The following is a 70066-nucleotide window of genomic DNA, read 5'->3' as shown; positions in this document are numbered from 1 at the left end:
GTGCCACAGGCCTTGAGAAGACTAGTCTAGACTGGAGCAAGAAGATCGATGATCCAGGTGGCGTAGCCTCAGGCAAAACAAGATGGAACCGAACTGATGGTGAACTGAGAAATTATCTGATGTGCATGGCCAAAATGGAGACAAGTCACAGTTCTCCTAGCAAGTCTGGGGCACACAACGATAGGTACCTATAAAACTAAGCAAATGAACAAAGAACCAGTATTAACTGTTATATACATTTTTAGTTAAAAAAAAAAAAAAGAAAAGAAAACATACAAGAAAGGAAATGTCATCACAGTATACCACATGACTTAGTTACAAGCAATATTTCCATAGTCATGATACTATGAATACTGAATACCAATTTGACCAAAAATTATAGAGTAACTAAATTAGGAGGATTGAGGGAGAAGTATATATATGGTATTTGTTATATGTGTATATATGTATGCATTTTATGTGTATAGATGTACGTGTTATATGTGTATATTTGTATATGTGTATATATGTATGTATTATGTATATATATGTATGTATTATATGCGTACATGTGCATGTATTATATGTGTATATGTGTATTATATATGTATATATGTATGTGTTATAGGTGTATATATGTATGTTATATGCATATATGTATGTATGTGTGTTTATGTGTGTGCTATATGTGTATGTATTATATGAGTACATATGTATGTATTACATGTGTATATATGTATTACATGTGTCTATATGTATGTGTTATATGTGTATATATGTATGTGTTGTGTGTGTTATATGTGTCTATATGTGTTATATACATATATGTATGTGTAGAAATGCACTGCATGTTATATGCATATATGTTTCTTATATGTGCATATATGTGTGTTGTATGCATTGTGCATGTATATATGTGTATGTGTTATATGCGTATGTATATATGTGTGTGTGTGTGTGTATGTGTCATATTTGTTAGAAAGTTAAATTATCATCTTCCAGAGGAAGAAGGTAAAGATAATATCAAAGTTGGGGGGTGGAAATCAAGAATTAGAAGCAGGATTTTTTAAGAAAATATGTAATTAAATGCTGTAAAAAAAAGTAATTTTAAAAGGGTAATAAGGAGCCCTGGGTTTGAATAACGGCTGGAGATGAAAATCAGGCGATGGAGTTGAGACACGCTCTGGAAGCTGGATTTGGGAGCTGATTATGTGGACAGCAAGGGAAAGGGAAGCATAAAACACACATAAACAAAGAAATCACTCTGTGGTTTTCAGCCTGTGTTTGAATAATGACAGTGGTTGGGGAAAAAAGCAAAGCTTGAGAATGTTAGAGGCTTGCACGGAAGATCTAGATAAAGGTCACCTCAGCAGTGCCCGGTGGTGGGGGCGCCCCTCTGCCCGCCCCTCTGCTGGGCCTCTGGGGTCCTGAAGTATGGTATTCTGATTGCAGCTGTCTGGCAAACAGAAACCGAGAGGATCTTAAATGTATAGGATTCAGGCACCAAAGGAGGTCTTAGAAATCACTTACTTAAATTAAATCCTCCAACTTTCAGCTAACCAAATTGAATCCCAGATAAATTAGAATCCTAGGGAAGAAACAGTTTCAACCAAGGAGTGGTCAACAGTGTTAAGAGCTTTAGAGATAGTAAAGAACCGAAGACCAAGAAAAGGCCGCCGGATTGGGCAGTTGGGTGATCACTGAGAAAGTAACAGTGCTGGGCAAGGGTGGAAAGCCAGTTAATGCAGAAGTCAGGATACCATGGGGGCTGAAGCAGCCACACCTCCCGGACGACACCTGCACATTGTAAGTGCTCCACAAAGACTAGCTGTTGCTGATGTCTATTTTTCAGAGAAACATGATGATTAAATGGAGGGAAAAAAAAGGCTAGTAGCTTAATGAAGATAACTAAAGGTCTTAAAGGTGTTTGGGGAAAAAAAGTGGAAATGGTATCTAGACTGAAGTGAAGGCTCAGCAAAGCCAGATGACTAAGAAGCAGAGAAGCGCTGTAACTCACAGTGGGAGGCCAGCATGGCTGGGATGGACTTTAATGAAAGATGGACGTGCAGTGATTCATCTTGGAAAAGAGGGCAATTCTAGACTAAAGGGGAAGAAGAAGGGATGGGTGACTATCTGGAAGAATTTTGAATGGAAGAAAGGAATATTTTTAAAACCTAGATCAGATGACGTCTTTTTAAGGAAAACAGGAGACATAATTATCAACAGAAAGTGGGTTTCTGAAGGTGAGATTGCAAGCTTGAGGAAGATGAAAAATAGTGCATCTCAAGCTGGGGTGATTTTGCCCCCTGCCCCCCAGAGATGATTGGCAATGTGTGGAGACATGTCTGGTTGTCATGAAGGGACATGAAGGGACATGGCATTTGGTAAGCAGAGGCCAGGGATTCTGCTAAACACCCTACAATACAGAATACAGTAGCCTTCCCTTCCCGTGAGTTTTACTTTCCATGGTTTCCATTACCCATGGTCAACTGTGGTCCAGAAATATTAAAAGAAAAATTCCGGGGGGCAGTTCCAAGATGGCGAAATAGGAACAGCTCCAGGCTGCAGCTCCCAGCGTGAGCAACACAGAAGATCAGAAGATGGGTAATTTCTGCATTTCCAACTGAGGTACGGGATTCATCTCACTGGGGCTTGTCGGACAGTGGGTGCAGAACAGTGGGTGCAGCCCACTGAGCAGGAGCCGAAGCAGAGTGAAGCATTGCCTCACCCAGGAAGCACAAGGGGTAAGGGAATTCCCTTTCCTAGCCTAGGGAAACTGTGACACACAGCACCTGGAAAATCAGGTCACTCCCACCCTAATACTTCGCTTTTCCAAGGATCTTAGCAAATGGCACACCAGGAGATTATATCCCTCGCCTGGCTTGGAGGGTCCTGCACCCACGGGGCCTCCTTCATTGCTAGCACAGCAGTCTGAGATCTAACTGCAAGGTGGCAGTGAGGTTGGGGGAGGGGCGCCCGCCATTGCTGAGGCTTAAGTAGGTAAACAAAGCAGTCTGGAAGCTTGAACTGGGTGGAGCTCACCACAGCTCAAGGAGGCCTGCCTGCCTCTGCAGACTCCACCTCTGGGGACAGGGCATAGCCAAACAAAAGGCAGCAGAAACCTCTGCAGATTTAAATGTCCCTGTCTGACAACTTTGAAGAGAGTAGTTGTTCTCCCAGCACAGAGTTTGAGATCTGAGAACGGGCAGACTGCCCCCTCCAGTGGGTCCCTGACCCCCAAGTAGCCTAACCGGGAGGCACTCCCCAGTAGGGGCAGACTGACACCTCACACGGCCGGGTACCCCTCTGAGACGAAGCTTCCAGGGGAACGATCAGGCAGCAACATTTGTTGTTCAGCAATATTCACTCTTCTGCAGCTTTTGCTGCTGATACGAAGGCAAACAGGGTCTGGAGAGGACCTCAAGCAAACTCCAACAGACCTGCAGCTGAGGGTCATGACTGTTAGAAGGAAAACTAAAAAACAGAAAGGACATCCACACCAAAACCCCATCTGTACATCACCATCATCAAAGGACAAAGGTAGATAAAACCACAAAGATGGGAAAAAAACAGAGCAGAAAAGCTGAAAATTCTAAAAATCAGAGCGCCTCTCTCCCTCCAAAGGAACACAGCTCCTCACCAGCAAAGGAACAAAGCTGGAAAGAGAATGACTTTGACGAGTTGAGAGAAGAAGGCTTCAGACGATCAAACTTCTCTGAGCTAAAGGAGGAAGTTTGAACCCATTGCAAAGAAGCTAAAAACCTTGAAAAAAGGTTAGACAAATGGCTAACTAAAATAACCAATGTAGAGAAGTCCTTAAATGACCTGATGGAGCTGAAAACCATGGCATGAGAAGTACGTGACAAATGCGCAAGCTTTAGTAACTGATTCGATCAACTGGAAGAAAGGGTATCAGTGACTGAAGATCAAATGAATGAAATGAAGCGGGGAGAGAAGTTTAAAGGAAAAAGAGTAAAAAGAAATGAAAAAAGCCTCCAAGAAATATGGGACTATATGAAAAGACCAACTCTACGTCTGATTGGTGTACCTGAAAGTGACAGGGAGAATGGAACCAAGCTGGAAAACACTCTTCAGGATATTATCCAGGAGAACTTCCCCAACCTAGCAAGGCAGGCCAACATTCAAATTCAGGAAATTTGAATGCCACAAAGATACTCCTCGAGAAGAGCAACTCCAAGGCACATAATTGTCAGATTCACCAAAGTTGAAATGGAGGAAAAAATGTTAAGGGCAGCCAGAGAGAAAGGTCGGGTTACCCACAAAGGGAAGCCCATCAGACTAACAGCAGATCTCTCGGCAGAAACTCTACAAGCCAGAAGAGACTGGGGGCCAATATTCAACATTCTTAAAAGAATTTTCAATCCAGAATTTCCTATCCAGCCAAACTAAGTTTCATAAATGAAGGAGAAATAAAATCCTTTACAGACAATCAAATGCTGAGAGATTTTGTCATCACCAGGCCTGCCCCACAAGAGCTCCTGGAGGAAGCACCAAACATGGAAAGGAACAACCAGTACCAGACACTGCAAAAACATGCCATAATGTAAAGACCATCGATGATAGGAAGAAACTGCATCAACTAATGAGCAAATAACCAGCTAACAGCATAATGATAGGATCAAATTCACACATAACAATATTAACCTTAAATGTAAATGGGCTAAATGGTCCAATTAAAAGACACAGACTGGCAAATTAGATAAACAGTCAAGACCCATCAGTGTGCTGTATTCAGGAGACCCATCTCATGTGCAGAGACACACATAGACTCAAAATAAAGAGATGGAGGAAGATCTACCAAGCAAATGGAAAACAAAAAAAGGCAGGGGTTGCAATCCTGTCTCTGATAACACAGACTTTAAACCAGCAAAGATCAAAAGAGACAAAGAAGGCCATTACATAATGGTAAAGGGATCAATTCAACAAGAAGAGCTAACTATCCTAAATATATATGCACCCAATACAGGAGCACCCAGATTCACAAAGCAAGTCCTTAGAGACTTACAAAGAGACTTAGACTCCCATACAATAATAATGGGAGACTTTAACACCCCACTGTCAACATTAGACAGATCAACGAGCAGAAAGTTAACAAGGATATCCAGGAATTGAACTCAGCTCTGCACCAAGCGGACCTAATTGACATCTACAGAACTCTCTACCCCAAATCAACAGAATACACATTCTTCTCAGCACCACATCACACTTATTCCAACATAGTTGGAAGTGAAGCACTCCTCAGCAAATGTAAAAGAACAGAAATTATAACAAACTGTCTCTCAGCCCACAGTGCAATCAAACTAGAACTCAAGATTAAGAAACTCACTCAGAACCTCTCAACTAAATGGAAACTGAACAACCTGCTCCTGAGTGAGTACTGGGTAAATAATGAAATGAAGGCACAAATAAAGATGTTCTTTGAAACCAATGAGAACAAAGATACAACATACCAGAATCTCTGGGACACATTTAAAGCAGTGTGTACAGGGACATTTATAGCACTAAATGCCCACAAGAGAAAGCAGGAAAGATCTAAAATTGACACCCTAACATCACAATTAAAAGAACTAGAGAAGCAAGAGCAAGCACGTTCAAAAGCTAGCAGAAGACAAGAAATAACTAAGATCAGAGCAGAACTGAAGGAGATAGAGACACAAAAAACCCTCCAAAAGATCAATGAATCCAGGAGCTAAAAGGTTTTTTGAAAAGATCAACAAAATTGATAGACCACTAGCAAGACTAATAAAGAAGAAAAGAGAGAAGAATCAAATAGACGCAATAAAAAATGATAAAGGGGATATCACCACCAACCCCACAGAAATAAAAATTACCATCAGAGAATACTATAAATACCTCTACGCAAATAAAGTAGAAAACCTAGAAGAAATGGATAAATTCCTGGACAGATACACTCTCCCAAGATTAAACCAGGAAGAAGTTGAATCCCTGAACAGACCAATAGCAAGTCTTTGCTATTGTGAATAGTGCCACAATAAACATACATGTGCATGTGTCCAAATGTCCATCAGTGACAGACTGGATTAAGAAAATGTGGCACATGTACACCATGGAATATTATGCAGCCATAAAAAAGGATGAGTTCATGTCCTTTGTAGGGACATGAATGAAGCTGGAAACCATCATTCTGAGCAAACTATTGCAAGGATAGAAAACCAAATACTGCATGTTCTCACTCATAGGTGGGAATTGAACAATGAGATCACTTGGACACAGGGTGGAGAACATCACACACTGGGGCCTATTGTGGGGTGGGGGAGGGAGGAGGGATAGCATTAGGAGATATACCTAATGTAAATGATGAGTTAACAGGTGCAGCACACCAACATGGCACATGTATACATATGTAGCAAACCTGCACATTGTGTACATGTACCCTAGAACTTAAAGTATAATAAAAAAAATAAATAAATAAATAAGAAAAATTCCAAAAATAAACAATTCAAAAGTTTTAAATTGCCAGCTGTTCTGAGCAGCACGATGAAATCTTGCACCAACCCACTCCATCCTGCCAGGGACATGAATCATCCTTTTTCTCAGTGTGTCTAGCTGTATCCACTGCTGGCCCATTAGTCACTTAGTAGCTGTCTTAGTTAACAGAGTGAAAAAACGTAGTATGTATATAGGGGTTGGTTGGTATTGTCTGTGGCTTCAGGCATCCACTGGGGGTCTTGGACCATATCCTATGCAGCTAAGGGAGGGATCACTGTACACAGAAAAGCCCCCACAAGAAAGAATTATTCTGCCCAACATGTTAATAGTGCCAAGGTTGAGAAACCATGCTCTTTAGATGAAAAATTATTAAGGGAATTTCACTAAAAGTCCACAAGAAATAGGTAGAAGAATTTTCCAGCAGCTATATAGCCTGCCCCTCAAGCTTAAATAGCGTAAATGTGTAGTCAATCTAATTGGTATTTTTTTTAAAGTTTTTTTAGTTACATTAAGGAGAGAGAGCTCATATAAATAGTATGGTTCATTTTGAGGAGCTTTGCAAATATTTGCCATGGGTCAATCACTAGAGGTGTTAATATCTTACATTTACTTTCTTAAACTAACCTTTGAGGTAGGTAACTTTTTTTCTAGTTTTCCAGATGAAGAAACAGAAACACAGAGAGGTAAAGTCAAGTCACACAGCCAGTAAGGGGTAGAGCCAGGATTCCAACCGAAGCAGTTGGACAAGAGTACCTGTATTATTATTAGGATGCCATGCTGCCTTTAAGGGACCTCTAAAAGTTGCATCTATTTCTCATTTTGACAGTTTTCAAGTGACCTTCCCATTCTGGAGTGTTGTGTCCAAGCAGAGGCTTTTTTTTTTTGACAGTCTTGTACTGCACATATCTCCTCTCCTTTACACACAATGTCCAGTCTTGATTTCAATAATCCATATCCTTGATGCTAAGGGTTAGAGAGATGATCAAGCTTTCCTTAAAGAAAAACTAACTACAGTACCCGACCTATGACCTCTGAGACAACTAGTTTTAATGAAGATCAGCAATCTAACCACTTAGAAATTCTGCAGATGGCCAGCCTGTTTTATGAACCAACGTATTACCCATGTACCTTTCTGAGATGGCAGAATAAGTGAATGCCTCTGAGCACTATTCGTTTTATCCGTAAAGACCTTTTTGACTACTGATCCCTGATTATGTGCTCTGATCGGCCTAGGTTTGGAATTATCAACCTCCTAGGATTGAGTTTATCAGGACTTTGCAGAGGTGCTGCTAAGGCACTACCTTTCATGTGCATCAATGCAAGAACTCTGGGAATCCTGATGACTGGGAGTCCTGATGACTGGCCCATGATTCATGCTGTCATGAGAAATGCCTGAGAAACATAGGGGAATTAGACACCTTAATTCATCCACAGAACCTGCATGACTTCTGACCCAACTCTGGCACCCGACAGCAAGAGGGCCATAGGCTAGCGATCTCTTGTCTGTGTGGTAGCTGGCCAAGGTAAAGCTGCTGGAATGGGAAATGGAGAAGCAAATCACTGACCTAAAGGACATTAAGATGAGAAGCAATGGGGAGAGTGCCAACGGACCAGGCTGCCCTGCAGAAAGAGCTTGCACCCTTGCTCTGGTCTCCTCGTTCCTCTCTTCAGCCTCTGGCAGCTCTGCCTCTAGGGTCCAGGGACTCACAGAAGTCCCCAGGGCTTTCATCTCCCAGCTCCCTCCTTTCTCTCCAATTCTTCTCATAGTTCCTTTATCTGCGGCTTATGTTCCCTGGTCCCCAGTGGCCTTGTGCTCTGCTCCATCTTAGATGCCTTAGGTTCAATCTGCATCCACCAAGTTACCTGTTTCCTTGGATATTCACTCTTGTAAAGTCTTTCTTGATTACATATGGACATGTGAGAAAGACAGGATCAGGACTGGAGAACATTTGTTATTCTAATTATGAAAGTATTTGGTTTTATTTATTTTTTTCCTGATCTTGAGTCTGGTTCTTGCTTAAGTATGTAAGTGATAGAGCTTATTCCTCAAATTGCTTTTTATATTTCCCCAGTAATTTGAAGCTAAGGATTTCCATCACTTTAACTACAGTAAAATCAAGGGTTTTTGACTTTAGCAGCTTTGGGAGATCCTCACTGAGTAACAGATATTTGGGATTTTGAGGCTAGAGCACTATGGGGGAATTACATATCATCCAGGGCACATGGTCCAATTTACTGGTCTTACATCCCTTACCATCAGAAGAGTCTTGCTTTGTCTTACTTAAATGCACCATCCTCCTGGGCTGTCCATTCCATGAGGAATACAGATGTTCATCACAGCCCCCTCTGGAGACTCTCTCACAACCCTTTAAAATAGGCCCTATCCCACCCTTCTCATACTGAAGTAAGGGGACCTGGGATGGGGAGTAAAATTTATTATACCTTCTTATAGATGAGAAAACTGATGCCAACTGGGCTGTATTAGAGTCATGAACTTGAGAGAAAGGGCCAAGAATAGAGCCCAGATGCTCTGATCCCCAAACCATTGTAGCTCCTTGTTGGAGAGCCTCCATTTTGGAGGCTCCAATGAGAACCTCCATGTTGGTCTCTTGACCATTGTCAAATGTCATTCCCTCTCTGCAACCTACCTGCTCTGGTATCTCCATCAGTGAAGCAGGTTTAGTTTGAATCTTTGATTCCAACTACTTGTTATCAGCCCTGCCTACACCCCTCTCTTAACCAAGAGACCAGCTTTCACTCAGCATATCACGTTGGTTGATTTCTGAGAAGGATGTGGTACTGCTGTCTGAAGCTGTCCTGTATCCTGATTTCCTGCCAGGATGATCAAAATTGATTTCTTGCCAGGAGCTAAAGAAGGATAATCCAGCCAGGGCTTCTCTGGGGCAGAAGACAGAGTTCCCACAGGACCACTATCCTCTTTTTAAAGATTATTTGGGGCCAGGCATGGTGGCTTATACCTGTAATCCCAGCACTTTGGGAGGCTGAGGTGGGTGGATTGCCTGAGGCCAGGAATTCAAGACCAGCCTGGCTAACATGGCAAAATCCCATCGCTACTAAAAATAGAAAAATTAGCTGGGTGTGGTGACACACATCTCCAGCTACTCCAGAGGCTGAGGCATGAGAATCACTTGAAACAGGGATGGGGAGGTGCAGTGAGCCAAGATTGTGCCATTGCACTCCAGCCTGGGTGACAGAGGGAGAATCAATCTCAAATATATATATATATATATATATATATATTTTATTTGGACTTTGGAACTAGTGATCTGCTCAAACAGAGACTCTTAGACTAATAAAGTGACGAAGGGTAGAACGTCTGGTGCACTTTGTTCCTTCTATGAGCTCCTTAAGGAGAAGAAAAATACAGAGAAGTCTATCTGACTCACTGCTCCAGTGACCTGGAGAAGAGGTGTCATCTGCCATGTCAGTCTCTCATCTGGCTATCATGCTAGGCTTCTTGGAATACTTCTGACCCCAAACAGGACCTAGAACAATGGATGAACATGGAAAGTGCCCAATAAATATTCGTCAAGTTTAATGAAAAGTAGTTTTAGCATTTTACAATATCTCTGTGGTATTCAGAGAACTCTTGCTCCGGTGTAGAGGCTAAAAGACGCAGAAAAGGAACTGAAATGAGTTTGGCACTGAGACAGAGTAAAGAAGTGTCTATAGCCTGGTGTGGTGGCACACACTTGTAGTCCCAGCTACCCGGGAGGTTGAGGCAGGAGAATCATTTGAACCTGGGAGGCAGAGGTTGCAGTGAGCCAAGATTGCACCACTGCACTCTAGCCTGGGCGACAGTGCGCAGTGAGCTGAGATCGTGCCACTGCACTCTAGCCTGGGCGACAGTGCGCAGTGAGCTGAGATCGTGCCACTGCACTCTAGCCTGGGCGACAGTGCAAGACTCCATCTCAAAAATAAATAAATAAATAAATACATGTCTAAACATGAGCTAGAGATCATGTCTTCCTGTAAAATCCCAGATTCTCCACATGTAATGACTCAGGAGCTAATGTTGGCAGACAGAAGAGAATGAAAACTTATTTCTAAGACTCTCAAATCACTGGAAGTGCTCCATCTCTATGATCCAAGGAACACCCAGGCCTATTTCTGACGAAGAGAAAAAAGGAAATAAAAATTCTTGCTCAGGAAACTAAAAAATTTTTGCAGAGCTGAAGAACTGGCTGTTTCATAGCTTTAGCTAAACACGTCTAGGCTTGATTATCAAATATTAGAATTGGGAGAAACAAGCACTGATGCAAGTAAAAGAATATTCTGCTGCTGATTTAAAGACAAGTGAATCGCTAAATATTTTTATTAGCAGCAAATTTGCTGCTTGCTGGAACTAATTTCACGCCCTGTAGATATGGTGCTTAAGTTGGAAATGGCGTTAAATTGCTCTCTCCTTGAGGCGGGTAGGATTTCTGGTGGCAGCAGCCACTAGATGGCACCGACAAGGTAGCTCCTCAAAGATAGGCAGCTTTGGAGCCAATGATAGGAAAGTCCAGAGGAAGTCCTGCCTTACATTTCCCTTTCTCCTTCCAAAGAAATGCCCGTGCTCCAGATATCCAAACCTTTCAGAAAGGAAGTTGCCTGGAAAGGAACAATCCTCCTAAGGGTCTTGAATTTCCCAGTTCAGTCTTTCTCTAAGCTCGTATAACACTTTTAGTTAGCAAGTCCAGTTTGGCAATCAGTTAGAACTTATGCTTTCTTTCATGTTAACACTATCTCTTCAACCACACCACAGGTTCTAGAAAGGACAGGTTACATTTTATTGCCAGTACTGGAGACCAGGTGAGTAAACAGTGTGTACAACTTGCAGCCAAGGAGTTAGACTAGAAGAACTGAGGCAGAGATAGCAACACAAAGGATGAGACCAGGTTAGATCCAAGGCAGGACAGAATGCAGAGGTCATAGCAGGATTGGGCAACTGAAATCAGGTGGGAATTCCAAAGCAGAGGCAAGTCCAGGACTGAGGTCAAGGAATTGCCGTGGCTCAGAATCCTGTAGGTAAGCCAAAGTCAGAGGACACGTTAAATAATAAAGGTCAGAGCAAGCTGTGGGCGGACACATAAACCAAGGGAATGCAGAACCCAGATGCCTAAGGGAAAAATAAAGCCAAGAGGCCAACAGGTCAAAGTGAAAGTCAGGAAAAACATAAGAGCAGGGCAAAACACATACAAAAAAGGTTGATGTACTCATTAATCAGATGTTTAGTGGTCAATTCATGCTAGAACCAAAATGGGTTAACTGAGAGTAAGTTTTGCTAAATTGAACTTATTTCCTTGTGCAATAGAGTTATGAAGTTGATAAATCTGATCATGCTGCGTACTCTCCTGCTTAAATACTTCTGACTTAGCTAAACCCTTCACCTACAGGATAAAGTCAAAATTCCTTATCTTAGCATTCAAGACCCTTCACACACTTTCTCATCTCTTGACACACATTTCCCTGAACCTGGTACTTAACTCACAGTAGAATATTTGCTGTTTCTGAACCATACTGAAGACATTCATTCCTCCATGCTTTGCTTCTCCTATTTCTCCACTCTGGAATTTCTTCCTATCTCCATTCTCTACTTATCTCATGAAAACCCTATGTATTTTCTTTTCTTTCCTTTTCTTTTTTTTTGTTTTTCTGAGACAGGGTCTCACTCTGTCACCCAGGCTAGAGTGCAGTGGCATGATCTCAGCTCACTGCAACCTCTGCCTCCTGGGTTCAAGCAATTATCGTGCCTCAGCCTCCAAGTAGCTAGGATTATAGGATCATGCCACCATACCTGGCTCATTTTTTTGTGTTTCTAGCAGAGACAGGGTTTCACTATGTTGGCCAGACTGGTCTTGAACTCTTGACCTCAAATGATCCACCACCTCCCAAAGTGCTGGGATTACAGTCACGAGCCACTACGCCCAGCCTAAAAAAAACTCTGTATTTTCAAGGCTCAGTCAAATGTCACTTTTTTTTTTTTTTTTTTTTTTGTGAAGCCCTCCTTTCTCTTTCTTCACCATGAAGAATTAATCTCCTCTTTCTCCAGGTTTTCAATATACTTTGTTTATACTGCTACTGTATAATGTAATACATATGAGACATTACATTATCTATTATATTGTATATTTCTATCATATATATCTATGCCTTTAACACAAATTAGAAGTAACACATACATTAACTATACCTATATTAATTTGAATCTGGTGTATATATGTCTGTCACCTCTGCTAGATGTCATCTCTTAAAGACAAAACTAGTATCTTGGTCATTTTTGTTTCTACAACACCTAACAAAGAATCTAGAAGATAGGAGGTCAACCAATATATGTTTATTGATGTGAATGAGAGGAAATACCAAATACAATGTAACTTCATTTAAACAGAATATTTAATAAATCTCTCAGGATTTCAACAGACTGTTTAATAAATCTTCAACATTATGAATAATGTTGTACAGTGGGTCATTAGGAAAACTGAAGCTGCCTGAACACATACTCATACTGGAAGAAGGTCTCCAATGCTACCAAGTTCTATCCAAGGCAACATTTTTATTAGTGACTTGGATTAAAACATACAAAGAATTTTTATCAGATGTGAAAGGAGACATACCATAGGAAAGAAAAATAAGACTTTAAAAATGAATCTAACTGGCTCACATGTTGGGCTCCAACTGACAAGGTAAAACAAGGTAAAATTTAAGTAAGTGTAAAGGCCTATACGTAAATTTAAAAAATAAATTGCACATACCAAGTATGGTGGAGATTTGACACAGCAGCAATTAATGTGCAGAAGAGTTAGAAGCTTTGGTTAATCAAAAGCTTTAAAAGCAGTGAGATGTGACCAGTAACAATCTAAGGACATTGGAATCACTAATGGTCATAGGCGTCCAGTGCAGAAGAAGCATCCTAGTAGCATCACTGCACTTCATGCCTTTCAGGGCTGATTTAAAGGATTATGAGTCATTCTAGCACAAGATTCTAAAAGATACACTGATAAGTCACAGTTCCTCCAGAAAACTGTGAGCAGACTGGTAAAGGAGTCTAGAAACAATGAAATAGACAAAGAATGAGGGAGCTCTGTGGAAACTTGGACACCTGAAAAACTGAAAACTAAGGGAAGGTTTGAGAGGCATCTTCAGGTATTTTTAAATGGCCTTTTATGTGTTGCTACAAATGGTAAAACTAGACAGGATGAGTAGGAATTGTGAGGAGACAGAGTTTGGCTCAGTGTAAGAAAGAACTTTCTAAAATTTCTGGTCATCCAACAGGGAAGTGGGCAACTTTGGGAGGTTGGGAGCTCTCCAACCTTGAACATGCTCAAGCAGAGGCCAAAGACTAGATAAGAGATTCATGGAAAAATAGTCTTTTTGTTGTTTTGTTTTGGTTTATGAAGCATAAACACCCTCCTTTGTAAAATCTTTTAGTGGCTCAACAGAATCTGCAAGATAATGTCTAAATTCCTTACCATGCTATTCAAGCTGTTGTGATCCAGATCCCAATGACCTCCTTCCTGGACATCTGCCTCTACTGCCTCCCCTGCTTTCAGCTCCAATATGTCCCATACCAAACACATTCCACACTGCTTGCCCGGCACCTGTTCTGCCATGCTCTCTCATGCCACTCAGTATTGATTGGCACGTGCTATTCCTTGTGCCTGGAATCTTTTCCCGCTCGCTCACTCTGGCTAATCTGCATTCATCCAGAGAGGCTGTGTCACCTTAGAAATGTCACCTTGGAAGCCATCCCCAAGCCCTCTAGTTTCCTCCTGTGTACCTAGGAGGCACCCTCAATTTGCTACCTCTTGGTTTTTGTTGTTTGCGTCACACAGTGGAATGTGAACAATGTGAAGAAAGGGGCTGTGTCTTATCTCCCTATCCCCCATTTCTAGAATCTGCCTGATGGATGGGAGAATGCTCAGCTTTTGAAGTGAATTGCATCAGGCCTTTATTCCTTAGGTCAAAACATGACCAAGGGGTCACGCAGAATCTGGAGTCTACCCAGTGGGCAATGACCTTCAGAAATAGAGGGTGTGGGAAATCTTGACCAGTTGAAGGCATGGCGATCCCTCTCAACCATGTACCACCTAAAGGACTGCACACTGGGCTTCCTTTTTTCTTTAGGGGCTTTGGCTTCATTCTCTTCATTGCTCAAGTCTCCTGCCCTTTGTCACTCCCCTCCTTTCTTCTCCCTGTCCCCTGCCTACATATTGGCTAATGTCCCCTGACTGTCTCAACCTGGGGGCCTCGCTGGCTATGTAATCAAAGCAGTGAGTCCATGTATCATCATTTATTAATTTAAATCACATCTACTGCCTTCAAGACCTCTGAGTTTTTGTAGCAAACTCACAATATTTTCCATTGAGAATTGTTTGGCATGGTGCCACAGAGGTTAGCAAAACAGGGTTCTGGGGCAGAAAGTCCCAGAACTGAAATCTTCAAGGCTTCTTCTCCTCCTTATGGACAGTGTCCCCCAGCCCCCACCCAAAAGAAAAAAAAAAAAAAACAAAGAAAGAAAAAAAAGTGGAATATTTGTGAGACTACACTCCCAAGCTGGGCCACACCTAGAAATTTGTGAGCTTCTGAGAATATTCTATTCCTAATCCTGATTTAGCTCTTAGATCTCCATCCCAATTATTTGGTTTTTCAGTCCTAGAATACAGCACTGATCTGTAAAAACGCTTTTCAGTTTGAGCAGCTGAGAGCTCAAATAAGATGTCCCCATATTTTAAAATCTCTCAGTTCTGAGTCTGGCCATGTCCCCTTACTCAGAGCTCAAGAACAGTGGTCACACTGCTCACAGCTTCAGCTTGACCTTGTTCTGAAATACCTTTCTGTCAGATAGAACAGATAGAAAGTGGTCATTGCTGTGAACCCACCTGAACGGGAATACTTTCCAGCTGCACAGTGAACTTCAAATTTCGTAAGGAAGTGCGAGCTCAGCCTTGTCATGGGCTGTAACGATGCCTCAAGACATCTGCTGATACAGAAACCCCGTGGTTCTTCTAAGACTCTTACACTTTCCCGTAAAGTATCATGAGTTTTCTAACCCCCACCACCAAATGTTTCTCTATAGGCTCCAGCTGAGTTTGCAACATAGATCCTCCTAGCTGTTGCCTGGTATTTTGCCTCTCAAGCATAGGTCCTCTCCTTTGCAAGAGCTGAAGGGATCAGAACTCACAGAATCCTCCTCTGGCCAGCCAGTTGATATCCGCTCCCTAGAAAAGATGCCCAGATGGCAAACACAGCGGCTGGGCAGGGCCAATGGGGACAGATTCTCTCTCTTGATGTTTGATGGCTTTATATCCTCCTCCTCTTCTATAGAACAAAGGGACATTAACCCCAGATTATCATCACCCTTGGCACTCTCCAGGAAAGGATGTCATTTTACAGATAAGAGAAATCCTGCCCTCCCTGCAGAGAAGAACTGAAATGAGCCTTCCCATTCCACATACTGGGGAGGAATCAGCCAAGGGTTTGGCATCGTGGGAATTAGGCCCACCTGACCATAGGCTGCATTCACTGTTATTGGGCTTTACATTTTCTTTTTGGTTTCTGGTAAGTCAGATCTTGTCACACCATTGCTCAAAACTCCTTCAACTTCCCATCTTACTGAGAAGAAAGTTCAAGCTCCCTCAGTGGCCCACAAGGCCCTCTGTGGAGATCCTCCCTGAACTTTGCAGTTCTTGGAGTACACCCAGTGCCTGCCTGTCTCAGGGCCTCTTATGCCTGCTCGACCCTTAGGTGTTCCCCAAATAGCTGCCAGCTCAGTCACTTCCTTCAGGTCACTGCTAAGATGTCACCTTATCAGAGAGGTCTGCCTTGACCACCTTGTATAAAATGGTGCCCTCCCACCCTACATGCCCCTCCATCACTCTTCGTTCCTTTTCCTCACTTTGCTCCTTCACAGCACTGAAAACCAGCAGATAGCTGATACATTTATTTGTTGATTATCTGGCTTCTCCCACTAGAATGTAAGTTCCATGAGAGGAGGACTTGGTTTTGTTCATTCTTTATCCCCATTATCCAGAACAGTTCAAAGCACACAGTAACACTCAATAAATATTTGTCAAATGAATGGACACACAATGAATGAAGGGCCCTCCTCTTATGCATCCATACTAACGCACATACTGTTACTTGCCTGGTGCCTGGCCAAGAAATATGGCCCACTGCCCTCCATTATGCTGTTAGGAAAACAGAGGACTTAAAATTGAACCTAAAATTCACATAAAGTAGCTACTCTCCCATTTACCAGAACTCCAGCTTTTCAAATGATGCCCAGCATAGAGTTCAACTCCCTCTCTGTCCATCAGTCTTTTCCTACTCTTTAGCTTAAGAAACAGACCTTAGGGCTGGGTGCAGTGGCTCATGCCTGTAATCCCAGCAGTTTGGGAGGCCGAGGCGGGGGATCACCTGAGGTCAGGAGTTCGAAACCAGCCTGGCCAACATGGTGAGACCCTGTCTCTACTAAAAATTCAAAAATTAGCCAGGCATGGTGGTGCATGCCTGTAATCCCAGCTACTTGGGAGGCTGAGGTAGGAGAATGTCTTGAACCCGGGAGGCAAAGGTTGCAGTGAGCTGAGATCACGCCACTGCACTCCAGCCTGGATGACACAGCAAGACTCCATCTCAAAAAAAAAAAAAAAAAAAGAAGGAAAAAAGAAAGAAAAGAAAAAGAGAAAAAAAGAAATAGGCCTTAGAACTCTTTCTCAGAGTGAGACACCTTCCCAGCTACCCAATAAGCCAAATGAACCCAATCCTGTGGCCGCTGAGTGCCCTAAAACATGCCCGAATTTAGTGCCCTAAATTCGGCACTTCATAATGTTAAGGCAAACCAAGCTCCTCGTCTGAAACAGCCCTTTCAGAGAATAGACAAAATATCTGGCATTCAGTTTTTAAGCCAAAAGGTTGAATTTTCTCTGAAAACCATTCTGTTTTGTAAGAACTGGCAAATAATTCAGAAATTAAAAGCCTGTTACTTGTCTCATCCATCTCTGAGTCCCACCAAAGAGAGAATCCTCCCCCTTCTCCAACACCAGAGCGGGGCAAAGGCTTTTCAGAAAGTACAATACTGCATTAAAACTGAAGGAAGCTTTCCAGGTTTGCTTTCCGTTCTATTGTCTTATTCTGTCAGCTCCCACATCTCAAAAAATCCAGGCTTAATAATTTACAGCGGAAAGACATTTAATAAATAAGCGGCAAGATTGGAGCTGTCAGCTCCGCACAATGGGGTTGTTTGCATCTTCCTGCTTGGCATCAGCTCCTGCTCTCGCGCTTGCTTCAATGAAACAATCCCATTTGCTATTTTCATAAAATTAGTTCCTCTGCAGTTTCTATTAATCAGAACCTTCTTTGGAAAGAATTATACTGAGATTTCATCACCATCTGAGTTCAATCATTCTGTGAATTTGATGAATTTTTATCATCTCTATAAGTGGCAGAAAAGGTAAGACTTGGGTGGGCTGATGTAAGTGGGCGGAGAGCTCTCCTCTCACATTGGGTGAGGTCTGACAGTCCTGGGAACCCGGATGGATCTCCACCACCACACATCTGGGCGGCTTTCTCCTCAAAATACATCTCCTTTACATCTAAGTTCCGAATCTTATTTGCGTCATGGACTCTTTTACAAATCTTATGTGAGCTATGAATACTCTCCCTGGAAAAGCCCATAAATGCCCATGTACACTACACACAAAATTCAGGACACTCCCTCTCCTCTCCACATATATGGCCCATCGTGGATCCCAACGTCAAAGCTAGGTGCCCTCTTTTTTTCTAACCATCCTCACTTCCTTTAAGAACTTCAGGCTGGAATAGAAATTCAGTCACCTCCAAAATCCTTTGTAGAAGGAGAAAGAGAAAACATTTTTTAAAGAGAGAAGGAGCATAAAAGTAAGAAAGTTTCTTTAATATGGCCATATGCTTTCTGAGAAGCAAGAAAAATGGAAAACAGAAGGTAGTTCAAATGAGCTGAAATAAATAATGAAGGCCCAAGTATTCATAAATTGATGCATGCTGCACTGCAGTTGTGTGAATGAGACATGAGATCAAAACTTGGAAAAATTTTGATGAATTCTCCTTGCTTCCAGCCTATCTAACATCTATCCCATCATAAAATAAACTCTACATGAGGAAAGACGCAGTCTGGAGGAAAAAAACCAGGACCAGGGGAACTGGGGTTCTAGTATTAATACCACCTCCATCTACTGACTATGCGATTTTAAGCAAGAGGTAGCATAGCTCTATCAATGTGAGATCTTTAAATTAACATTAAATGATTTCCAAAGTTTGTTTCAATTCCCACAGTTTATCAGACATGATTCATTAGGAATCTCTAAGGTAGTAAGAATTAAAACCTTTACTTAAAGGGCCTAATAGTGAATATTTTAGGCTATGGGCCATATAGTCTTTGTGGTAACTACTCAATTCTGCTGTTATAAAGCAAAAGGAGACATAAACAACACATAAACAAATGAGTATGCCTGGGTTCCTGTCCAGTTTTACTTATGGAAATCAAAATTTAAATTTGATATCATTTTCATATGTCACAAAGCGCTTTTCTTCTTTTGGTTTTTTTCAAGCATGTAAAAATGTAGATATCATTCTTAGCTTGCAGGTTGTACAAGCTAAGAGTAAGCCCACAGGCCATATAGTTTGCCAACCCTTGATCTATAACATTAGATGAATATTGTGATCCCGAAAATCAAGGTGGTAATTCTGGGTGGCCTTGGAAGGTCAGTACAACTACTGACAATAGTTGTTGAGGATATTTTTGTTTACTTGGTTTCTCAATTAGTAAAATTGAGAATTAGCAAAATTAGTAGTTTTTGAGCCTCAGCCAATAACCAACAATTACTTCAGTTTTTGCTACATTTTCAGACCTGTAGAAATGCTAATGTAATCACACAAGAAATTGTGTACAAAAAATTCAGGGCTCACTGGCAGAAAAAGTTTTGATACCTATAAAATGACCAAGAAAACTTTACATCTTCTCTTGAAATCATTCCATGCCCTTGCTAACCCTAGTGGCCTCTTTGTACTCTTACCCTCTGCTAGGCAGCATAACGAGTGATTTTACACATTTGAGGAGGAAATGAAACACTGGCTTTTGTCATTATTGTTTTGATTTTTTTGTTTAGGAGAGAAGAAAATAAGTTAACAAAATGGCTTGCATTTATATATGCCGCCTATGTGCATTCTACAAGTATAGTATGAAGAATACATACACAGTAGAGATGTGGAGCAATATGTAGCGGTGCTGTATAACATGGCATGGGGAAGACTTTTTTTTTTTTGAGATGGATTCTCACTCTGTTGCCCAGGCCAGAGTGCAGTGGTGCCATCTTGGCTCACTGCAAACTCCGCTTCCGGGGTTCAAGAGATTCTCCTGCCTCAGCCTGCCCAGTAGCGGGAAATACAGGTGTGCACCACCACGCCCAAATAATTTTTGTATTTTCAGTAGAGATGGGGTTTCACCATGTTGGCCAGGCTACTCTCAAACTCCTGACCTCTGGTGATCCACCCGCCTCGGCCTCCCAAAGTGCTGGGATTACAGGCATGAGGCACCATGCCCGTCCAGGGAAGACAATTTTTTAAAAGAGAAAAATTAGATAATCAAATAACCAGTCTTTTTTAGAGTGAGGGACATAGTTTTGATTCTGAGACAGCAAAGATGAAGCACTAAGATGACAGCACTTCTTTCAATCTCATTGAGAGGGTATGATATCATTTAATTAGAAAACTATTAATAACACCCCTCTCCTAGTTAAGGGGTGCAATTGGAGAGTACTTGGGAGGTAGGTCCCCTCTTAAGAGAGAGAAAACCTAATAATGTTATGTTCATTCAGGAAGATGTAAAAAACTTTGGAGTACCTCATCATTCATGTCCATTCTTTTATTTATTTATTTATTTATTTATTTATTTATTTATTTATTTATTTATTTTTGTCATCCAGTGACTTCCGAACTTCTTATTGGCTTCCTGCTCCCCAAAGGGTACCCTGCTTCTGCTGGCTCAGCGCCTCTGAACTTTGGTGTTTTTGGTCTCAGACACCACTTTGCCATCCACTATCCTGGACAGTCTTTTGGATGGTTTGCATAGAGTTGCTGCTGTCCAGGGCATGCATCACTACAACTGAAGTCCTCCCCATCTTCCAGCAGGCAGCAGTAGGTGGCAATCTCAGCCTCCAGCTTGACCTTGATGTTCAGCAGGGCCTCATACTTCTGGGCCTGGCATTGCCCCTCTGCCTGGGCCTGTGCCAGCTCTGAATCCAGGTGCAGCAGGGCCCCACTAAGCTGCTCCATATGCATGGCATAGCAGGCCTCCACCTCCCTCAGGCTGTTCTCCAAGCTGGCCTTCAGATTTCTCATTGAGTCTAGGTTTATCTCTAAGGACTGAACTATACATCTCAGCTCCACGAATGTCATCTCAGCAGCTCCTATTTTGGTGGACTGCGTGGTGACCACTGTGGTGTGCTCCTCAGTCTTCTGGGACCAGTACTTGTCCAGCTCTTCTCAGTTCTTCTGAGCCAGCTCATCATACTGGGCCAGGAGGGCTGTATGATATTGCTGAGGTCCTGAGATTTGGGGGGCATTTACCTCCGTGGTCAACCCAGAGCTGGCAATCAGGGCTTGTAGACCTTTTACTTCCTTCTCTTGGTTCTTTTTCATGAAGAGGAGCTCCTCCTTGAGAGCCATCTCTGTCTCCAGCTGTAGCCGACTGACATTGGTGTCATCCATGACCTTGTGGAGCCCATGGACGTTGCTCTCCACAGACTGGCACATGGCCAGCTCTGTCTTATACTTGACTCTAAAGTCATCAGCAGCAAGACCGGCATTGTCAATCTGTAGAACAACACAGAATTTCAAAGATATGAGCCCTCAAGTCCTTGATTGTCATGAAGTAATACCCCCAGACTCTGACCCGGGGTCTCTTCTTCTCCAAGTGCTCTCAGATTGTGCTCACCAGCCTCTGACTCTCAGTCACCAGAGTCCTCACTCTGTCCAGGTAGGAAGGCCAGGCAGTCACTCAGGCCTTGCATGGTATCCTTCTCATTTTGGATGTCCCCCATTCCTTCCAGACCCCTGGCCATCCCTGCAGCCAGGCCTCCAGACCCCCAGCCACCCCAGAAGCTTGTGGAGAAGGACACTGAGGTATGGGAGCCCAAGCCCCTGAGGCCTGCATAGACTTCACCTGCGCTGCTGATGGACCAGATGATATGGCTGTGTGGCTGGATGGAGTGCAGGGACTGGTAGTTGGTGGAGGTGGTAAAGCAAATGGTGAAGCTCATGCTGCCTAAGGAGAAAAGCCAGAGGACAGGACTCAAATTTTGTCGAGCCACGCCCATTTTTAATTTATAGCTTAACTGAAGCCAGTATGAACATTAGAAGTGTAAGGAAGTTAACTTTTCCAATCTCAAACTTTGAACTTTTGACCACTTTCCTCCAAAATATTAAGGTCTCAAAGCCAGTTCTGACCAACTTGTCTACACATTACTTTCTATCATTTGTCTCCCTATTATTCTCCAGATACTCAGTGCTCATTCTTGCCTTGGCCTCTTTGCTCAGAGCAAACTACTTTCTCTTCCTGGATTCTCTTCCACCTTTCCTGTTCCTACTCATATGCTACGACCCAGCATTAGTTCTAGCTCTATGATAAAGACATACACGTTAATTCCAGCCATAACAAAATATCCCCCAAATAATACAAGGGAAGAAGTGCTCTGGAAACTACAAAATGATCTGCAAATATGAAGTATTATTATATTTTGGAGAAATTGTACAATAGGGTTGGCCCATTGTTATATCTTGTTTTAAAGTGTTTCCTAGTTGTTTCATGTGTTGTTGACCTAACATTACAAAACCACAGGCTATTAAGACAGGAGTCACATCTCATTTCTGAAATGAAATACATTTCATTTCTGGTATATCCTCACAGTTCCTAACAGAACATAGCTGCAGTCAACACTCAATTCCAGTGAAATGAATTCATCAAAATAAAGGATTTCTTAGCCACAGAGCTTCTCACTGGGCCAAGTAATGTTAAGTTGCTAAACACACAAGAAATCATTGGTTACTTTATGTGACTGCAAATGAAGCCTTGAAAGTAGAATAAATTTGAGACGTGCACTTGAAATTCAAGCATCTTCTTCTTTTTGGTTCATAAAGCTGTGATTCAGGTGAATTCCTTAAATCAGAGATTCAGTGCTCTAAGATTGAATAGTTTGCTTCATGATATTTCTGAATTTTGTTTAGGGTCAAAGGTTCAAACGGTGCAACTCTCCAATTTGGTACTGATTTTTGTTTTCCCTTCTTGATTCAGTGGTGGAGCACGTAGCCTGTCTGTCCTACTTCCTTTGGTTGTCCTGATTGATGCATCTTTTGGTCTAACAGGCCACAGCCTCAAAGCAAAGTCATGGCAAGCTTTAGTTGGCAGTAAGGTAACAGCAGTCTGCCAATAGCGTGGGCCAACTCCAGTTCCAGCAGCCTGGCGGCAGAGGGTTTACTTGATGGACCCAGGGCCGCTTCCCCAGTCTGTCCCGTGGGTAGAATGATCCTTGCCTTAGTCTGCTTCGCAAGGCTAATGGAATAATTAAATGCCAAATAAAATAAGGCGAGATAAAGATAAATGAAGCGTGCCGTTATTATAACTGGTGCTTCGTCCTCAGTTCCCTCCAGGAGGGTTGTTGGGGCACTTAATGACCGGGCCTAAGCTGACTTGTCCCCCACATCTTGCGCCCCACTCGAGCCAGTGGGTTGGGAAGTGAGATGTTCATCAGACCCCAGAAAACGCACTTACGTCTAGACGACTGTGCAGCTCCCCGGAGTTCGAGATCTGAGATGCCCAGCCCTGCCGCTTCGCTGCCTGGATGCGCCATCTCTATGGTGACTCCGAGTGAGGCCGGAAGAAGCCTCTCTCTTCCGCCCAACAACCCGCCCTCGGGCTAGACTGACCAATGGCCCAATGAGTTACGGAGAGATGATGTGATTGACATGGGAGAGTGTGGCGTGCAGCTCGGACCGCTGCTACCCAACTGAACTGAGGTCGGTCCAAGGGCCGACAGGCACCGACCAATCGGAGGGCGTAACAAAGGGTGACGAGCCAACCCGCCGCGCTCGGCGTTGCCGGGAGCCGCGCTAGGCGTAAGCTAATAAGGAAGAAGTTGGGCGTTGAGAGAGCGACGCTGATTAGTGAACGTTAAATCACCTGAATGAAAGCCCACTTGTGATTCGCCCCAAGTAAACCGGAGACCGGTGGGCTGGAAAGGGCCGGAATCTGAGGTGTGAGTACTGCCTGGGTGGACAGTGGGATCCGGTGAGGGGGGCAGAGGTGAGGAAAGCAGGGCGGCTGCGGAGAAGGGAGAAAAGTGGCGGGTCGGGCTGAGGTGGTTGGAAGAAGGCGTGGGCGGACGGCGGTGCACGGACCTCGCAGACCACCCTTACCGCTGATCTGGACCCAAGGCCCGGCTAATAAATACTTAATGGGAGGCAGAGAAGGAAGGGCTGTTTTATGTTTCATACTCTTAAGAAAAGGAAGTGTCAGTGCCTGATTCAGATCTCTTATGATCAAGACCTTAATCCCTCTCCAGCTACTGGGAGGTGGCCAGGTGAACATTCTGAAGACGAGACATGGCGGGGCATTGTTTTCCTGTCGCCAGTTTGAATCTGCAGCAGGGTTGGGGAGAAGCTTAGAGTTCCAGTAGAGTGTTCCCAGGCTGCAGTGCTGTGAGATGCAGAGAGCGGAGAGACCGAGGCTCTGCAGCCGTTCCAACCCACAACACCGTCCAGGAGAGAGATGCAAGGACGAGACCTAGGTTTACTGATCCTCTTTTTTCCATCAACGTGTTAAGAGCTGATGCTACATCGGTGGCATTTTGGGAGCTTGGCAACCGATTTTTTCCCCAGGCTTGCATTTTATCTAATTACAAAGGTAGAAGCGTTATTCTAATATTTTAAAATTCAAAAGATAGTGAAGTGTTTAAAGTAGAAGCATACAAGTGTGAAAGTAACCGCCCAGTTATTTTTGAAGGGTTGGAAAACAGCTATAAAGCAAAGTGGAAAGGACTCTTCCAGAAGAACTCCTGTAACCCACTGTTTCTGTTGCTTTCTAGGGCTTGAGTCAGTGTGAAAATCGGGGGATGGGTGAGATATCTCCCACCAGCAGCAGCACTTAGGCCACATTACCCTCTGAGGAATCTACATTTGTCTTAGATAGTAAGTCATCTTATAATGGCCGTTAGTATTCTCACTCATGATGATCAGCCTGGTGATGAGTACTGTGTTTTTAATCCATTAGGTTACCTGTGCAGGGATCAGTCAATTTATTCCTGTTTTCTCTTGACAGCTGATGAAAGGGTATGTAGAAACAACCATTAAATGAACACACACATCTAAAAGGTTTTGAACAAACTCTTTCCAGAGAAAAACCTCACAGCATTGAGCACAGAAGGAAAACACTGGCCTTGTAGTTGCTCTTGTCAGCTACTAAACTGTTCAAATTTAAATTACTTTTTTTCCACTCCAATCTACCTGCTTTAAATGCCACAGATATTAAGTAAATGGACTTACCCTTGGAATTGGGTTGGACAAGCCATCACTTCTCAAAGAAGGTTTAATGACGGCGTGAACAGTAAATAAAAACACTTTCGTTTTTATATTTTATTGTATTGTACTCAATAACAATAATTTAGCTATTCTAATATGGGAAATTATCACAGATATTATTCTCACGTTGAAATCAGATAAAAATGACTAGATGTTCTCTCTTCCCCTATAGCAGCACTCTATACTATACCCAGCCCTTCTTTTCTATGCTTAGTAAGAAACTGTATAGTTTGCTTATAAAATTATGAGCTCCATTCTTAAAAGAACTTGGGAATATTTATCTTATTTACTTTAAAGCCATACCATATGTAAACCCAATGTCTCATGAACTCTTAAGCTACTAAGGGGTATTGAAGGGCAACATTTCTAATGGTGCCAGCCAGCTTCAACTACCATTTGCCCTCTATTCTAACTGTTAGAGTTGATCCAAGTCTTCTAGGTTATTTGTGTAATATCCAGAATAGCACAAATTAAATTTAAATGTTGTTTTCTTAAGGGCAGTACCATCAGGTCAGTCAACTAAGCTAGAAACCTGTGTCATTTCTAACACCTTCTCCCTTGACACAGCTAAGACTGGAGTTCAGACCCTCATCTCTTATTTGGAGAATTGCGTTTCCTAACTGATCACCCAATTCATATGCATCCTGCTGCCCCTTACCTTTTTAAAAATTAAAAATTATCACAAAAAATTTAAAAACAGAAAATAGTACATTGGGTAGTATAATATCTATGTTTCACCAATCAGATTAATAAATATTAACATTTTGGCACACCTGTTCAAGTTTTTTATTTTAAAGAAATAAAACATCACAGATTTAGTTCAGATCCCTTTTATTTACACTCCCAACACTATTCCCTTTCCTTCCTCCCTCTCCAGAGGCAAACAGTCTTTTGAAATTGTCAGACATCATTTATGCCCATGTTTTTATACTTTTGCTGTATATATGTATGTCAGAAACAATACATATTACTGTTTAAATTGTATTTAATTTAAAAATACAAGTAGTATCGTACTGTGGGTTCCATTTTGCAACTTGTTTTTGTCACTCAACATTGTTTTTTTGATATATTCCCATCAATACATATAGATCAATTTCATTTTAAATATTCATTATGAATATATAATATTGTATCTGTTCCCTGATTGATGGACATTTAAATTTTTTCCTGATGTTTTGCTATTGTGAACAAAGCTGCAATAAACACCTTGTACATGTCTCTTGATGCACGAGCTTTCTAGAACAGTGGTTCCCCAAAGAGATGTTGCTGCCCGTTTTAGGGTGTTTGGAATTTGTGAAGATGTATTTTGTTACTCTTTGATTGGAGGCACTACTGGGGTTTACAGATCAGGAATGAGGGATACTGGATGTTCTGTAATGTATGGGACAGTCCTTACAACGAAGAATTGTCCTGTATCCTGTGCAACTTTTGAGTATCCCACAAGATACTCATTTATAATTATCTGAGTCTAGAGCCGAACTCCAGTTTTTGTATAAACATAATGTATTTTTTGGCACAGTTTAATATAGTAAAATTTCCAGGAATGCAGCTCTAATGTAAATCAGAGGAAAATTATACTTATTTGTGGTTTGGAACTTTAACAAGAGTTGTTCATCACTCTAGCAAATCACATAACTGAAGGCAGCACAGCTCGTGGTATTTGAGTTGCCAGAACAACACACCTGCATAGTCTGCATTTGAAGCTTTTGCGTTCGTGGTGATTCTAAGTTTAGGTGCAAGCATCTGACTACTGTACTTCATTATGTATTCTAGTGTAGTCAGCCTGAACATTTGTATATTTAAACATATGCTATTTCATTACGAATTACTTTCCATTTAAAATCGACTTCTGTATATCATACAGAGATCTAGTTTTATTATTTTCCTATTGGAGAATCATTTGTCCCAGCACTATCTATGAAGTTCTTTACCCACTGAATCATAAAGCCAGCTCTGTGCTTATAGGAAGTTCTCACAAATGCACGGATCTGTTTCTGGGTTCTTGATTTTATACCACTGGGCCATGTGTCTTTGTGCCACTATCACACTGTTTTAATTACTTTGGTTTTTTAATGTGTCTTGCGGCAGTTGGTAACAAGAAAGGCAAGTTGCCATCCTAGTTCTCAAAATTGTTTTGGCTATTCTTGGGTTTTTGCTCTTCCATATGAATTTAGGATCTGTTTTCAAGTTCCACAAAAAATTGTTTTTTAGACGTTGGTTAGAATTGCATTGAATTTATAGGTTAAGGAAAATTGAGATTTTTTAATTGAACCATCCCATCCAGAAACACAGGTTATTTCTCTGTTCAGGTCGGCTTTATTTCTCTACCCAGGTCTTTACTGTTCAGGTCTGCTTTATTTCTCTAATCAGGTCTCTCTCTCTTTTTTTTTTTTTTGTCTTTGAATAAAGTTTTATAATTTTAGCTATATAAATCTTACTCATCTTTTGTTATAGGCATATTTATACAGATATACATATACATATCCACATCTTTTTGTTATGAAAGTTTCAAATATATTCAGATGTATAGAAAATTCCGGGATAGCAAACATCTACATACTCATCACCCAGCTTCAACAACTAGCTCATGACCAGTCTTGTTTCATGCCAGCCCCTTTACCTCCTCTCACTCAGACAATAGAAAGCTCCTAGAAACCCTTTTCTGTTACCTGTAATGTGCTACCTGTGTATATGCATATATCTTTATCATACTCTTTTAACAATATAATAATAGCATATTTTTCAATAATGTTTTTTCACTGAAAATACAAACAGTAATTTCCTAATATTATCAATTATCTGGATATTCTTCAGATTTCCCCAATCATTTCATAAAAGGTTTTTGCAATGCTTTGTTTGAATCAGTACCAAATAAGGGTCCGTATACTACACTTGGCTGACACATCTCTTGATATTCTTTCTGTAAAGTAAACATTTTAGTGAAGGGTTATACACATACAGAAAAGTATATAAATCCTAAGTGCATGGTTAGATACAACATCACCGTATGAACAAAGCCAGGTGACCAAAACCCAGATCAAGAAACAGAATTTTATCAGCATCTCCCTGAACCTCCTACAGTCACTACATTTCACAAGCCAACCATACCCCTGACCTCTAGCCCCTAAAATTAGTTTGACCTGTTTTTGAACATTATATAAATGGAATCATATACCATGAACTCTTTAGCCTCTAGCTTTTTTTCATTCAATATTTGTGAAATTCATCTACATTGTTGAGTATAGTTGTAGTGTGTTCTTTCTCATTGCTTTATACTATTCTCATTGCTTTATACTACATAATGCTTTATATACTGTATGAATGAATAGATTGTAGAGTACTATATCCACTCTATTGGTAGATATTTGGATTGTTTAAGGTTTTAGCTATTTCAGGTAGGGCTGCAATGTCTTTTTTTTGAACTTAGGTGTGCATTTCTGTTGGGAATGCATCTAAGAATAGAAGAGCTGGATGTAGGGTGCATTTATATTTAGCTTTATTAGATACTGCCAATAGTCTCCAAAGCAGTGGTTGACAAATTATGGCCCTTGCCAGCCGTATATGAGGGTTCCAGTTACTCCACATCTTTGTCAACACTTGGTGTTGTCTGTCATTTCATGTTAGCCATTCTGGTGGGTATATGAAGCTACTGAATTTGGTTTTCATTTGCAATTTCTGGATGACTAATGAAGTTGAGCACCTTTTTACATATTTATTCTCATTCAGGTATCCTCTTAAGTGTTTATTCTTTTTTATCTGCTTGATCTATCAGTTTCTGAGACATATTTAAAATCTCCCACTAAATTAGTGGTTTTATCCATTTATTATAGTACTTCTGTCAGCTTTGGCTTTGTATATTTGGAGGTTTTGTTGTTAAGTTCACATTTGTTTCAAGTTGTATCTTTTTACTGAATTGTTCCTTTTGTGACTGTTCTTATTAATATGTTTCAGAGCTTTACATCTATTTTGCTTGGTACTAATATTGCTTCAGTAGCTTTTATTTTGTTTCGTTTGTTTTTTTTTTCAACTGTGGCTTAAAACAAAAACAAAAACAAAAAAACATAAAATTTCCTGTCTTAACCATTTTTAAGAGTGCAGATCAGCAGTGTTAAGTATATTCACAGTGTTGTGAAACACAGCTCCAGAACATTTTCATCTTGCAAAACTGAAACGCTATACTCATTGATGATCTCCCTATTCCCTCCTTCCCTTGTTTTTGTCTTGTTAATATTTGCTTTGCATGTCTTTCTCAATCTCTTTATTTTCAGCCTCTCATTATACTTTCTGTAGAGCTTTTGTACACAGCTATTTTTAAAAACAAAAATCTAAGAGAATTTCTTTTAGTAGCCAAATATGTTTTCTTGTACTATGATTTCTGCTGTATTTGGGTTCATTTTTACAATCTTATTTTGTATTTTCCATTTTCCTTGCTTATTCTTTGTTCTGCCACCCACCTCACTACCACTGACTCTTGCCCCACTTTCTGTTTTCTTTACTTTTTTTTCACTTTACTAGTATAGAAGCTATTTTTTCTATTTCTGTTGCTTGCTGTTTACCTATGTTTTTTTAAACTTGTGTACTTAGCTTAAAAAACATATACCTCCTCCAAAACAAAATAACTGTAGAATGCTTTAACTATGAACTATCCTTTTCCATCTACCATATAACTGTTGAATAATAATTAGTTCTTTCTGATTTTTAACCCCTCAAAAATTGTCATTGTCACATAAATCTTTACTGTCAATATTTCTTAGTATTTTTCTCACCAATCTTCCTACATCTCATACCTCCTTTCTTGGTTCATTTTCCTCCTTGCTGAAATATGTCTCTGAGTAGCTCTTCCACTGAGGATCCATGAGAGGTACCAGTCTGCATCCTCACCCCTGGAATCTGTGACCATGACCTCGTTTGACAAAAGGGTCTTTGCAGATTTAATTAAGTTAAGCATCTCAAGATAATACTAGATTATTTGTACAGACCCTAAATCCAATGACAAGTACCCTTACAGGAGACAGGAAAGGTGAAGACAGACACAGCAGAATGCCATGGGAAGATGGAGGCAGAGACTGGTGGTGTGAGTTAAAAGCCAATGAACGGTGCCTGGAGCTACCAGAAGTTGGAAGAGGCAGGGAAGGATTCTTCCCTAGAGAAGCCATCCCCAATCTTTTTGGCACCAGGGACTGGTTTCATGGAAGACAGTTTTTCCACAGGTGGATGCAAGGGGATGGTTTCAGGATGAAACTGTTCCACCCCAGATCTTCAGGCATTAGATTTTCCTAAGGAACCTGCAACCTAGATGCTTCACACATGCAGTTCACAATAGGGTTTGTCCTCCTATGAGAACCTAATGCCGCCACTGATATGACAGGAGGCGAAGCTCAGGCAGTAATGCTGGCTTGCCTGCTGCTCACCTCCAATGACAGAAGGTGAAGCTCAGGCAGGAATGCTGCCTTGCCTGCTGCTCACCTCCTGCTGTGCAGCCCAGTTCCTAAAAGGCCATGGACCAGTACCAGTCCATGGCCCAGGGGTTGGGGACTCCTGCCCTAGAGCCTTTGGAGGGAGTACAGCCCTGCTGACACCTTTATTTTGGATTGCTGGCCTCTAGAACTGTGAGAAAATAAATTTCTATTTTGAGCCGCTAATTAGGAAACTAATAGATACCCCATCGCGCTTATATCTCACCCATCTGTAACATGGCTATAGTCATACCTTTCTCAGAAGCTTCACGCTGGGATTAAATTTAAATCAGATGTGTTTGCATGGCACTTAGCACACATAAATGTTCAAAAATAGTGATGGCTGTTCCTCTTCTTTAAGGACTGAGAGTTTTCGTCCTCTTGAATAAGAACTCGACAATAGAGTGAGAACTATCTGTCTTGTGATCGATTGCCTGGTGAGTCAAAGCTCACACCATGGATTTAACCTGAGAGCTTCAACGTCTGCTTTGGCCCTGGAGTTCCTTCCCATGCCCCAGTGTCTTCTAACAGTTCTTAGGGTTTTGTATCTTGGGAGGGTTCAGTTTTCTCCCGTGGGCTGGGGGGAAGAGGTCAAAGTAGAACTCAGGTACCAAATTTGAAGGGAAAGAACTTCTGAGTGCAGAGCAGAAAACACCCCTCTCAGTCCCCGCCAAAGAGAAAGGCTTTGGGTTCTAAATTTCCAGTTTCCATTAAGGGACTCTGGGACTGGACATTTCTGAAAATTAATGACCTGTACTGAGTAATCCTCCTAACACACTGATCATCAGAAAATTCCCTGTACTGAGTTTAGGCTTTCTGTATTTGTCTGAATGCCTTCATGGGAATGTGTGGCAGGAAGGCGGCGCTGGAGCACAGAGGACACTTGATCGTGCGGCGCGCAGGGCGGGGGGCCGCCGCCGCCTCCCCGCGGGATGGCTGGCACTGTGCTCGGAGTCGGTGCCGGCGTGTTCATCTTAGCCCTGCTGTGGGTGTCAGTGCTGCTGCTGTGTGTGCTGCTGTCCAGGGCCTCCGGGGCAGCGAGGTAAGGCATTCTTTCCAGCTGGGAGTCCCAGGTAAAGCAATTAGAGGCAAAATCGCTGATGCTCATTAAACATTTAGAATTTAAGAGATCAGTTTTGTAATTACTGGCAGTTTGAATGAGTTGCATTTTAACCTCTTCTTATAAGCACGAACTGTGTTATTTATGCTCGGAAGCCGAGATGGGAGGAGAAGGAAGTGGTGTTCTTGAGTTCTAACTGTGGCAAGAAATTCTGCTTTCACTGCTTATTGAATTTCTGGAGGTCGTACGTGTGTGTGTTTATGAATTGTTCAGATTTATGGCAGAGGCTTGGTCCAGTCCCCGAGGCTCTAGCCCTGGACCCAGGAAAACTAAAGCAACATGTGATGAGTTGGGCCTGCTTTCTGTATCACGTGTTGCCTTCAGAACAGGGTTAGGCCATAAACCGACTCTGAAAAAACTGTAGAGTTGCACCAAGATAGTGTTAGTATGAAGCAAAGAGTTGTAGAATTTTCTAAAGTATTCTGTTCTAAAAACAACAGAAGTGGAGGTGGAGAGGGGATGCTTTGTTTTTTCTCGATTATGACTTTGGGCAGAAGTAAAAATAAAAACTACACATTTCCGTTCCTAGGAATTGGGAATTACCAAGAATAAACGGGAATGCACTTAGCTGGTACCTGTCTAGGAAGAAGGACTTTGGGATGAAGGGGTTGTTGACAGCAGGTCTCTGGACATTGTTAAGGGACTGAAATATAGAATATTGGCTCTAAGGAAGAGTCTTTCCAGAGCTAACTGATCAGAGAAAAAACTGTAAACAGTGCTTTTAATATTTGTCTTTTTGACTCCAGGTTCTCTGTCATTTTCTTATTCTTCGGTGCTGTGATCATCACGTCAGTTCTGTTGCTTTACCCACGAGCTGGTGAATTCCCAGCCCCAGAGGTGGAAGTTAAGGTAAAGCTGTTGGTTTTGTTTTGCCTCCTGAGCTGTAACTCTTGTTTCTCTTCATCTGTGTGTCCATCCTGCCCTCGATGTTCTCTGACACCGGGTTTCCCAAGATGTCAGAATTGTAAAGTTCAACCAAGGGTAGGGAAAGTTCAGAGAGAGTTTTAAGTTTCCCTGCCCCTTCACTCCGGAAAAGAATCTTACTCTGAATTCCACCTCTAACCCCACCAGGCAGTTATTTGCCTGATTTGGTCTCATCTCCAGTTTGCATCAAGTGGAAAACAGCCTGTTGGAAAGCCACATCGTACCATGGGGACAGAAAAAAAAAGAAAATGAAATAAGGATAGTCACAGGCCTGCACCCGAGATGGAAGTGTTCCCATTCCTGGCAGCCTGGGCTCCTAACTGCAGATCCTGGACTGAAACTGATGTGGTGCCCTGAAGGTGCTGAGGACATGCTTCTCCAGCTGCGTGTGCTAGAATTTTCCCAACAGTCTTCTGGGAGTTGTTTGGTCCTCATGCCTGGGACATACCTGCCAGCACCCACGTCTTTAAATGGATTTTTATCATCTCAGAGTCCTTCTCTGGAGTTCTTTACCATGGCTTTACCATGCCTGGCTGGTCTCAGACCCATGGGATCTTGACAATGGCATTGACCTCTTCTGTCCCATTACTCCTTCTCACAGCTTTCCTCTTAACCTTCATTTTGATGTTTTAAGTGATAGTCATGAAACTAGCTACAGTTCTTTAAGGGATTTCTGTGTGCCAGGTCCTGTGCCAAACACTTGGTTTGCACTGTCTCATTTAAACCTCAAGACAGCCCTAAGGAGTATGACATAGGTACCAGTATTATCGCCATTTTGTAGGTAAGAACACTGAGTCTGTCAGAGGTTAAGGTAACTTGCCCAAGGCCACATAGCAAGAGGCAGAACAAGGATTCAAGCTGAGGTCCGTCTTCAAAATCTTCATCGTTGAGAACTTCACAGAATATCCAGGGCAGTCCCAGAGAGCTCATGGGTTAGCATTTTGACACTAGACAACAACAGTATACAAGAATATACGTGTAACTTTTGAATTAAAATCGACACTCTAGGATTAACTATGGCAAGAGGAAGGAAATTAAACTCCAAGGGAAATAGTACTTACCACACGCACTTAAGGAATTATTTCCGTTGATGCTAGTTTGTTGTCAGTATTTGGAAAATACTCTGGAGGTCTGGGTACCACGTGTGTGAGCCAGGGGCAAATTCCCACCTCACTTATCTTTTTTTTTTTTTTTTTTTTTTTTGAGAGAGAGTCTCGCTCTGTCGGCCAGGCTGGAGTGCAGTGGCACGATCTCAGCACACTGCAACCTCCATCTCCTGGGCTCAAGCAATTCTCCTGCCTCAGCCTCCTGAGTAGCTGTGATTATTGGCATGTGCCACCACATCCAGCTAATTTTTTTATTTTTAGTAGAGATAGGGTTTCACCATGTTGGCCAGGCTGGTCTCGAACTGACCTCAGATCACTCAGCCTCAGCCTCCCAAAGTGCTGGGATTACAGACATGAGCCACCGAACCCGGTCGCTTTCCTTGTCTTTTAAGGGGGAGAGTGATGTAGGCTGCCACATTTCTGGATGCTGCACATATATACATTGGGAGAAGGGCACAGAGCAAACACATTTTTGAAATCAATCCCTCTATTCTGTGTCATATGAGTTTCAGACCCAGGAGACAAGAATGGGGTTTGAGCAAAATACTTTTGTCAGCATGGCCGACAGAATTGGAGTTCTCATTTTCAGGTTTTGAGAGCTGGCCTTTGCAGCAGCGTGGCTCAATGCGGTATCAATAATACATGGCCTGGGCCTTCTGCACCCAAGGCCTGCTAATTGGCTAATTAAAAAGTGAAACGTGTCGAACGAGCAAACATGTGGCCCGCAAGAGACTTGTTCAGTACCGGAGCCAAGGTCAAAGTTATGTTAAAGCTGTTTTATCAAACTGACCTTTGTTGTAAGTTGACTGTTGGGGTAATCTCTGGAGCAGCTGAGGTGTCTTTGGATCTCAGTGATCCCACCAGGGCTTGAGTCTGAGAGGTGCTTTGCGTGTGGCCACTGTGTTAGTTTTCTATTGCTGCTGTAACAAATCGTGTGAACTAATGGCTCACAACACAGATGTATTATCTTACAGTTCTGTAGGTTAGAGTCCAAAATCAGTCTCATTGGGCTAAAACCAAGGGGTTGGCAGCGCAGCGTTCCTTTCTGGAGGTTCTATTGGATACTCCATTTCCTTATCCTTTCCAGCTTCTAGAGGCTGCTCGTATTCCTTGGCTGACAGCCCCCTTGCTCTATCTTCAGAGCCAGTGACATCACACCTCAGTGACGCTTCCATCCTCACCTCTCTCGCTCTGACCCTCTCTTCCACCTCCCTGTTCAACCTAGAAGGATCCTTGTGATTACACTGGGTCCACCTGGATTGGATAATCCAGGTTAATCCCCCCTTTTTTAAGGGCAACTGATTGGCAATCTTCATTCTCCTTTAACATATAATCTAACATATTCACAATTTCTGGGGATTAGGATGTGGATATCTTTGGGCCGTTATTCTGTCTACCACAATTGCCTTTCAGGTGTTTTGGATTCTCTCCTAGGTACTGGGATTTCAAACCTGTGAAGTCAGTCAGCCACTTGGTTGGTTGTGTTGCTCCATTAGGTCTGTAGATTAAATTGCTTTTTCCTGCCCAAATTTAAGTACCACCATTTGGATCTGGGGAGAGTGGAGTTCTGGAAGGGGCAGTGGACAAGTGGGTAGAGCCAACACCAATTATAGGGTTTTGTCAGCAAAGACCAACATCTTTGGGGCCTCAAGTGTAAGGCCAGGCAGCCCATTGTCTGCTTTGGGGCAAGTTACCTATCCTCTTAGTGTTTTAGTATCTCAGGTAAATTACCATTTTCCCTGCCCAGTGGCAAGGGACTCTTCCGCTGACAGCTTTAAAGTTAAGTCACCTTTCATTTTGAAAATGAACCCTCCTGAAATGGCAATGGATTGATGATTTTGGGGGTTGGGTCTTAGATACATGGGAGTTTATTATACTATTGCATTTTTATGTATGTTTAAAATTCTCTGTAATAAAATGTGTTTTAGCAACAACAAAAATGAGCCTTTCTAGGACCCAGCAAAAGCTTCTCATTAACTCTTTCAGATAATGGATTTCAGAATATAAAATAATTCATCCAGGGACTTCAAAGTGTCTACCAACCTCCTAAATTGAGCCATTTGTTCCCTGTACCTCATTAATCCCTTCTTGACCTGTGTCTTCTGCTCAGGGAGTTGAGGAAAAGATTCTTTTTTCTCCACGTACAGAGGAGACTCAGGGCAGGATGTTACTGGAAGTTACACTCAGGAACTAACTCTTGGCCCACTCATCACGGAGTTCAGAGTAACCCAGCCAGGGTGTCTAACTGGTAGTAATTTCATTTTGATGTTTTCTCTCTCCAGATTGTGGATGACTTTTTCATTGGCCGCTATGTCCTGCTGGCTTTTCTTAGCGCCATCTTCCTTGGAGGACTCTTCTTGGTTTTAATTCATCATGTTCTGGAGCCGATCTATGCCAAACCACTGCGCTCCTACTGACCACTCTTCAGGAAAACGAAAACCTGTTCTCTCCTTCATTGTGATGATATCGATGAGCAGAAAGGCACTATTCAGAGCCTTGTTTTGACAGCCCTTCTGCCTTAAGACTAGAGGAGTATCCATCCATCTCTAAGACAAATCTCCTGAGTCCTGGCTTCCAGAAACAGGATTGCCAAATTGTCCCTGTGGGGCTAGATTCTTACCAGCTTAAGAAGGATATTGCTATCTTCTTAGTACCCGTACCTTAGGATTTCCAACTGTTTTGAAAGGGAAATAGTAACAGTGATCTGCTTAGAGTGGATTTTCACTCAAGTCCTTAGTAAGTGGATTTTGGGGAAAGGAGCACATGGGCTTCTGGTTCTTTTTGATAATATATAAAATTCTTCGTTATGAAGTTGCGGTCGTTTGCAAAGGAGAGGCACTCAAATTCGAAAGGTTATTTTAATGTGATAATTTGGAAGACTTACTCAAATGTTGGTCACTGACCACTCTGTGCATGTATTTCTGCAGAGCTCTATAAAGGCAATGAGTGTCACTTCCCTCTGCTCTAATAAAGCAATAAATAATAGCTAAAGGGCTGACTTTCACTTTGAACTCTTGGCCACGGCTTTTTGAATCAAGTATCTTTAGGTTTCCTTGGGATTAGAGGAAAGGTATGGAAATATGGTGTTTTGGTTTTTGTTGTTGTTGTTTTGTCTTGCCATGTATCTGTAGCTTTTTTTCTTCTATGATGTGGTGGGCTCTGAGTGCCTTATTTAATTACCATGAATCCATTTTGGGGTGTCTTCTCTTTCATCTTTGTAGCCCTTTCTCCAAAGCTCGTGAGGAAGGTATATTCTCAACATTAGATATAACTTTATACTTATCTCATCTCTGAGACCAAATGAAATTTGCATTAAATGGAGGGGCTCTGGTCAGGTTCCACTTTGGAAGTCTGATCCTGACTTCCTAGAGCCATTTGAAAAAGAGTCTTCTGGCTTAAAATTAAGAACCAAGAAAACAAGTTGGAAAGAGATCACTGATGGAGTACGTGCTCTATGCCAGTAGCACACTAATTCCTTTGGGGTTTAATTTATTTAATTTTTACAACAGTCTCATTTTTATCATCCCCACTTTAAAGTAGAAAAACTGGAAACTTAAAGAGATCAACTGACTTGCCCAAGCCTCACCTAACAGCCAGTGTGCAAACCCAGGTGTGGTAGGCCCCAGGGCTTGTCTCGGAAAGAAAACACACGAGGCTTTGTGGAACTCTGAGAGCTTGAGGTAGGTTAAGGCCACTGTTCCTTCACTTTCTTTCCTCAGTCCTGTTTTCAGGGTAGAGAAGGTACCCAGTCCTGCCACCCCAGAGGCAACTAAGCTCTAAATTCCAAGAAGAAAGAACAGGTAACCATTGAGAGTCACGGGCTAGTGAGGGGCAGGTATAGTTATCCCTGCCTCGAACCATGTCCTTTATCTTACTTACTTTGTAAAAACTTTGCAGAGAAGGCTTTGTACAGAAAACTTCAAAGGAAATAGTTGCCTAATCTGGCCTAGGGCACACAGGTAAGAAAAGAAAAAACATCCTCTAAGCAGGTTGAGGGAGAGAAAAAAGAATGCGTAAGTCTTGAGGGAAGTGAGACAAGCTGGGATCCTCATGTTATTGTGTTACTCTGTGAGTCTCCCTGTGGCCCAAGTGGAAGCTTGGCTCCTAACAAACTCGAGCTGCCAATTGTTGCCTTCTTCTGAGAGCCCTGCTAAAAAAGTAACTCTGGGAAAACTCTTATAGGTTCCTGACCATGAATCCACCTTTTTTATTCCCTCCAAAAGTTATTCAACTATTAGATCAATGGATAATAACTGTGAGGTTTTGGGTGACTATTTAGATGGAGGAAAGTGTATTAAGGTTGGAAGCTAAATTCTATGCTTAATACTACTGTTTTCTATTTTTTTTTTTTTTGCCTGATGTGACAGGCTTATATGTTAAAGATTGGCTTTAGGCAAAAAAGAAATACTCTGTGCAAAGTTTATTTCAGCTTGACTTGACCTACCATCTACAGACCTGGAGTCTGTAATTACCAGCTGTGGTGAAATGAATGATAGATTTCTTTCTACCTGCATACTCAGTGCAGTTATGCAAAAAATCCCCACGGGGTTGGGATAAGACGTAGAAGGCTGAGAGGGCTCAAAATGAATTTTACTGAGAGTTTGGCATGGGATAACCCCACAGTCAATGTCTGTTATGGTGCCCTGTATGCTCGTGGCCTTCTTGGAGACAGGGCTCAGAGGTCATTCCTTAAATACAGACAGAAGTCATCTTAGTGTTCAGAACCATTCTGCGATCAGTGGCCTTAGAGCGTGTTCCCTCCTACACTGTTCCCTACCCAGACGGGATCCTGTGGTAGACTGGTGATCCCCACCGTTTAGAAGGTGGAGAGGGAGAGTAAATCTGGGTTTCTATATAAGAAAATGGGTGATTTCTTTGCTTCTTAAAATTGTATCCTGACAGAAGCTGAATTAGCAGGACACCACCCTATCCCCACAATGGAGATCACAATGGGTAATTTGTTGATAAGTTCCTTAAATTTTTCACTTATAAAAATGGAAGTAAAGCTACCATTCTTTGTGTACAATGTAAATTTAATGTAAAACTGCATCAGAATTACCATACCAATGTCCAGGGACTAGGGAGTACATCGCCATTCATTCTCGCATCCTGCCGTTCATTCAGCATGTAGCCCGTAGGGTGTAAAGCACTAGTCCTGGTGGAGTAAGCCCATCAGAGAACTAGGCTGTGAGGTGTCTAGACTGTCTTCCTCTCTCCATCCTGGAAGGAGGGCATCCAATTGATTTTTAAATGTTTTTATTCTAACATAAAGCAATCCATTTTTTGTTCTGTTATTTAACAGAAACTTTAGTATCAACTCTTATTTCATGGTGGTTGCAGTTGAAGTGTTTCTGGTTTATTTTTTGCTCAATGTGTAAAGAAACCTGCTGTGATTATTTTACAGATGAGAAACAGGCAGAGAGGACAAGGGATTTAAAAAGTTTCACAGTTAATTAGAAGTGGGGCTCCAACTTGACATCAGGATTCCTGACATCTCATTTCTCAAATAGTTTAAAGATCACTTTTGACTTTCAAGTAACTCCTTATTTTTACATTGGTTAATACTGTTTCTTAGCTATTTTTACCTGACATTTTCCTAACACATATCCAAAAAGGTAAAAGTTTCATTAAAGGATTCTAATGATCATTTTTAGTAGAAATAACAAACATTCAATCATAATTCCTTTGCTTAAACCTTTAATATCTGGCTGTAACATAGAAATGAATTTCCAGATGTGAGAATCAGAACCGTATGGAAACGAATCTGGAAATGTGTTGATTATCCTCATAGGAGCATAAGAACTCAGGATTGGAAGAGATTTTATAGTTCATAAAGTTCAACCTTTAATCTCTATTTTCATCCCAATACTTGGAAATAAGTCTAGGGTTCCACATGTCAAAATAACAATTTTTGTTACATTTAGCAAACATACGCTAGGCATTTTTCTAAGTGTGTTGTAAGTATTATGTCTTCCTCATATTGGCCCTATGAAGTAGGTACTCTTCATATCCCCATTTCACAGATGGGGAGCAGGCACAGGGTGGTGGGGTAAACAGGAGTCAGGATCCGAAGTCAGGCGGTTTGGCTCTAGAGTCTAAGAGCCTGACTACTTTCTGTTATAGGGCGTGTCTGCATAAGATAAACTCGAAGGAAAAGTGGGGGCAAGGGCAGGCAGTGAAAAGCCACTTGACAGAAATACCCAGGAAAAGCGGCTGAGCCTGGTGGAAAAAGCAGAAGCTTAGGAACTGTGCAGGAGTCTGGGGGAAAGCGTGAACAGGCACGCAGGCCTCAGAGAGCTTCACCCGTTAGCCCCGTGTTTCTGGCAGGTCTCTGCTGTTAGACTTTGGTTTCCCCTTGCTCAGAGCCACTGAACAGCTGAGCTGCTAGTAGGCTAGGTTTTCAAGTTTCAAGAACACTGCCACCTCTCTTGTAAGCACCATCCAGCTGGAATGTTGAGACTGGGTTGGTTTTCAGAGGTGCCAGTGGCAGAATCAAAGCCACACACTAGGAATTTTTGTTTTGTTTTCTACTTGACCTCTGTCTCTAGCAGATTATTGGTGGTGACTGTTTATGCAAAAAAAAAAAAAAAAAATTCTGAGTCCCTATCACCCACCCCCCGCCCTCGCTTCTCCGACCTTTTCTCAGTTTCCTGCCACCAAAGAAATGAGAGCTGGGATCGAAATCAGGCTCAGTGCCACAGACAGAATGAGAAAGTGTGTTTTTAATGGTTTTCATCACATCATGCTGGGGATGATACAGTCTGTGCATTTAGTCCAAGTCCTGCCCTCAGAGAACTCTTGGGTGAGGTCGTCACACAGTAGCCCTTACGCTGTGCCTAACTGTTACGAGGCCAGCCCCTTCACTTGTTTTAAGCTTTGGGGTATCTTTTGTTTGCCTGTGGTTATTTTCCTGCCTTTAAACTGGTCATACCCCAGTTTTACACTGGGAATATTATCAATTTCCTGTTACTGTTGTAACATTGCCATAGACTTACTGGTTTCGAACAATTCACATTTATCACTCCAGAGGTCAGAAACCAGAAATGGGTTTCAGGGGGTGAAGGAAAGGCTTTGGAGATTCGGGAGAACCCTTTTCCTTGCCTTTGCCACCTTCTAGAGGCCACCCCCGTCCCCCTGGCTGGTGGACCCTTCCTCAGTCTTCAAGGTCAGCAGAGCGGCATCTGCCAGTCCCCAACACTCCTGCCTCCCTCTGTGATGCATACGGAGTCCTGATTCCACTGGGTCCACCCCATCAGTCATTCCATCTCAAGATCCTTAATCACATATGCAGAAATCTCATTTGTCATGTAAGGTACCATTCACTGGTTCTGGAAATGAGGATGTGGACATCTTGTGGGGGCACATTGCACCTACCACAGAATACAGGGCCGCCTCTGTAACTCCGAGCATTGCCTCCTTCCACCCCCATCTGCCACCCTCCCTGCCTCCACGCCTTTCAGGAGGAGGTCTGCTCCTCTGTCACGTTTCAGGATTCCCAACAGCAACGCTCCCACCCCCACTCAGACACCCAGGACGTGCTGAGTTCCTCCTGCCAGCCTCAGTCTTAGCTGTGGCCTCATGGTGTTAGGACCGACCAAGAGCTTCTGTGCCTTTCTTTTCTTTGCCTCTTGCCTCCTCCTCCTCCCCCAGCCACCCCACACACACTTGCCCAGCTTCCCAGTGGATCTCTAAGGGAGAAACGCAAAGAGTTATTGCTTTTTAATTACAAGTGCTATTGTAGCATCTATAAGGAAGTACATTTTAAGCTTAATTGAGACCAAATGTGAAGTTAAATTAAATGAATAACTAATTAACGTAATGCTCCTACATTAGCCCCGTGTGAGTGCTGAGGCCCAGGGAGAAGGCAGGTACCAGGCCTCTGGTGAACAGGCCGTGCCCAGAGCTGCCCAAACAGGGCCAGCAACCTGCGACCTGGGAGATGGGTGCAGACAGGCAGATCTCAGGGCTGGGGTTCCGCCAACCTTTGGTATTTTTCCCAACTCCCTACCCACAGCCTAAGTCCTCATTTCTGAGGCCAGACCCTGAGCTCCCACAATGCCTTTCGCATGGATCTAGTGCTACACTTACCTGCTGGTAGGAGCCAATGCCATTTGTTCAGTTTTCTGTCTCTAAGGCCTAACATCGTAGGAGTTGGATAAGTATTTGTGTTAACTTCCTCCCTCTTCCACTACCCCCCACTACCTTAGCAAATGAATCATCCGGGTCCTGAGAATTCTGCCTTCATAAGGAAGAAGGACTCTTGCCGTTGCCCCTGGAATCGCCCTCCTGCCAGCCCTGTTCCTGCATGGCTGGACTAACGAACAGCATAGCTCTCACCTGGAGCCACTGTCTCCGTGTATTTTCCTACTTATCCCCTAACTAGACAAGTTCTCCAAGGGCAGGAGTGTGGTGAGTATGTTTGTCTCCCTTCATACCAATCCTATGAGGTAGGTAATGTCACCATTTTCCTGATGACGAAACAGGCTTAAAGTTAGTAAGCAGTGCAGCTGGCGAAGAGAAGACCTCGAGAGACCCATTCCTCCTCCCCTGCCCTCTGAAGCAGAAAGCTGAAAGTCGGAAAAGTCAAGAGGCGCCCGCTCCTGACTCCCGGGAAGCAGGATGGACCCGCAGCCCACCCTGGGCTGTATGATGGGATTGGGTCACCATCTAGTGGCGCATGTAAGCAACACAGCTTCTCCTTAAGCTCCTTAATTACAAGAGCTATTGGAGCATCTATAAGGAAGAACATTTTAAGCTTAATTGAGACCAAATGTGAAGTTAAATTAAATGAATAACTAATTTCATTTCATTCTCAATGTCAAAGAGCAGCGGAGAGCAGCTTTCGTGAATGCTGAACATAAGGCCAGAGTATAGCTCTTGCCCCTGTGGGCTCTGAGGACTTGGAGGTCCCTGGCTGACTCCTACACTCAGAGCTGAAGTGACTGCAGGCAGGAGGAGCCTCCCCTGTTGGCTGCCATTGGCGCCTGTGCAGCCTGCTTCAGCGTGGAAGGGTGTGTATCTGGCTAATGCACCAGCCCACCACATCCCAGGAAATGCAAGGCTTGTATCTTGTATGGCGCCCTAAGCTCCCAGTTTGCCCACACATCATCAGTGTCCTGAGCATCCCTCTCAGGAACGCCCACTGTCAGCAGCTTTAACCTACCCCCCTGGTGGTCCTGGGACCCCACTTCAGCAGCCCATGCGAGCCCCGCTCACTGCCGAGCCAAGCCCCAACAAGGATGAGCATGGGCGCAGCAGGTCAAAGGGAATCTATTGGTGCCAATGGGCAACTTTAGGGTCAGATGGAGATGCCAAGAGCTAGCCAGAAGACTGAGTGATCCGGGACTTGGGGGTGGAAGGAGGATATAGAAAAGTGGAAAAGGGAGCGGCAGATGGCGCCAGGTGACCACACCTGCAGCAACTGCCTGAATGAACCATGCATGCCCTCACATCTTGCCAGTCTTGTCACCGCTGGCACCTGTGCTCAGAGTGTAAGTCCTTCTTGTGTCCATTGTCTACTCCATTCCTAGAGCAGAGCTGGCATACAGTAGGCACTCCTTGGCATTTCATTCTCAAAATACTTAATACACATACTGGTATTTTTAGTCATGCCAACCCCTCTTTCTACTCTCCCCACAGCACTGGCCCCCAGTCACCTTCCACTGAGGACATTACGGGGCCAGGATCAGAGTGAGGCAAGGGAGGCCAAGAGGGAGTGCCCCCTCAAAGTATGTACCAAAGGCAGCTCCCCTGTCTCGCCCGAGTGTTGGCCCTGGAGAAACAGCAGTGACGGGCAGGTAAGGGAGTTATCAACAGGCCTATTGAGGCTGTAGAAGAGGGCCCAGCTTGGGGAAATGCACAGAGAAGGCTGTTTCATGGATAGAGGGACAAAGAGAGGCTGGGCTCCTTTGACGGAGTGAGATGCCCACCTATAGATACAGGCAGATCACAGAGATTAAAATTTAACATGGGAAGGAGAGACGCACATTTTCCAGGCCTTGGCCTTGTGAAGCCTTCTGTCTTGGAATCTGAACAAGCAAGAGTCTGCGCATATCCTTCCCTTATCAAAATGGAGACACAACTCAGCCCCAGTCCCATGGCCTTTGCTTGCAGCTTCCAGAGCTCAGGCCCCTGAATCTTCTATTTCCTCATGCTTGGCAGTCCCCTTCCCATGGAGAATCTCTGTATCCTTAGGTAGCCCTGGGTCTGGACTGGGCTGGCTGATGTTCAGTTAAGAGGGGTTGCCTTCCTTACTTGTGGAAGTTTTCATTGTCTTGCCCATGGGGAGCACACTGGGGACCCAACTGGGGCGTTCCATGCTGCTCGTCCAACTGGGGCCTCATATTTCTTTATACCTGCATGAAGAGGAAAGGGGCGGAAGAGAACGTGAGATGATTTCATAAGCTCCTGCTGACTGGGGAGAGGAAAGACAGGGTCCCAGGTCCCGTCATCATTGCTTTCATCTCAGTTCTCTGTAATTAGACCTCTCAGGCAGGAAATAGCAAGCCACATGAATACTTAAAACCTGGCCGGGCGCTATTACGCCTGTAATCTCAGCACTTTGGGAGGCTGAGGCGGGCGGATCACCTGAGGTCGGGAGTTCAAGACCAGCCTGACCAACATGGAGAAACCCTGTCTCTACTAAAAATACAAAATTAGCCGGGCGTGGTGGCGCTTGCCTATGGTCCCAGCTACTTGGGAGACTGAGGCAGGAGAATGACTTGAACCTGGGAGGCGGAGGTTGCAGTGAACTGAGATTGTACCACTGCACTCCAGCCTGGGCAACAAGAGTGAAACTCTGCCTCAAAAAAAAAAAAGAAATTAAAACCTTACACTGTTCATGCCACATTTGACAGCTTTACAAAGCAACATCACATATCCCCTCTTATCTCAGCCTCAGGTCAATTCTGCCGGGTATTCAGCGATAAGCATCCCCGTTCATACACAAAGATGTGGTGGTTCAGAGAATCTGGGTGCTATGCCCAAGGTCTCATGGAGTGAGTGGAGAAAGCGGGACTGTCCAGGGGTTTTTGGATTCCAAGTCCAGTGCTCTGTCTGCTCCGACAAATCACTGCACACCTCACACACAGGCCTCCCGTGGGGAAGGACCAGCCTGGGACAGCGGTGGCAGTCCAGAGAAAAGCGAACAACCTCCAGGCCCAGGTTCAGTGTTAGGCTGTGCCCGAGCTCTGAGTCTGCCTCTCACCTCCAACGAGAGGCTGCTGCAAGGCAAGCTCACACATCCAAAGCCAGACACAATTCCAGGCACTGAGCAGTTGCTCACTAAATACTCCTTGTCCCTTTCCGCTGCTCTTCCTCCCCTCCCACCCTCAGGCCTGGCTCCAAGGAGCGCAGGCACAGGAACTCTGCCCTCCCAGGACAGGCAGGGCAGGACAGGTGCTCTGCGTGCTTCCCGTGTCGTGTGTCTTCCTGCTCTCACTTCCTCTCCCCTGCGTGGTGTCTTCCTTAAGTGGAAGTGCGTCCCCGGAGGCGTGCTGGTTACCATGACCCAGGGGGCTCCTCCTCACGTTTGCCATCCAGCCCAGGTCCACAGCTCCGGCCAGCTCGTGAGCGGCCCCCTTGTTAGCACGAGGCTCCTGCTCAGGACGCCCAGCGGGAGAGGGTCGCCCACCAGCAGACCACCAGCACTGTGCAGCCTCAGCCACTAACCTACTGGTGCCACCACCACGTCCACCACCACCAGACAGGAGGCAGAGAGCACACCAGGCCAGCACCCATGCTTGATTCACGTTTGTTTCAGAGACTTTGATTGGCAGTTGCTGTTTTTCTGCATAGCCCAGGCAGAGGGGCCAGATGACCTTGGTTTCTGAACTTCAGGAGGCACTTGCAACTCAGTGTCAGCTCCGAAGGAAACTGGTTTCCCTATTTCTGCCTCCTCTGTCCCCGGAGGGCAAGTCCAAAGTTCTAACACTGTCCCTCAGGGAAGAGGCCGCCGACCTCTGTGGCATCTCAGACCCCTCGGCAAACACTTCCCAAGCACTACGCTCTGCTGAGGTGGAAAGTCTTTACAAGTGGCCCACAAGAAAAAAGAGAAAGTTGGAAAAAGCCAGACTGCAGGACAGAGGATTTGCATGCAGCCCGCATTCGAATGGCACTGGAGTCACAGACTCGAAGTAAATACTCACAAAAGTCATGGGACTTGAGGAAAATACTGTCGCTGGTGGGTTAGGACCACACTAGAGCTATGGAGACACACGGGGACAGCAGAGGACAGGTTAGCAGGGCGGGGGCCACCCAGGGACTGGCTCAGTGCTCCTCAGGTCTGGGCTGGATGAGCCTCAGCCTGCGTTTGGAGAAACTGAGCCCTGGGCTGATTCCCATGAGAAGTGAGTTTGGCAGAGGGGCAACTTCAGCTCCCCAGAGGACTCACCCGCTGCCTCTGCTCAGGGACACCTTCCAGGCCAAGATCTCTTTGTACACTAACCGACAGAGGAGCTGTGGAACGCAAGGCACAGAGGGAAGCGAGGGCACCATAAGCATTGAGCACTGAGCGCCCAGCGCCAGGTGACCTGTGGACTGGCAGTGGAGAAGGGGGAGAGACACACTCCCATTTGGCAAGGGGTCACTCAGGGGGAAGGGAGAGTGCTTCTGAGCAAAGGGCAGCTGCTCTCATTACCCCAGAACCCCCAATGGCCAATGCTTTGGACCTCCAGGGTTGCAGCCTCGCAGGACGGAGCATCCCTCAGTACCTATCTGTGAACCCCAAGACTCTTACCAAGCAGGCTAGGACGTCGGCAGAGATGAGCATGTAGAAGACGTTGTTCCAGCCCGTGGGGGAGATGAGACCAGCCAGCAGAGGCCCCAGAGCTGCGCCTGAATGGAGCACAGGCTCCTGAGCAGGGGGACCTGCACCTCCCCTGCCCACCGGAGGGCACTATGCCCAGGGGCCGGCCCACAACAGAGCTAGAGTCACAGACCTATGGAGCCGGTGCCGTCGATGATGGCCGTGACCGTGGACAGGGCTTTGGCGTTGCCCTTCAGGCTCTTGTGAGTGCCCTGGAGAGAGACAGTGGCGTGGGAAAGCCCAGCCGAGCAGCAGCATGAGCGGAACCAGGACAGGAGAGGGGCTGACTCAGGGAAGGTGGTGACTGGGGTTTGGGCTTGAGAGGAGAGGGGCCCATGGTACATTCTGAAGGACTTTGATGGTTTCTCCTCTGCAGGATGGGAGACAGTGAGAAATGGACCTGGAGATGGTGGCCCTGACCAAGCCCCCAGAGTGGTTCCTGGCCCTGGGGAGGTGGCCCCACTTACCAGGTCAGCAGAGACAGCAGTGGTGATGAGCGCGTAGGGGCCGTTGACCAGGCCCCCGCAGATGATCAGCATCACTGGGACGGCACAGAGACAGCCCAGTCAGAGAGGAGGCACCACCCACAGCCCCAGCCCCAGGGCAGGAGCACCCTCTGGCCTTCAGCCCTCCCAGCCCCTCCACCTGCCAGTGCCCCCACGTGGACCAGCCTCATGGGGCCCCCAAGGCAGTGCCTTTCCCATGGCCTGGCAGGACTTGCAACCCCCTCCTCACCTATGGAGCTGGTAATCCCGTCCTGGCCAATGTAGTTGTACAGGAACATCTGAGAGAGCAGAGGGGAGAGGCAGAGTCACCCAGAATCCCTTTGCCGGCCTGGAGCCCTGAGGTCTGGAACAACTGTCTCCTGCCCTGAAATCCCAGAAGGCATCCTATTCCTTTTCCCGTGCATACCCAGATTTCTCTGGTCTTTAAATGTCCCAGGATGGATGGTCTAAAACGTGGTACTCTATCATCTCCCTTTCTCCCGACAGTCTTCTGTCAGATTCAACCTCAATCTCTTCTTTCCTTGATCAAGAAGTTTAGGAGGTGGTCTCCTTCTCTACCAAGGCCAAACAGTCATGAATCTCCCTCTAAGGTCTGCAGTGTGGCTCTTTTTCCCTTTTTTTTTTTTTTTTTTTTTGAGACGGAGTCTCGCTCTGTCTCCCAGGCTGGAGTGCAGTGGCCGGATCTCAGCTCACTGCAAGCTCCGCCTCCCGGGTTTACGCCATTCTCCTGCCTCAGCCTCCCGAGTAGCGGGAACTACAGGCGCCAGCCACCTCACCCGGCTAGTTTTTTGTATTTTTTTTTTTAGTAGAGACGGGGTTTCACCGGGTTAGCCAGGATGGTCTCGATCTCCTGACCTTGTGATCCGCCCGTCTCGGCCTCCCAAAGTGCTGGGATTACAGGCTTGAGCCACCACGCCCGGCCTGGCTCTTTTTCCAAGGTGCCTCTGCTGACCCTCGCCTCTCCTCCCCCGTGTGTGCACAAGGATGCACGTGCACGTGTACACAGAGACATCCATGTGTGTAACGCGTGGACGTGCACACAGGCCAGAGGCCCACATAGGCTCCTGCTCACATGTATTCGCACTTTACCCTCGAGGTTATACGCACCATGGGGGCAGCCAAGATGAGCATGACGCAGCAAGTGGTGGCCCTGCCATTGGTGTAGTCAGAGATGAGCCCTGCCATGATGCCGCCTGGAACACACACCCACTCACACACTGCCTCCCAGACAGGACCACCCATCCCCTCACCTGGCACCCCAGCTGTGCCCAGTGCTGGCCTGGGCCTGTCAGCAAGAACCAGCAGAGCTGCTTTGTCCGCAGCCCTCCCCTTCCTCTAGTGCCCATCACTACTGGAGACCAAATAAAAGAGCATCTTTCTTAGGCCCACCCAGCCAGGCAGGAGCGGAACTGAAAATAAACCCAGGAGCCATTTTTCCTCTGGTGCCACCTACCCATCGGACCTGTCCCTTCTTCCTGCACCCCACAAGAAAATAGGGGAAGGGAGGCTGCTGGCAGAGCAGGGCAGGGCCTCACCTATGATGCCACCGACATCAAAGAGTGTAGACAGGTCCCCAGCCTCCTTGGCACTAAAGTGAGCTGTGGAAAACACAGGTATGTGGTCAGACCTGGGATTCAGGACAAACATCCTGAGCGTCCCAGCTAGAAGCCCTGCAGAGCATGATGCAGGCCACTGCCCCCTCTTCCGAGGAAGAGCTAGGGACGTGTGGAGCAGGCTGGCCAGGGCCACAGGGTGAGAGTGCAGCAGTTTGGACAGACGCCCTCCTGGTCCCATCCTGTATTGCCCTCTTCCCCTGCAGGATGACCTTCGCCCCCCAGAACAAGCCCTCCCTGGCAAGCCCTGGGATCTGGCCCCCAAGCCTGCTGTCCTGTGGCCACCTTTCCCCTGGAACGCAACCTGAGGCTCAGCCCAGCCCTTTCTCTGCTTCACTGGGGCCCTAGCAGCACTAGGAGCTCTTCCCGTTTACCTTAGGCTGTGCCTAAGGTACACAGAGCCAGGAAGGAGACTTGCACGGACACAGGGGCCTCAGGTAACAGGCCTTGGCTCCATGTTTTAAAAAAGGAATGTCCAGAAGCCGAGATTATAGCCCCACCCTCGAGATTGCCTCATACTCTGAAGTCAGCACCAAGGCCACAAAACAAAGTCACGGTGTCCAAGAAGCTGCCCTAGTGCTCCACACTGTCAGAGAGAGAGGCCCCGACAGAGCTGCAGGGCAAGCTACGGCTTGAGACTTGGCCATGAGTAATTCCTACAGTATCCTGTTCAGAGCAAGCACAATGTGTGTCAAGGCGCTGTTGCTCCTCCCCAGGGCTGGGAGGGAGGGGAGCAGTCCTGGGTGAGAGGTCCTCAGCCCTGGTGGAGCTTGGAGGCTCCTGGGGGCGGGGCAGGGCGGGGTGGGCTGCTCTTTGGTAGCCTGACCTATGGAAAAGCCGAGACCCAGGCCAGGTGGACGTGAAACATCCTTTTTCAAGTGATCTCATCTGTACATCCCTGGGCAGGGGCAGCAGGGAGTAGGTCCAGGAGACAGGGCAGAACACCACTGCAGCCCAGCAGACCCAGGCATAGGGGTATCAATCCCATGAGGTCCCACTGGGAGACCACCATGGTCACCACCAGGCTACAAGGAGTGGGGTCGCTCATTAGGCCCTCTTCCTTGGACTGGGGACAGATCCAGCAGGCAGGCCTTTCCTAGCACCTGCCAACCCTACCACCTATGAGCCAAGCAGCCTGGAGGGGGCTTCTCCTACACTAAGGGCTAGAGAAGAAGATAGCAAGAATTGCAGAACAGAGCTCTGAGTTCCTAATCCCCAGCTCGGTTCCAACGGAGGGAAGGTGGCTGGAGTCAGGGTCTGGGGGTAGTGTGCTGGGTTTAGCTTTCATTTAAATAAAGAACTAAATCAAGCTCCTTTCACTCTAGGAGAGGTTCAGCAGGAATTCTGCCTATATACTGGAATCACAGGTATCACCATGACCGGCTTCCTCTCCCACCAGAGGTGGCCTTGGCCTCCTCAGAGACCCTTTCTCTTGGACTTACCCACATTGGAGATGTAGAGGGGCAGCCAGTAGAGGAAGGTGTAACTGACCAGCTTGGCAAACAGCAGACACAGAGAGAACTCGACCACGCCCTGGGGAGTGCAACAGGGGGCACATGGGAAGGGGTCCAGAGGTCCTGGGTTCAGTGGTGGCCCCGAGGGGTGCTCAGCACCACCCCAGTACTTTCCATCACCTGCCACACAAGGCAGCCTCCAACACATCCAGTCCCAAGAAAAGCAACATGACCACTGTGCAAGGTCGTTTCAAGACAAGTCTCCCACACTGCCCTCCCCAGGCAGGCTGCCCAGCTTACATCTCCCCTATAAAGAAGTTCCAGAACAATAGATCACCCAAGCACCCCATCTCCTCATCACCAACAGAAAAATATGGAGAGTCCCCCTCTTTCCTCCATTCCACAAACTTCTTACTGGGATCCGGAGCGCCCCAAAGAAGTCAATGGCAGCAGGCTCTTCGCATGGCCCCTTGGAGGTTTTGGCCACAGTCTCAAGGCCGCTGTCTCTGATAGAGCAGGGACTGTTCCCAGGGTCCTCAGGGTTGTCCTGGTTCTCAGCTGGCTCACCCTGAGCAGAGGAGATGAGCCCTGATGTGGGTGCGTCTGTGTGCTGCCTCCCACCAGCTGAAGGTGTAGCCCAGGCAAGAGACACTGGCTCCCAGGATGGGGAGGCACATGTTCGTCTCGGGCTGGACTGACATGCCAGACCCATCAGGCTGTAGGGCCAACCCATGTGCCTAGCACTGGGTCTGTGAGGTCAGTGAGGGCCAGAACTCTCTGCTCTGGCTCCCCAGGCCTCTCTGCGCCCAGCGCTCTGGATGGAGTTGGAGGGCAGGGACGGGGCTGGGAGGGCTCACACTCACATGGTGCTGAGGAGGGGAGCAGTCCACATCTTCTGGGTCTGGAAAAAAAAATCTCCTTCTAAGAAGCTTCCCAACCCCCCAATCCCAAGGTGATTGCCAGGCCTTCACCGTGCACTGGGTCTAAGCCATCCCAGGAACCGGCCCCACCTCCAACTCCTAAGGTGGCCAGTGTGTGTCCCAGCAGGAGGGAGCAGGGCCTGGGGCTCAGGAGATAGCTTTCTAGGCCTGGCTTTCCTAACAACCAGCTGTGTCACTACTGCCTCTTGGACTTTAGTACTCTTAGCTACAGAGTGGCTCTCATACCTGGCCTGGCTAGTGCACAAGGCTACCTGCAGCAAGTGGAGAGCCTGGTCACTCTAAGAATGTCCCTTCAACTCCACCTTCCTTGCTCACACCGCTCAGGTTCAACCAGTGCTTGCCAAGCACCTCCTATGGGCCAGGCATTTTAACTATGGTGTCCCAGTGAAGCCTGCAGAAGTCCTACTAAATAGACGTTATTGTTACTATTATTATTTTACAAATGAGAAAATAAAGGCTCTGAGAGATTGTCCAAAGTCACAAGGCTGGTCCTCCCACTCTGTGACCAGCAGTCTTTCCAGGAGATCCAGCTGCCTTCTCCCAGAAATCGAGACATTCTAGGCTCACTTGTGGGTCTGTGGGGAGTGAGGGGCCCACTCACGTTCGATGAGGAAGAGGAAGGTGATGACGCCCATGATGGCAGTAATGATGCCAGGCACGACGAACGACAGGCCCCACTGCCCGTTCACCCAGATGCCGGCGATCAGGGAGCCCAGGATGTTGCCCACAGATGTGTGGGAATTCCAGATGCCCATGATGAACCCCCGCCTGGAAGGGAGGGAGAGAAGGGAAGAGGGTAGAAAAAGTAAAAAGCAAAGCACATTGTTCATAGCAACGGCCCCATCCAAGCTCTAAAGCTGGGCTGACTACAGCTTCCCCAAGACACCAAAGACTGAGCCCCAAAGCCGCAAGTCAGCAAGGAGTGGGAGACCTTGGGTGGTGTCAAGCAGGTGGCTGCAGGGCCTGGGGTCTCGCTCCCCCTGCCCAGCTCCCTGAGTGAGTGCCGATAGGAGCTCGAGCCACGCTGAGGGCGTGCGGGCCCGCCCTCGTGCTTTTCTGTCCCACCATCTCACTCTAAAGCACTGTCCTCAACCAGGGACATCTGGTAACAGCTAGAGATTTTTGATGATCACAACTCGGGGTGTGCTACGGCATCCAGTGAGCAGATGCCAGGAAGGCTACTACTAAACAGCCTGCAGTGGTAGGACAGTCCCCAAACAAGGGTCTAGTAGCCCAGAAAGTCAGTAGTGCCAAGGTTGAAAATCCCTTCTCCGAAGCAACTTTGTTTTGCACACAAGCCAATTGGGGGGGGAGGGGAAGGGGAGTTTTATAGGCTTTTTGTCTTTGTTGAAAACAGAAATTCATCTATTATTAGAAAAAAGCATAACTAAGGTTGCCTGCTGTATGGGTTAAAGCCTCACCAATGAGAAAATCAGTCCTGCTTTTAGCCACTGCTAAGTATATGAACAGCAACACAGAGGCCGCTTTCTGACCCTTCCCTCTGAAATCACATCAGAGGCCACAGTGACCAGCTCGGGACTCCCAGCCCTCCCAATCCTTCCCACTCCTCCTCCCTTGTCACACTCACTTCCCCTTCCCGAACCAGTTGCCAACGCAGGTCACCACAGAAGGCCAGCCTGTGGTCTGGACGAGCCCATTACAGACCGGCAGAGGGGGGGGGGGGGGGGGGAGCAGACCTGGGCTGAGCGACTGGCTCCCTGCTCTGACCACTCTGGGCTGAGGAGGTTCAACTTTATGGCCAAGGAGCCCTCCATACCCCACACTACAAACCTTGCCCTTCCCTTACACACATGCCACCCCTCCCCAGTGTCACGAGCTGGCTTCCCTCGCTCAAGATTGTTCAAGCAGAGACCAAGCCTCCCGGGCATCAGAAGTGACCACGGCATTGTGCTCAAGGCCAACTCTCTGAGTGAATAAATGCGGGGGCAGTAGGACCAGGAGGTGGAACTCAGCGCAGTGTAATAGAGAGCACCAGACAGGGAGCCAGGAACACAGGCTCCCATCCGCTGTGAGCGGCGGTCTCCCAGGTCCTTCCCGAGACGGGAACACAGGCCCAAGTGCAAGACAGTGACTCATACCTGGATGACCACAAAGTACCAGAGCTCGTGGATGTTCCAGAAATATCCCAGGCCAAAGAGTGAGGTGAAAAGGCCACTGAGCAGCATTCCAGCTGAGAGGTAGTAACGGAGCGGAAGCCGCTCCCCGAAAACCCCACTGGGGAAGAGAAAGTTGGATCTGTGGTTAAGCTCCTCGGAGTCCACCTCAACTCCCTACCACATTTCTGCCCCCACCACACTAGGAAGTGGCTCTGGCCAAGGTCACACCAATGACTTCTGTGTTGCCATGCGACGGGGCCAACCTCTGTCCCCCACTGCTTCTGTGACACCGGGCCCATGCTCCATGGCTTTAGCCTGCCCATCTTCCTCGCTTGGCCAGCCACTCTCTGTCGTGTGTTTTCCTCTCGGAGCAGCCTTTTGCATCACTTTTATGGTTGTAACAACCACCCATAGGCTAAATAGCTCCACATGCGTATCTTCAGGCCTGATCTGTCTCCCAGAGCTTCACAGTCAGTCGCAGCCAGGTGCCTCCTTTATTCAGATGCCCCTGGGGCATTTGAAACCCAGTGCTCTTAAGCTGAATTCCTCTTCCTCCTCCTGCCAACCACCCTGACGCCTTCATCATCCTGCTATCCTTATCTGAGTGAACGCCACCCCTTGGCCACTCAAGCCAGGCTCAGAGCTCCCTCAGACTCCCGCCCCTCCTCCCCACCCCTCACATTCAGTCTCCAAGACTCACCGGGCTACCTCTTAGCTAGTGCTCCAGTACATCACCTCTTTCCACTTCTATCACCACTATGGTAACACAAGCTCAACAGCTTGGGCTGTTGTCAAATTGGTCCCTCTGTGTGACCAGGCTCATCCACCTCAGCATCACTCTCAGAGTGAGCTCTCAGAAATGCCCATCTGGATAGGACGCCCTGGCAAAAACCCTTCCATGCATCTCTGCCCGTGGACCTCATGTGCAAATTACCTCAGCCCTCAGCCCTGCTGCTACCTTCCCTACATTGTCACTCCCTCCATACACCCACCCGCAGTTCCTCCCGTAGGTCATGCTGCTTCTTCACATTTGCCCTACTTGCTCTTACTATTCCTTCTGCCCAGGTCTCCATCTGCACCACTGCGCCCAAGTCCCTTGCATCAGGTCAGGCACCATCTCCTCCAAGAAGCCTTCCCTGACCCCTCTGCTCTAGCTCAGCTTGGACTGAGTAATGACCTCGGAGCTCCCAGAATACCCAATGGCCACGTCTGTCATGGAGCCGGCCACACGTTTTAGCACCAGCTGCCGATGCATCCATTGCCCCCACTAGCCTGTGAGCTCTTTGGAGGCAGTTTGCAGCTTTATTGATCGTGGCTTCCTGGCAAGGAACAGCATGCTTCCCGCGCTGGTTTGGACGCAGCAGAGGACAGGGATTCTCCCAGCTATATGTGCACGCAGGGCCCTCCTTCAAGGGTCCCAGTCCATACCTACCAACTGTGATATGTGAGTGAACAGACTCAAAGGCAACATCCAGGAAAACCTTTCCAGGCAAAAGAGCTGCTACCAGTGGGAGTCTACCAGGCGAAGGAGCAGTCTCTGCGACCGTGGTAAGGCAAGGGTGGCTGTGGGTGGACCGTACGTGCAGCATCCCTGATCTCACTCCCACACTGGGGAGCCATCACTCCCTGGTGGGAGTTCGCTTCAACCCAGCCGCCCCCAGGTTCCTCAAGGGGAGGTAGCAGCTCTAAATCCTCCTCTTGGTCACAGGCTCAGCCTCTGTCCTTACCTGATGAACATGCCAATGGCATAGGCGACGAGGAAGGCGTTGTCCACGCCCGCCAGCAACTCCTTGTAGTTGTCCTTGTCTGAAAGCAGATGGGAGGAACAGAAAGCTGACTGCATGGATGCCCCTGCAGGAAGCCCTCCCTGGACAGCCCCTTCTCGAGGAAGAGGGAATGGGGAATGGGAAGAGCGCCTTGCCCTGTTCTTACCAAATGGGGCCCAACTGCACCACATGGTGTCATTGAGACTGTGAGTATCATTGATGGGTTGGATCTGCTCCGAGCAGTTCTGGTGCAGACGGCTCTGGAGAGGCAATGGGACACACAGGTCAGGGGTTGACCCAGAGGGGAGCAAGCAACCACCTGCCCCAACCATACCAGAGACACTGCCTCCTAACCAGATTCCATGTCCCCCTACTGGCACCTCCTCCTGCAGAAACTGGCTGCAGGGGAAAGCGGCCACATCAGAGCCATGAGCAGCATCCACATAGCCCAGGGGCCCTGCACGCTTATTCCATCTACAGCCACCCACACAGCTGTCTTGGGGAATAAACTCAAAAGGAGCCTCGGTGGCCATGGGAAGGGGTAAGGACGGTTATGACAGTATGCTTCTGCACTCCTCCTTGCTGCCAGCCAGTCTCACTTTGACAACACTGATGGGCTTCCTGGACATGTGATAGCAGGTGTAAATGAGGAAGGTCAGCAACAGGATGGAGCCTCGGAACCTGCAGGAAGGGACAGCATCTGTGTTAGTGGGAAGTCAGCCCCGGCTGGAAGTTCTGGGCCGGCATCCCCGACCCGTGTCCCCTCTGGCAGTCCCAGGGCCTGGACACCACCAACTCTTTCCTTCTTGGTGCAGAGGCCAAGGGGAGGCTGGGAAAAAATGCCCAGAGGCCAGGGTGCTCAGGGGACCTGTCTCCCTGGTCCCAACTCCTGAGGCCTCTGTTGGAGCTGGCTCGGCCCCAGCTCATGGGAAGCACCTCCGCCTGCTCTGACCAGCTGGCAGCACCTCTGCTTTTTGTCGGCCTCCCTGAGGTCAGGGCGCCTGTGTGTGTGCGTGTGTGCGGCAGAGGTGGGGGCAGCGAGTTCGAGTGGTTTTCCCATGTCTGAAATGATTGGCAGTAGGAAGGAGACTGAGTCAGTCAGGAGAAGTGTCTGTTTTTAAAATGAGGTCGACACTCCTCTGAAGCTTCCACCAGGGCAGACACAGCACCTCCTTCAGCCAGGTGGTAGTTGGAAAAGAAGTGGCAGTGGGACAGCTGGTGACAGACCCAAGCCTTCTTCTTAGTCCCAGTCCGTCCATCCCACTGGACAGAGCCCATTCTTTCCATCTGTGACTCACACACATGTGCTCTCTCCCACTCCTCATGTCTCGTCCCATGCCCTGGCCCAAGATGGAAAGAACAGTCCAGTTGGGTGGCACTCAGCGTTTCCACTGCGCCCCGGCTGCTCCCCGAGCCTGAGGCCTGGGGAAGGACCCCAGAGCCCTGCTGAGTCACTGTCTGCTTCCTCGCCGCAGCCAGGAGCCAGGACATGCATGGAAAATAGGCCTCAGTGTGGAGCCCCAGTCCAGGAGAAGGGGCCAGGAGTTAGACGAGACCCAGGGCTCACTGAAGACTTCATGGAGAAGGGTCAGGCAAAAGGGTGGGAGGGCTCCTGAAGCTCTTTCTGTCCTGGCTCCAAGAGCCCAAGGGCGGGACACTGGATGCTCCCTCTGCCTAGGAATCCTCCTTCAAACCCACTTCCCCCAAATGTGGCATGAAGCAACAACCACGACCACTTGGGAAATAAAGGGGCATTTCAGCAAAGCCCGAAATGGGCTTGGGCTACAAGGCTCCTTCTCACTTTGCCCCTGGATCGAGCTTCCTACCTGAGTCCCCACATCTGTCTTCTTGAGAGACTGGAGTTGCTCCTGCCCCTCCACAGCTCTGCTAAAATGCTTTCAGTGCCTTTCCATCCCATCCGGCATGAAGGTGCAACAGTGTAGTGTGGAATGCAGGCAGCTCCACACCCCAGTCTCTCTGACCACCGGTTCCCAAAGGCGCACATGGGGGTCAGAGAGGTCCTCTAGGGACTCCGGTTGTCTAGGGAAGCTGGGGCTACTCCAAGTGCCTGTCACAGTGACTGACATGGGCAAGCTTGTGGCAACCATGTTTTCCAGGTTCCACCGATTGCCATACGGCTCATGACTCTTAGTTCAGGGACTTCTAGAATCTGAGGGAAATCCTCTGAGAGACTTTGAAGAGGTTGTCCAGCTGGCCTTCTGTAAAGAGCAATGGATGGAAGAACCCTGCAGCCCTACAGATAGCACCCACCAAGCCCTGCCTGGGATGCACCTGGTTCAGGGGGAGGCAGGAAGCTTTGCGTGGCACCTCTCACTAATTGCCTGTGTAGCCTCCCGGGAATCCCTAAGCCTTTTTTTTGCCTCTGGTTTCCTCATCAGTTACACATGGCTGCTAGCATCAACCCTGTCTGTCCCACAAGAGAACACAGCATGACTCTCCCCCAGTCCCCAGGTCCCTGGTTATATTGCCGGTAAGGCTCCCCAGTCAGTGGGACCAGCCTTCATGACCACATGGATGTGCCAGGGCCTTTGCCAAGGTGTTTGACCACTGACCATGGTGACAAATCAGATCCTCTCAGTGTCTGAAAGATCCCTGGGGGCCTCGGGGCCCCAGCTATGACTGTTCTTTCATCACAGGCTCGACAGTGAAGCCCTTGCTGGCTACGTAGCCTGGTGTTGACTAGGAAGCCAGACTGCACCTCCACACTCATGCTGAGCCCTCCCAGGGCTGGTCAGAGCCAATGGGGGCCCGGAGGCACAGCCTGCTGCCAGCACCCCTTCCCCTCCCACCCCACTCCCCCCGCTGCACTGTGTCAACTCCAGTCTGCCCTCCCCGACTGCCCTGCTTGTGGCCCCAGATGTTCTTCCTTATTTGCCCCATGGCCCTTTTGTCTGGAGTCCTGTCCCTGCCAACCTCAGTAGGAGGAGCTGTGCCCATTTCTAACATCTTGATTCTCTTTGGCCGAAGCGAGGCTGCTCTCCCATGCATCCCTGTGCCCATCCTGCGCCAGGCACCATGCTACAATCTAGCACTAGCAAGAGAATCTGTGAGCGGGATCTCCACCTGCCTGGGCGCACAGGTCAGCCGGGAAACAGTTAGACCTGGTGTGATGACACTGTAAGAGAGAGCCCTAGATGACACAGAGGAGAGACTCCGAGCCAGAAGGAGGGAGCAGTGTCGGGAAAGGATTCCTGGAGCTGAGGCTTCAAAAACAAGCAGGATGAGGCCAAGCCAACCACAGCTGGGGCAGGGAGGACTGCCAGGGAGAGGAAGCAGCGTGCACAAAGGCATAGAGGTGTGAAATGACACTACCTGTTTGGGGAACTCTGTCCCAGTGGGGATATCTGAAGGGTGAAACTAAGTCAAGCAGAGGAGCAGAGGTGCTGGGAAGGGCAGGGGCCTCAGGTGGCATGGCGCAGGGCCTCAGATGCCAAGCTGTGGCATTTAGGCTGTCTGTGGAGGTGATGGGAAGCCACTGAAGAGAGCGGGAGCTCCCAGGTCAGCGGCTCTGAACCCCAACCAGCCTAAGCCAGGTGAAGACCCAGGGCTGTGCCCTGTAGGTTTTGGTGGGAAGCGCAGACAGGCTTCCTCACTAGGGCTCAAGGCCAGTTCCCTGGGCCTTTTTCATCCTGCCAGCCACTCCCAGGCACATGGCAACATCACAGGGGACCCCAGGTGGTGGATGTCTATAAGAGAAAAGAGTAAGGACTTGGGAATCAGGCAAAAGCTGGTTTCATTCCTTACATCTTTTTACTCAACGGAAAAGCAGAGTCTTGTCACCTTTCTCAGAACTACTGATGGGTTAGTGAGATGCACCTAACCAGTCTGAAATTGCTCCTGATGCCCAGCGAGCGCTTAGATGACAGCTAGTGTGCTTCCAATTTTCAGATGAGGAAGAAGGGCTGGAGGGGTGGAGGCAGCCCACATTGCTCTGTTAGGGGAGCCAAGTGGGGTCGGGGCTGAACCAAACTCTCCTGGGAAGTGGAGGTTCTAGGCCCTGGATTTACCTGGAAGGCAGAGATGTGGCTGCCAGCCTGGGACCCTCCACCCCACCTCCCACTGTGCATAGCTGGGTCTAGATAAACATAAGGATTCTCTGGCTCCTAGAGCTCTGGCCTTGCCTGTCTGTGGTGGGCTCTAGGGCTTCTTGGGGACCCTACAGTGGGACACAGGGGAGACTCCAGCCCCGGGGCCCTCCCACCTGCTCCCCTGGGCAGACAGGCATGTCAGCAGGGGTCCCCACTTACATCCCGAACCCTACCAGAACCCTAGGTAGGTTCCTAGATTCCAGCCCCGCCCTCCTCCAGGTGGTGGCCTGATATCCCTGTCAGCTCTGACCCCAACTCTGAAATCCACCACCTGGGGTCCCCCATGATCCTGCTGGTAGAAAACCTGACACACCCAAGATAGCAGGAGAGTCATGAGTCTTGGGGGTGCAGGGGGTCCTCAGCTGTGTTGTGTGACACTAGGCCTGGCACTGGCCTCTTCTGGGACTTCCTTCCTGGCCTCCAGAGGGATGGAGGGACGAGCTCAAAGTCACACCACTCGCTGGGCATGGTATAGTTGGAGCTGGGCCTCCTCTGAGTCTGGTGCTCTATCCATTCCCCATTGTCAGGTGTTCTAAGAGAAAGACCAAGGTGCCATGGTTCACACGAGACTGGGAACTTCGGTCAGGTTAAGGGCTAGGCTAGACGGAGGCCAAGATTGTCAAGCTCACACTAGCTACAGGAAAGCAGCTGACGCGCTCCTGCGTTTAGAACCCGCAGGTTTCACTTCTCCTGTCACCAGTGCTTTCCTCATGAGTCAAGAGGTCCCAGAAGAGAAGCAGGGCACAGAATATGAACAGCCAGACCTTGCCTAGCTGGCCCCAGGGTGGCTGTGACAGGGAGGATGGCAGCCCAGGGGCTGGGCCAGGCTGGGCAAGTAGGCCAATGACCAAAGGATGGAGGGAAAGAATCCCGGCTGCTCCAGATGGGGTGGCTGTCTGATGACCCTCAAAGACTTTGTTAGCAAGAGGTGGCACTTCTCAGAATCCCACCTCCCCCCACCGGATACTGGTTACTGAATAACCAAGTTAGATAGAGAGGTCGACTAGCTATCTCTTAACTACTAGCTGACAGTGCAACCTACTCTTTCAAAGAAGCCTGATAATAACTTTATTGATCTCGTTGAGACTTTGCACTAGGAATGCTTCTGGGGTAAAAATCAAGAAACGGCATCTCCCAAAGCAGCAACAGATTAGAAACAAACAAACAAAATCCCCAAAAGACCAACTGCCACCACCACTGCAACAGCAAAAACCAAGAAACAGCCCAGCAGAGGGACGCTGCCCCCGGGAGATGTCAGAAACAGCCCCTGTTCCCCAGTGGCTCCCTAGCCACTCCCCCGTCCCAGGCTGGGCTGGCTGTGGCTACAGGTGACTTTGGCACTTGTCCTGAGAAAATGGACTCAGTGGCCTCTTCTCGGATGTGACTGTTCTGAGACTAAGCAGATCTGAAAAGGATAGAGGGCTGGGCACAGTAAGAACTTGGCTAGGGTCAATGGTGACAGTGCCCACCTCCCCCCGCCAAGCCCTCCACCAGCACTGGGAGACACCCTGCTAGGTAAAAGCCAGCCAGGAACAGATACCACAGGGGCAGAGCCCTGAGCCAGGCCTTTAGCATGCAAGACAGGACAAGGCTCCCTCTGGGAGGCGCAAAGCTCTCCCAGGGCAGCAGCCAGCCCCTCAGGGAACCCTCTGTTTGCTGTCCTTCCTCCAGCTGGGACGTGGGTGCATGCTCAGAGAGATCAAGTTGACTCAGAGCTTGCCCCGAGAGCCTTCCCAGAGAAAGAAGCCATTGGCCAGGAGCCACAAGGAACTCAGGACGTTTGAGAAGAGATTGGTGGCTCAGATGACAATCTGTTTTAGGAAAGAGGAAAATACAGGATAGATTGTTTTGCTTTGGGAAGAAAGCTGAGTAGGGGACCCTGAATGGTCAGGCAGAATGAAGACAGGCTTCACGCTGCAGCAGGGGCTCCGATCAGCAGCCAGAATAACGGGGAGGGTGGGAGTGTTGGTGGAGCTCAGAAGAGGCAGCCAACAGGTTTTAACTTGGTGTCTCTTCTGAAGAAAGGTTGTGTAAATAGCACTGATGGAAGCATGTTGATGATGGCAGAGCTGCAGTCCTGCTTAGAGGGGTAGGAGGATGGCCTTCCTTCTCCTGAGCAGGAAGGGTCCAGGGACAAGACCTGAGCCAAAAGCCAACAGGAGAGTAGTGACACTGCTCCCCCACCCCCCGCCCCACCCCCCCCACACACCAACTTAGTGTCTGAGTCTGTTAGTGACTCAGATCGGAGGTCCTGGGCTTCAGGGACTCTACGCCTGGTGTCTGTCCTCAATTCTGCTGTTACTTTGGGACTGTCAACTCCGACCCCAGCTCTCAGTTGATACAGAAAGTTGACTGGAAAAAACAAGGCCTTGGCCAACCACACAGACTATTTCGAAACCTTGCTGCTACCTTCTAGACCAGCCCACAGTGCCTGAGTCAGACAGCCCCACCCCAGGCCAGTGAGGTGCACGCCAGTCCACTGTAGGGAGGGAAAGAGGAAACAGCAGGGTGGAAGAGGAAGCCCAAAAAGCAGCTGGGGGAGAAGCTGTCACAAGGGGTGGGGGATGGGACCTCCACAGGCTCATGTGCCCCTTCTGGGGGGCTGGAGTAGGGATCATGGGCTGAGCCTCCAGGTTCTCCCTAGGAGCCCTCATTTCCTATTCCAAGCAGCCTCTTCCCATCAAAGCTCATTTTAAGCAGCCCTTTCTGCTGCCCTTACCATGCACCTCTTTGCAGTCAGCAGGAAAGTAAGATACGAGAGAGCTAGCCCACAGAACAAGGAAACGGACCTCAGACTTCAAGCAAAATTGGCTGAGTCCTTATTTCTGGTTCTGCCACTTCATGTGACATTGGGTAAGTTGTTGTACGTCTCTAAGCCTCAGTTTGATCTTCCTTTAAATAAGATCATACACTCCTGCTGAACGAGAGTGTTATAAAGATTAAATGAGATATCCTGGATGTGAAAGTGTCTGGCACACAGCAGGTTTTCTCTCGGTATGCGTTTGAATGTCTTCCTCCTGCATCCTCCTCAGGGTGGGCACCAGGAACCGGCAGTGAAAGCCCTTAGCTAACGCCAAAGGGCAGAACCATCCATCCTAGCTCAGCAGTGGCCTTTTCCAGCTCACAGGGGAAGATCGAGGTGTGGGGAGCTCACAGCTCCTGCTCTTCCTGCCTGCCCAATTCGCCCTCCTGCCCATTCCTGCTCATCCAGCTGTGGTCACGCTGGTATTTACTCCCACAGGCTTTTCTTCTGCATGTTCTGGGCTGTCCCCTCAGAGGGCCCCGGGAAATGGGCCCAGCCCCATAAAGACCAGCCACAGTCATCTCCCATGCTGCCAGGTGCCCCCAGACACACCCACACAGACACTGGCACAAAAGGCAGGAACCAGCCAGGCTCCAGGCTGGGGAACCTCCGGGTGCTCTGTGGCTCTGAAACGCCATGGACAAGCCATTCATCATCATCCTGCCAACGAAGGCCTGACAGGAGGAGCACAGCAACATCTTCCCGGGCAGAAACTCCACCGTCTCTGACTCTTGCTTGGATGTCTGCAGCTGTCTCCACACACCTGGCGCCATATGACTCCCAGCCTCCTGTCTAGGGGCGCCCTTTGTTCCTGCCAGCTGGAGCTACATGCTACTACTTCATAGACAGGGGATGGGCCATGTCTCCACTTGCATGCCTTTGCCAGCTCTGTGACCTCTGCTCAGAACACCTCCAGATCCAAGTCAAAGACTTCCTTCTCCTAATGGAGACGAATCTCTTCCTTCACAGAAATGTATAAGCACCTAGCCAATACCAAGTATGCTAGACACTGGGCTAAGTGCTTTAAGCAGTTTCTCATTTAACTTCACCAAAACCCTGCGATATAGGTACATCATTATTTCCATTTCATAGATAAGGAAATTGAGCCTTATTGGAGATGTTAAGTGATTTGTCCAAGGCCAAATGGTCATGTAATCTTTTCCCCACCCAACACTATCATTAGGAAGGCAGTGGAAAGACCACGGGCTTACGAGTCAGACTAATCTTGATTCCAACTCCAGCTCAGTCATTTATCAGCTGTGTGGTGCTGGACAGGCTTACGTAACTGCTCTGTGCCTCATTATACTCATATGTTCCACAGAGAAGCTAACATTCACCTTGCAGTTCCATAAGAATTACAAATAAACAATGCCTGGCACAAAGTAGTAGGAAAAGCAAATAGAATATAGTCAATCATCAGTGTTTACTCAGTGCTTCACACCAGCCTGGCACTGACCTAAGTACCTTACACATAGGACCTCATTTCAACCTCAAAACACTCGTGTGATACAGGTATTATTATTACCCTCATTTTACAGAGGAAGAGTCCAAGGCCCAGGGCCAATCCACTTTCAGCTTCCTGTTCTGTCTTCTTCACTTCTTAAATGGGGGACATGTGAAAGCAGTTAAATGTGACAGAGACTTGATTTCTCATTTTCAGACTATAAGTCTTTATTTTTATTTGTCTCCACCCTGGACTGTATTTTGTTTAGCACAAGAAAGGTGAATTGGGTTAATATGTATCTGTAATAATAACATCATCATCACTAATAATGATGGTAAAAGCCGCCACGTATTCCATGCTTCCTGTATGCCAGGCAATGTAAACACATAATATCTAACCTTTTATGTGTTAAATGCTCAACAAGTCAGTTTTCTTCAAAATCTCCCCAAATGACTTCTGCACTCCCCTCGCTGGTCCTCTGAATGACATGGCACATGGGAAATGCCATCCTTTGGCACTCAATAAGCAGAGCAGGGCCTTCTAAAATTGCTGACTATGCGTACACACCCTCTCTCCGGCTTGATTCTTAGTTCCAAGAAGGTAGAACCCTGTCTTGACTGTCTTTGCAGGCCTCAGAGCTCAGCATAATAATGGACCTACAGAAGAACTACATGACATTTAGTGTTTGATAGGAATCCAAACCTAAACTTATCTGGAAGGAAGGAAAAGGATACCTGTTGAGTACCCTCCAACAGCCACAAGACGTCAAGAATATTTCCTTGTATTATCGCATTTATCCTCAAGAACCCATCTGACTTTTACTGATGAGGAAACTGGGGCTCAGCAAAGTCAAGGCTCACAGTGGTGAAAGGATTTCAACCCAGGTCTGTCTTAAATCCCAGAGATGTTGGGGAACACAGTAGCTGAATTCACACCTTGAGAAGTGTGAAAGTGAAGAGTGCTGGAGGCTAGAGAAAGTCATGTGACGCATATTACTGAGCCCTTCTAGAATGCTAGTGTGTTCTAGATGGTTTATGATGATCCACCCTCCCCACTCCCCATTCTCTCTGAAATGTTAATTACTTTGGTTAAAAGATATAGCCAATATACTTGAATGAGACTCTACTAGGTGCAACAGTGGCAGAGAAGTATGACTTTGTATACATCATATTGAAACCTGTTTTTGTTTATTAAAAGGAAAAATATTACACATAAGAAAAATGACTGGTTGCTCCAGAATAAGAAAGAGAATAGTGAAGCTCAAATCTGAATGGACAAATTTGTAGGTTTGTAGAAAGGAAATTTGATTTGTCTTATAGTACATGCAAACAATAAGTCTGAAAATAAGCAATTAAATGCGTTAAAATTTTGCCAAAGTTGGCAAAATCTTGATGAGTTTGAATATTTAATTTAAAAAGAGGGAGGGCTCCTGGAAAACCACAAAGATTTGTTCTTTCATCTTTTGAAAAGAGAGGTGCTAGAAATAATTAATTTATTTAATATGTTAATATCGATCAATTGCTCGGAAATAATTGTCAAGTCAAAAGAGATGCTCAGCCTTCTCTAGGTTAAATCTATATTGGTAAAATAATATTATTTATCTAAATATTTGAGAAATTATATACTATATGAGTGTTGTGCAGATTTCTCAATGCCCTCTCTGTACATGACATGTTTCTATTTATCAGCACCCTGATGGTGCCTTCCTTGATGACAACAGTATACGTGTTACTAGTCACGATTTCAATTATTATTTAAAATGTTACAGGAGCCTGGGCACGGTGGCTCACGCCTGCAATCCTGGCACTTTGGGAGGATGAGGTGGGAAGATAAGGTAGGAGGATGGCTTTAGGCCAGGAGTTTGAGACCAGCCTGGGCAACATAGCCAGACCCTGTCCCTACAAAAATAAAAAACTTAGCTGGGTGTGGTGGTGCATGCCTGTAGTCCCAGCTACTTAGGAGGCTGAGGCAAGAGGATCCCTTGAGCCCAGGAGTTTGAGGCTGCAGTGAGCTATGATTGTGCCACTGCACTACAATCTGGGTGACAGGGCAAGACTCTGTCTCGAAAAAATAAAATAAAAAATAAGTTACCGGGCTGCAACTTTCCTTCTTTAATTTAAATCTAGCATCTTCCAGGCCACTGGTTTCCAACTGGAGTTGTACATCAGCCTTTCCTATGCAGTTTTATTAAAATACAGATGTTTAGGACTTACCTCAAGCTTACTGAGGATCTTCAGTCGATATTCTTGGCATTTTATGTAAATTATATCTCAGACATTTTATCTATTATAAGATTTTTTCTCTGCAAAAGTCATGTTCATTTTTATAAATTAATATCATGTTCATTGTGTTTTTTGAAATTAGCCTTATATTTTTAGACACTGTCTAGATTTTTTTGTTGTTTGGATTAGCATCTTTTTGTTTTGCATACCACAGAAGCAACCAAATTTCCTTGTCAGTTGTATTATTCTTGTCAAGAATTTTTATCAGATCATTCATTCTTGAAAATTATCAGTAATAATCAACACTTTTAAAGTCTCTGTCACCTACAGATAGTTTTTATTTTACTCTGATGCTTCTTAAAGGCTCTGTATTCAGTTATAGAATAGAGGGGGAGTTTTTGTTTTCTGTTTTTTAAGAGATGGGATCTTGTTGTGTTGCCCAGACTGGAGTGCACTGGCTATTCACAGGCATGATCATGGTGCACTACAGTCCCACACTATTGGGCTCAAGGGACCCTCCCACGTCAGCCTCTTGAGTAGCTGGGACTGTAAGCACGCCACTGGGCCTGGCAGGCCAGAGTTTTTATTTTTAACAACCGAGAACTGTCTCAGAAAAGCACTGTACTAATTGTTCTCGGGTATAGGCTTCTGATGGCACCACTTAGACAACACTAAGAACGTACTAGTGGACTGAGTCAGGAGTTCCAGAACTCTTTAGTGAAGGAGCAGATAGGTTTTTGAGATTGCTAACCCAAGATTCAGCGGAACAGAATTAATCACACCAGACTGCATGAACTGCTGATGGATGACTGTCTTCTAGGTTCAGAATATTGTTGATGTTGTTATAGTGTTCTATCTTCTGGACATATAAGGAAGACCTTTCTCTTTCTTCTTAGGCTATATTAAAACCCATAACAACTTAGTAGATTCTACTTTCATAAACTGAAATGTAACACTTATAAATATATTTTTCTCCCTACCTGACTCCTCAGAATTCAGAAACTCTCATGGAATCTTCTTGCTTTTCATGGCAATATGGTTATGTGTACGGGTTCAGTAAGTTTTTTTTTTTTTTTTACCAGTACATAATTAGAAAAATCGGTTATTCAACCAAGACCTTGCCTGGATGTTGTATTTGATCAGGATGTCTATTTAATCAGATTCAACCAGCCTCCTTTAAAAACTGAGGTTCACTCTATGGAGCCAATACTAAGAAAACCCTTCCAAGAAAATGGGCTTACTGGGTTTCCAGGTTTACAAGCCAAAAGGAAGGTCACTCCCTGGCTGGCCCAGAAACTTTAGGATATTTTGGGGATCCTGAGAAGAGGAATTTGCCCAAATATATCAGTACAGTAGGTAAAACCTGGTGGAGACAGTTTCTTGACTTGGCTTCTAATGTCAGGACAATAAATAATTAAAGGCTTTAAAAAATCGAATCTAGGATTCCTTATGAAAACTTCCAGTCAAGTTTATTAACTTAACAAGGGCTATAGGGTAAAACACACTTGTAGTACCTATGTACATAATCAAGTCAAATTCAATGAGACCAGCTTTATTTTGTGATCAAGAATAATCTTTCTAAGAAATTCAAAAAAAATCAAAACAGGAGAGACTGTAGAAAAACAATGTATATCCACGGAAAACTATGCCTTGTCTAGCGGATAGTCCTCCAGGTTATCAGATTCCAGCTTTTAATTGACCTTGAGCTATTATAAAATTCTTTGAAGTGGTAGGTAACTGAGAAGTCACGCAAAATATGCCTATGAAGATTATTTCAGTAGTCTTCCCTCACAATCTGTAGAAGACCAGTTTGGTCTCAATATTCCTAACCTATAAATGAATATGTTCTTTAGATTCCCTTTCTGAAATTGTAAAATATACATAATGTAAATTTTGCCACTCTAACCATTTTCAGTCTACGTTTAGGTGGCATTAAGTATGTTCACGCTGTCTCTCAACCATTACCATCATCCATTTCGTGACCCTGTTCATGTTCCCAAACTGAACCTCCATACCCATGAAACAATAGTTCCCCAATCCCCCTCTCTAAATTCTCTTTTGAACCAATTATAACATCTTCTGGCTCCTTTATTATGAGTAAAAGAAAATCTTTAACATGGGTTCATTTTTATGTCTTTGTGAGTCAGAATTTTAACCTTTTTCTGAAAAATAACTTTTAACAGTCTCCAACTCAAAAAACACTAGGTAGATAATCTAAATTGGTGAAGAAGGTTAGAATTGATGAGGGCTCTCAACAAGTAAAAAATGTGTAGGGTAGCCAATTGTCTCATTTTGCCCAGGATTGAGAGGATTGCCGACAAAAGACTGTTTCAAAACCAGGACAAATTGGCCATTTTAATAGCATCTGCCCTATTTAAAGGGGACTCCTCAATCCTGTTCATTTAGTTTGGAAATTTAGGCCTGGTATTGCCACATCATCCATTTTTCTTTTCTTTCCTTTTTTTACTTATAGAGACAGGGAGAGGTGTGAGCGGGGAACCCGGGTGGGGGGCGGAGGGGGGGGGGGTGGGGGGCGGAGGGGGGGGGGGGGGGGGTGGTCTGGCGGTGTTGGCCAGGCTGATCTCGGCCAGGCTGGTCTCAAACTCCTGGCCTCATTCAATTCTTCCATCTTGGCCTCCCAAAGTGGTGGGATTACAAACATGAGCCACCATGCCCGGTCCACATCGTCTATTTTTCAAGAGAAGTCGGGAATCTAGCTATTTTTGTTAAATTTTATTTGTAAATAATGGCAACTAACACAATATTTTAAAAACTGTGCAGACCAAACGGACTGCTCCAGTGGTTGACTGCCTCTAAGAAAGAGTGGCTGAAACCTCTCCACCCCACCTTGCAGCCCAACATGTGGTCCCTGCGGTCAGGAAGAGAATCACTGTGAAGCCCCTCGCCCATTGCTGAGGGGCTGCCCTGCCCTGCTCTGAGAGCTGTGCCCTTTCTAGGTGCTGAAAGGCCTCGAGACGAGCTCCCAGGACCACTGAGTTCTGGCCTTGGCGTTTGAGGGCTAAAGGAGACCAAGAAGGACACTCACAAACCCCAGTGGTCACCCCTTTCCTCTACCATCCCCTGTTCTCGGTTCCCCAGCTTGCGAGCCCAGGTTCCCCAGCTGCTCAACTACAGAAAGGCGCTCTGAAAGCGCCCTGGGTGTGTGTTAGGAGGGGAGGATGGAAACGGGAAACGCTGGAGACCCTCCCCGGCAGGCAGCCTGTTCTTCACCAGTGTCACAGAGCCAGCGTCGCGGGGTCTGGGGGAGGGCGGGCGGAGTTAGGCAGGGAGGGTTATCAACCTCCGAGGTGGGCGCCGCTGGAGGAGCCCGGGACCAAGTTCCGCCAGCACCCCTGGCCGAGCGGCGACGCCAGGGCCGATCTGGGGGTGATCTCCGAGGCCCCTCGCGGCCCCCCGCAATCCCCAAGCCCGGGAGGTCCTGGTGCACCTCCCTCCCCTGCCCCGCTCACCAGCTGTCCCTGGAGAAGGCGCGGAAGAACCAGACTCCCGGAGCCAGAGACGACCGCATTTTGCCCGACCGGTACCCAAGGCTGAGTCGACCGAGGAGGCTACGGAGCTGGGCGCGTGTCCCGGGCAGGACTGGCTGTCAGCGGGGTTTAAATGCCCCGCCGGCCGGCCCGCCCTGACCCCGCGGCCGGAGTACGGCAGCGCCCGCCCCCTTGCGCCTGACCGCCCTCGGGGTTGGGTCCAGCGCAAACCTGCCGGTCATCCCTAGTCCGGCTGCTGGCACCGCAGCGCTCCGGTGCTTTGCTTCTTGGCTATGGCCCGACAGCTCTGAGGTGCTGGGGCTCCTCTTTCCGCCCTGCGCTTTCTGCCTCACCGCCCGCCGGGGAACCGAAAGCAGCAATCTGGTCGCTGTCCAGTGTGACGTGCCTGCCCGCCTGCACTACCCCGCAGCGCTTCCTGTCCTGAAAAGCCGTGGTCTCCGACACGGGTGGGACACCAGATGCCGGAGGGCTGGAAGTCACACTCAGCGGCCCAGCATGACACTAATCTCAGTACTCGTACCTTCTGGGAGCGCAGGAGTTTTTTTCGTGGGCAGGGGCAGAGGGGCGACAATATTTGGCCCAAACACAGCACAGGTTCAGGCTGGGGCTTCCTGCCCTGCTCATATTCCACAGGACCCCACTCTTCCCCTACTTCACAGACACTAGCCCCACGCGCTCCCGCCATGACAATGTGGCAGTCACTCCTGCTCTGCCTTCTGGAGGCAAGCAGCCACCAGGCAGACTTCTGTGGTCCTGAAAGTGACTGCCTCTGAACTGAAGATTTCAGGGTATGTTTCCACTGATAATTGTGAGATCTTGTATATGAACCCAAGGGTGAACTACAGAGGACTGCAAAGGGAAGTATTCCCCTGAGGAATAAAGTTAATAGAACATAAAATAGGAGTGTCTGAGCAAATGGGTTTCAGCCCTAACCCCACCCTGCCCCTAATTCCTAGGAGTGCCCAGGCCCTATGTGCAAGGTCAGAGAAGTGGAGTAACAACTCCACCAAACAGATGAGGACCCAGAATAATGGGCTTGGCTGGTACCAGCCCTAGAATCAAGAAAAAGAGGGTAAGCAGAGTCGTAAAAGCCTCTGTTAATCCCAGGC

At 46.5% G+C, this 70066-nt stretch overlaps 3 protein-coding genes across 12 annotated transcripts; 1 reads left to right on the top strand and 2 right to left on the bottom strand.

The window, feature by feature from the left end:
- Positions 1 to 20338: 20338 nt before the first annotated feature.
- LOC111540291 (keratin, type I cytoskeletal 18-like) lies at positions 20339 to 23488 on the bottom strand. 3 transcript variants are annotated; one of them, XR_002730930.3, is made up of 2 exons: positions 23258 to 23488; positions 20339 to 23038 (listed from the first exon to the last, which is right to left on the bottom strand). XR_002730930.3 is itself a non-coding variant. In XM_023208553.3 (2 exons), exons 1-2 carry the CDS (start codon positions 23334 to 23336, stop codon positions 21438 to 21440), a joined length of 396 nt encoding a protein of 131 aa, XP_023064321.1. In that variant the 5' UTR covers positions 23337 to 23464; the 3' UTR covers positions 20339 to 21437. The 3 variants fall into 3 exon arrangements, 1 of the variants encoding a protein (XP_023064321.1); XR_002730929.3 differs by having other exon boundaries at positions 20339 to 21303; positions 23258 to 23392; XM_023208553.3 differs by having other exon boundaries at positions 20339 to 21754; positions 23258 to 23464.
- TMEM218 (transmembrane protein 218) lies at positions 23454 to 38062 on the top strand. 6 transcript variants are annotated; one of them, XM_023208557.2, is made up of 6 exons: positions 23454 to 23741; positions 24570 to 24672; positions 30880 to 30955; positions 31378 to 31560; positions 32385 to 32487; positions 35951 to 38062. In XM_023208557.2, the coding sequence occupies exons 4-6, from the start codon at positions 31451 to 31453 to the stop codon at positions 36083 to 36085; spliced, it is 348 nt and encodes a 115-aa protein (XP_023064325.1). In that variant the 5' UTR covers positions 23454 to 23741; positions 24570 to 24672; positions 30880 to 30955; positions 31378 to 31450; the 3' UTR covers positions 36086 to 38062. The 6 variants fall into 6 exon arrangements, with proteins under 6 accessions (XP_023064325.1, XP_023064327.1, XP_026306620.1 ...); XM_023208554.2 differs by having other exon boundaries at positions 23455 to 23741; positions 31374 to 31560; XM_023208555.1 differs by lacking the exon at positions 23454 to 23741 and adding an exon at positions 23748 to 23788 and having other exon boundaries at positions 31374 to 31560.
- A 2310-nt stretch (positions 38063 to 40372) lies between these two features.
- SLC37A2 (solute carrier family 37 member 2) lies at positions 40373 to 69304 on the bottom strand. 3 transcript variants are annotated; one of them, XM_023208550.3, is made up of 18 exons: positions 68919 to 69304; positions 55470 to 55551; positions 55037 to 55130; positions 54832 to 54910; positions 53088 to 53222; positions 52576 to 52653; positions 51589 to 51755; positions 50910 to 50947; positions 50462 to 50614; positions 50035 to 50125; positions 48515 to 48577; positions 48087 to 48172; positions 47209 to 47257; positions 46941 to 47014; positions 46607 to 46685; positions 46405 to 46502; positions 46060 to 46124; positions 40373 to 44023 (listed from the first exon to the last, which is right to left on the bottom strand). In XM_023208550.3, exons 1-18 carry the CDS (start codon positions 68975 to 68977, stop codon positions 44008 to 44010), a joined length of 1506 nt encoding a protein of 501 aa, XP_023064318.1. In that variant the 5' UTR covers positions 68978 to 69304; the 3' UTR covers positions 40373 to 44007. The 3 variants fall into 3 exon arrangements, with proteins under 3 accessions (XP_023064318.1, XP_023064319.1, XP_023064320.1); XM_023208551.3 differs by lacking the exon at positions 46060 to 46124; XM_023208552.3 differs by lacking the exon at positions 55470 to 55551.
- Positions 69305 to 70066: the final 762 nt, after the last annotated feature.

The sequence above is a fragment of the Piliocolobus tephrosceles genome, chromosome 13, assembly GCF_002776525.5.
Source record: "Piliocolobus tephrosceles isolate RC106 chromosome 13, ASM277652v3, whole genome shotgun sequence".
In the NCBI taxonomy this organism is placed as follows: domain Eukaryota; kingdom Metazoa; phylum Chordata; class Mammalia; order Primates; family Cercopithecidae; genus Piliocolobus; species Piliocolobus tephrosceles.
This window is presented reverse-complemented; position numbering and strand designations above follow the sequence as displayed.

Coding starts and splice junctions, on each gene's coding strand:
- LOC111540291 (XM_023208553.3), bottom strand. CDS start 23,336: ATGGCGCATCCAGGCAGCGAAGCGGCAGGGCTGGGCATCTCAGATCTC. Junction 21,755..23,257: donor AGCTGCACAGTCGTCTAGAC/GTAAGTGCGTTT, acceptor TTTTCTCCTTAG/GCAGCATGAGCTTCACCATT.
- TMEM218 (XM_023208559.2), top strand. CDS start 31,451: ATGGCTGGCACTGTGCTCGGAGTCGGTGCCGGCGTGTTCATCTTAGCC. Junction 31,561..32,384: donor AGGGCCTCCGGGGCAGCGAG/GTAAGGCATTCT, acceptor TTTTGACTCCAG/GTTCTCTGTCATTTTCTTAT. Junction 32,488..35,950: donor CCCCAGAGGTGGAAGTTAAG/GTAAAGCTGTTG, acceptor TTCTCTCTCCAG/ATTGTGGATGACTTTTTCAT.
- SLC37A2 (XM_023208550.3), bottom strand. CDS start 68,977: ATGCGGTCGTCTCTGGCTCCGGGAGTCTGGTTCTTCCGCGCCTTCTCC. Junction 50,615..50,909: donor GCTCCCCTCCTCAGCACCAT/GTGAGTGTGAGC, acceptor TCCTCTGCTCAG/GGTGAGCCAGCTGAGAACCA. Junction 50,126..50,461: donor TTGGGGCGCTCCGGATCCCA/GTAAGAAGTTTG, acceptor TGCACTCCCCAG/GGCGTGGTCGAGTTCTCTCT.